General features: G+C 49.9%; 2 protein-coding genes and 1 pseudogene across 2 annotated transcripts in view; all 3 read left to right on the forward strand.

Annotated features, from left to right (window-relative positions):
• Window positions 1-35,333: 35,333 nt before the first annotated feature.
• Window positions 35,334-36,078, forward strand: LOC121165576 (annotated as a pseudogene).
• Window positions 36,079-40,633: 4,555 nt separating this feature from the next.
• Window positions 40,634-54,441, forward strand: GOLGA7 (golgin A7). Its single transcript, XM_040994162.1, has 6 exons — window positions 40,634-40,676; window positions 40,915-41,048; window positions 44,238-44,390; window positions 49,870-49,971; window positions 51,040-51,103; window positions 54,004-54,441. Exons 2-5 carry the CDS (start codon window positions 40,938-40,940, stop codon window positions 51,085-51,087), a joined length of 414 nt encoding a protein of 137 aa, XP_040850096.1. The 5' UTR covers window positions 40,634-40,676; window positions 40,915-40,937; the 3' UTR covers window positions 51,088-51,103; window positions 54,004-54,441.
• A 9,295-nt stretch (window positions 54,442-63,736) lies between these two features.
• GINS4 (GINS complex subunit 4) overlaps window positions 63,737-66,555 on the forward strand; it is a 9,357-nt gene continuing 6,538 nt past the window's right edge. The window contains exons 1-2 of the mRNA XM_040994163.1: window positions 63,737-64,081; window positions 66,438-66,524. Coding sequence (XP_040850097.1) covers window positions 63,986-64,081; window positions 66,438-66,524 — 183 coding nt within the window. The 5' untranslated portion in view covers window positions 63,737-63,985. The remainder of the gene's footprint in view (window positions 64,082-66,437; window positions 66,525-66,555) is intronic.

A 66,555-nucleotide genomic window follows, 5' to 3' on the forward strand; every position in this document is an offset into this window, starting at 1 on the left:
GTTAGATCAAACACCCATCCCCCTCACATCTAGGTTTTGGATAATATGCATGTTCCGTGAATTTCCTGCAGACCCCCTGGTAGGCATGGATTTTCCCATTTTTTGCACCAAAATAAATTTGTTGTTTAAATCTGTTTTGAAGATTGATTTATTTTTATTTGAAAGGCAGAGTTAGAGGGAAAAAGGAAGAAGCAGAGAGAGATCTATTCCACTCTGTGGTTCATTCCCAAGATGCCATAATGACAAAGACTGGGTCAGGCTGAAGCCAGAAGCCAGGTGCTTCTTCCGGATCTCCCATGTGGGTGCAGGCACCCAGGCATTCAAGCGATCCTCCACTGCTTTCCCAGGATATCTGGGGAGCTGGAAGAGAAGTGGAACAGCCAGGACTGAGGCCAGCACCAATATAGGATGTTGGTGTCGCACGCAGTGGCTTAATTCACCATGCTACAATGCTGACTCCAATTTGTCTTTGAATATCATTTTCCCCAAACACTTCAAATCGCTTCTACACTTATTTAAAAGCTCATGAAGAGATCTACAAAACAAGAATGAATAGAACTAATGAACAAGTCTAGTGATTTCAATCTAGTGCCTCTTCTTGATTTATTATCTCTCAACTGCAAACTCTTGCTTCTAGCCTGCTCAGATACAACATCTCTAAGCTGTTGGAGTACTGTCCCCGGTGACAGTTGGCCCTGATGTGCTGACCCTGGAGGGAGCTAGAGAAAGGCCAGTGCCTCCTGGTCCCACATGCCAGCTGGGCAGCCGCCTCCTGCTGCTCCTCCTCCTCCTGCTCCTCCTCCAGCTTCTCCTACTCTCCCTGTGGTGCACAGCAGGCAGCCCCTCCCTCTGACACCTACCCCACCTTCTCCTACAGTTTTGTAGCAAATGTTGCCAGCTCCAACAGTACCCACGGTTTGTCCAGCACCCTTGGCAGTTCTGGGGGCAAAATACTGCTATGGGGTGCAACCAGTGATAGCTAGCACCCATTGACAGTGGGCAAATGAAATGTGGCTGTGTCCACAACCCTCTGTCCTGAAGGTGGGTCCTAACAGCAATGGATTGTTAGTTCCATCCTCAGCCACTCCCACCACCACTTAGGTATTTGCTCCTGCCCACCTGTGGCTTTCCTATCAACTGACAGGGGAAGGGTATTGCATTGTTGTGTAACCACTCCCCTCACAAGCCCCTTTAAAAGGCCTGTGAAGCAGGGGCTCGCTCTCATTCTGGTTAGGTGCTTCCATTGCTTTGGTACCTCGACTCTTACCTGACCCAGGACAGGTAATCCCCAGCGCATGGTCCCTGTGTACTGCTTAGATGTGACAATGGATATAAGCAATATTATTTCTGGTCTGTGTACTATCAGGAGTTCCAGCAGAGGTGAGGCTTAGCAGTAGTGTAACGTGGGCAGAGAAGCCAGGGAAAGGTGAATGTCTGCAGCTTTGTAAGTGTGTCCAAACTGTTGTTCATTGCATGTCTCTTAGGGTACCTTATATTGTTGGGGAAGCTGGGACATGGGTCTTCAGCTTAATGGACAGACTTCAGGGTAATGAGCATTTATTCCTCTTAGGGTTATGATTGGTTGGATTATGTTTGGTTGGATTATGATTGGTTGGATTGCCATATGGACTTGTGATTTGCTATTTCTAGCGTGCTCTGTTATCACCAAGCTTGGTTAATAAAGACTCCTTAATAAACCTTAGACATGACTGGTGTGATCTTGCTCGCACTCTGTAACATTACCAGTGAGATCCCTCCCAGTGGGGGCTCCTGTACCATGTGTGTATATGTGTGCACACATGCACACACGCAAATCTATATGTGAATGTATGTTCATCTGTGCCTGTGTGTGTGTGTGTATATCTGGGCTCATGTGTGTGCAGGCTTGTGAGTATGTGTGTACCTGTGCCCATATACATATGTGTGTGTGGGCACCTGTGCTTATGTGTGTGTAGCTTGCCTGTGTGCTTTGCACCTGTGCCTCTGTATGTGTGCATCTGTGCCTATGTGTGTGTCCTGTGAATACGTACGCACGTGTGCCCATGTGCACCTGTGCTTTTGTGTGTGTGTGTGCTTGCATAAAAGATTCCTGTGCACAGGATCCCAACTGAGACACTGGGACAATTGTAAGGTATCCTGTTCCTGTAGGTATCCTACACCTGTAGGGACTGTGGACTGGTAATTTTTCTATCTATGTAGCATCAATCAGCATGAAAATGATACACCAGGAAACACAAAGCACTTTGGAATAAACAGAGCACATCATGATGTGTGCTTCACTGACAATTACAGAACATTGCTCAGCGTTGCTGGGAGGACTCAAAGAAGGATTTCAGACATGCATCGTGGTGGAGTTAAACTTGTCCACGCTACGATATTGTAATTCAGCCAAAGAGGTGTGAGTTATGTTAGTGTTGGTGGTGGTGCAAGTAGCTGTCCACGTGGGAAGAGGAGAGAGAGATGCAAACCATATGCACAGGTGCCAAGTGGATTTGAATTTAAAACTCAAAAACGAGTAAATGAATGCTTTCATGATGAGGCAGAGGAGAGGCCACTTGCACAGGAAGAGATGACACGAAAGGAGCAGGAGTTGGACATGGGAGCTGAATCTTGATCGAGGTTCCAGGAGCAAATCCAGGTCATACAAACTCAGTCACGTGCCATGAATGCGTATATGTCTGTCTCACCATTCAAATGTAGACTTGTTCATCTAAAAGCCAAAGTAGAATTTGTCAAGAAAAATCTAGCTCTGCAACACACTCTAACAGAAGGAAGACCTTCCTAACTGGAGAAGGAGAAGCCATAGGTAAAAACTGAAAACACTTGTGTTGCCACTGGTGCCACCAACAAAGTTGACAGAGGAATGTCAGGTCTGCAGAAAATGATCAAACTGTGCCAAAGGGTCGTTTTGGATCCTACATTATAAAAAGCTCTGGCACGCCGACTAGAGTCCAGGAACCCAGCCAGCCAAAGCCTAGGTCAAGGGCACGTGGAGAAGGACAAGTCCAACAGACCCTTACCTGGACACTAAGATGCTCAACTCTCCTCCCCCCAGGAGGCAGGCATGTGTAAATGACAATCACCCTGCAACCTACAGTCTTGTGAACATGATGACAGCTGTAGCCAGCACCAATGTGGGGAGAAATGGGCTTTCACAGAGGCTTAGTTCAAGACAGAAGTATGGGCAGACTTCTCGGGGAAAGTTTTCTATTGTAAAGTGTAAAGCATCCCTCCAGGCAACCCATCCGTTCTGCTCAAGAGGAGGGGCCCCACAGCCATGCAGTCACCAAAGGGAAATATACGGACAGAAGTAGAAGGAAAATACTGGAAGCCAAAGTACTTGGCTAGAACTAGGAGATGATTTACACTCAGAGAGCAACACATGGCCCTGAAATGAACGAGAGCGCAGGTCTCCCTCGGCCTTCCCTTGATGCCCCCCGGAAGTCTTCGTGCCCTCACAACACCTGGCATGTCTCTATGCATGCCCGTGTGCTACAGGAAGGAGACAACTTCTTCACCCACTTGGGTGCAAGACCACTTTTGTGGAAGAGATTTCACAACGCACTTTTTTAAAAATGTGTTTATCTATTGGCATCTACTTAAAAGGTAGAGCAAGAGACACAGAGAAAGAGGTCCTTCGTCCATGGGTTCCCTCCCCAACTGTGTCAAGAGCTGAAGCCAGAGTTCTAGAACTCCATGCAGGTCTCCCTAACACGGGACCATCACCTGCCTCTTCCCAGGATGCGTTAGAAGTAAGCTGGATCACTCGGGAAGCAGGCAGGACTCCAGTCAGTATTCCTGGATGGGATAGAGGCGGCCACCAGGCCTTCCCTCACAGGCATTTGTAAATGAGAGGAGCACAAGGCAAAAAATAAATAGTAAATACAGTAGGATCCGGATGGTAAAACAATAATCAAGGACAAGTTTATACGTGTGTCAAAGCTAGAAAGATTGCTTTTGGAAAGGTCGGAAGTGAGTCGGTGATCATCTGAAGCTATCTGGGAGGATACATAGCCCAGGCATAAAACAGCCTGAGCATTATTCCAAACAAGGCAGGAGGAGGGAAAGAGAAATGCGTTGCACAGGGAGGAGGGGCGACGTTTGGTGCAGAGGAAGGCTGCAAATGTCTCCCTTTATCCGGAGGTCTCCATTTCCTGCTGCAACTAGGAACCATTCAGGGGAATCTCAGCAGCGGCTGACCAGTTGCATCATTAAAACTACCTTTCTCCAGAAACCAATACTATGACTTAGTAAGCTAGGCCTACTTTTGCAGTACCAACACCCCATTGGGGCACCAGTTCATATCCCAGCTCCTCCACTTCGGTCAGCTCTCTCCTTTTGGCCTGGGAAAGTAGTAGAGGATGGCCCAAAGCCTTGGGACCCTGCACCCATGTGGGAGACCTAGAAGAAGCTCTTGGCTCCTGGCTTCGGATCGGATCAGTTCTGGTCATTGTGACCCTTTGGAGAGTAAAGCATCAGGTGAAAGATTTTTCTGTGTGTCTCTACCTCTCTCTCTCTCTAACTCTGCCTTCCAAATATAAATAAATCTTAATGCAGCAACAAAAGGCCCAGTGCAGCGGCCTAGCGGCTAAAGACCTCGCCTTGAACACACTGGGATCCCAAACAGGTGTTGGTTCTAGTCCCAGCGGCCCCACCTCCCATCCAGCTCCCTGCTTGTAGCCTGGGAAAGCAGTCAAGGACAGCCCAAGGCCTTGGGAGCCTGCACCCACATGAGAGACCTGGAAGAAGTGCTCCTGGCTTCGAATCGGCACAGCACTGGCCACTGCAGTCACTTGGGGAGTAAATCATCGGACAGACGATCTTCCTCTCTGTCTCCCCTCCTCTCTGTATATCTGACTTTGCAATAAAAATTTTTTAATTTTTTTAATTAAAAAAAAGTATTTACAACAACCAGCTACCTTTCTCAGAAGCCTTGTGTTTTCTCTGCATGATGCACATTTCTTCCCAAGCTCCACTCAGCTGGCCCCTGCGGCTGGGGAGTTTTCTACACAACTCTCATGACGGCTGCCCCATGGCCGGTCCTTCATCCATTCCTAACAGCGGCCTGGGCAGGCTTGCAGCCAGAGGTCTAGAGGAGCAGAGAGAAGTGTTCCTCCGAGCCCCCAGCTCGGTTCAGGACCCGGGGAAGGCAGGCATTAAAGTCAACCCCACAGGCGAACACTCACTGTGCCAGTCCCAGCAGGCCTGGGGCAGGTTCCCTTCACTGTCCTGGGAATGAGCGGCTCCCGGAGGAGACCTTGCCCCTGTTCTTTCCCCACTTGAGGCTGTGTAGGACACACTGCACATTCAGTTCTGCTTTTTCTCAGAGAGAAGAAGGCTGGTAAGACCTCAGGAGAAATCCAAAAATAATCCCAGGGGCAGGTAGAAAAACAACTAGATCTGGGCTCTGTCACATTAATATTTCTGCAATATGGGGAAATTATTTCTGAACATAGATACACAAATAGGCATGTATGTTTTGAATTTACTCATTGTTATAGTTATGACCAATATCTATTCATAAATATATACAAGGGTACTTCTAAAAGTTTAGGGCAAAACTAATGCAGATATTTATTTATTTTTATCTGATAGGCAGATTTACAGAGAGAAAGAGATACAAAGAGAGATCTTCCATCCACTGGTTCACTCTCCAGATGGCTGCAATGACCAGAGCTGACCTGAGCTGAAGCCAGAAACCAGGAGCCAGGATCCTCCCCCAGATCCCCCATGCAGGTGCACGGTCCCAAGGCCTTGGGCCAACCTCTGCTGCTCTCCCAGGCCACAAACAGGGAGCTGGGTGGGAAGCAGGGCCACCAGAACCCATATAGGATGTTGGCACTGGTAGGTGGAAGAGCAGCTTTTTTACACCACCATACTTGCCTTGGCAAACCTAATTGAAAAACAAGCATTGGACTTCGTGATTAAGATGGCAGCCAAGGGACAGATATTGTGGCATAGCAAGTTAGGCCCACCTGTGACACAGGCATCCCATGATGGAGCATGGGTTCGAGTCCCCACTGATCAGTTTTGGATCCAGCTCCCTGCCAATGCACCTGGGAATGCGGTAAAAAAGTAGCTCAAGTTTTGGGCCCCTGCCACCCACATAGGAAATCCAGCTGGAAAATGGCTGTAGCCATTTGGGAAGAACAGATCATCTCTCTCTTCCTCTTCTTCTCTCTCTCTCTCTCTCTTTCTGATTCTGCCTTTCAAATAAATCAATAAATGTTTTAAAAAGTGAAAGTAGAGGCTAGTCCAAACATCCTTGTCCCAGCTCAGAAGCCCTGGGTTCCATTCCTTCCCTGCCCCTGCCTCTAGCTTCTGCCCCTACAGCCCCTGGGAGGCAACTGCAACCGCTCAGGCCATTGGGTTCTTCACTTTGAAAAACTTTGTTTTATGTATTTGACAGTCAGAGGGACAGGGAGACAGAGACAAAACTTCCATCTACTGATTCACTCCCCAAATGGCCACCAAGGTCAGAGTTGAGTTGGTTGGAAGCCAGGAGCTTACTCCAAGTCTCCCACGCTGGTGCAGGGTCCTAAGGCTCTGGGCCGTCCTCGACTGCTTTCCCAGGCCACAAGCAGGGACCTGGATGGGAAGCGGGACCGCCAGGATTTGAAGTAGCACCTAAATGGGAAGCCAGCACTGCAGGCAGAGAATCAGCCAGTTGAGCTACTGTGCAGCCATCATGACTGTGCCTCTTAGACACAGATCAGACCCTCTGATTAGTTCTCATGAAGCAAGGCTGTCCTGGGTCTGCCCACATCCTCACTGTCCCCACTCAGATCCCCTCCACACACACATAGTAGCAAACCAGCATCTGCACTCAGGGTGGAGGCCCTGGAAGCCTCCCAGAGGGGCCTCTTCTCTTTGCCCCAAGGCAGAATGATCAGGCAAAACCAGAACCAGCAACAAGGGCAGAAGCCAGAACTCTGCCCAGGACTCGCCCTGGCCCAGGACAGCAGGGTGGTGGTTTGCAGAGCAGTGCTCCCCTCTTAGAGGGGCCCAGTGCCAGCCAACAACCAGCAGGAAGTCCCTGAGAAAGCAGGTGACTGTGGGCGGGCTGAAGGATGAGTCTGTTGTCATTGCATTTCCACAGTCCATGGGTACCCCAAGCCCAAGCTGCACCCCAAGGAGGGCCTGGCTCACTGCAGTGTGGAGAAAAACCAACTGCACCGCCAAAGCCAATACCCAGGATTAACTTTCTCATTCTCTCTCTCACCCAACCTCCTTCTCCCTCTCCCCTCTCCTTTCTCTCCCCTGCTTCTTTTTCTCCTTCCCTTCTTCCCTCTCAATCTCCCTCCTCCCCTCCTTTCCCCTTCTCTCTCTGTTCCTCTCCCTTCCCTTCTCCTCTGCCTCTTTCTCCAGCAGCAGCACCTCACTGCCAAGGTCCCTCATCAGAATCAAAGCGAAAAGCCCAACCAGGCCATCTTTCTGCTTGTCCCCTACAGAAAGCAAAAAGATCTCAACAGGAGATCTAAAAGGCAAGCATGTCTAACAAACCGCATAATAAAGAAAGAAATGAATGTATTGTTGGCTGGATGCTAGGACGATAACTTTAGGATAAAAGGAGAAGCCGTCCTGCCAGAACACTCTGGAAGCCCTTGGGAGCAGTTGCCCCAACCCCGGTACAGATAGCCAAAAGACAAGATCAAAGGTTTCTTCCCGCCCCCTTTTCACCCAGATGGGAAAAGTTTCCTGCGCGCTCCCAGCCACAGAGAAGTCCCGCGCCAACGGGACATCACTCAGGCGCTGACAAACCCCATTCCCTTGTCAGGGCAGTCAGCCCCACCATCAGCACCCCCGGGGGGTCAGCCAGGGAATATTTCACCCTGTACACTCCACCCCCAAGGAAGGAAATACTTCATGCGCCTCCTCACAGCCCCATTCAGATCTCAAGTCTAGACGGTTTTTAGATTAAAGGGCCCAGAGGAATGTGCTTGGGCTGGGAGGTCGGAGCAGCGTGCCTAGCAGCGCACCCTGGGTTCAGGAGCCTCCCACGCCAGCCCGCTGCCTGCCAGGATGGGCGCCTGCAGACGCACACACAGTGTGGGCCTGGCACCCACTGCACTCACAGAAGCAAGCGGGGAGTGGGCAGCCCAGTGCCCACCGCATCCTCCCTTACTCTGCCCTTTGGCAAATGTCTCCCAGGTACCTCCCACCCAAGGCACGTCCATGGCTGAGATCTGGCGGCCTCAGCATTTCTGCATGAATCCACTTTCTGACAAAGCATAGGTTGTGCCCGGCTTGGGACTGCAAGGGACCCTTGTTGCCCAGGCCGAGCCCTTCAGGCCACCCAAGCCACTGTCCTCTCACCCTGGCCACTGTGAACCAAGCCTGGGACCAAATGTGGCCTGTTAAGCAGTTTCGCTGCCTGGGCAGCCACAAGTGGAACTCGAAATCCAATTAATCTTGGAGGATTAATCCTTAAGACGATTATTTTTGTTTGGGCCACTGAATCTCCAAATGGCCCTTGGGGCGGGGGGTTGGGAGAGAGCAAAATTTCCCCAACCCATCTTCCACAATCACATAGCCACCTACCCCTGAACCCTTCTGGGAAAGTGTCTTTAATCTTTCTGGAAACTTCTTTAGCAGGGCTCTGAGCTCCAAACAAGTACCCAGTAACTCTTGTGCAGTTATGGATTGGCAAAGGGCTTTCATGAATCCCAAGGGGGGTGGGGTGCCTGGCCACTGTGGACAAGTTCAACCATCTTCCTTCCTTCAAGAAAAAGATAATTCACACTGACTTCATTCATTTTTCCAAATCATACATTTATCCTGATGCTCACCGCCCTAGTGTTGCTGGATCCCCTGAGTAAAAACAATTGGATTGGGACTGGCGCCAGGGCAAGTAGTTTGAGCCTCAACCTACAGTGCCAGTGTCCCATGTGGGTGCCAGTTCAGGTCCTGGCCACTTCACTTCCAACTTAGCTCCCTGCAGTAGAGGATGACCCAAATCCTTTGGTACCTGCACCCACTTTGAAGATCCAGAAGAAGCTCCTGGCTCCCAGCTTCAGGCCCACCAACTCCAGCCATTGCAACCATTTGGGTAGTGGACCAGCAGATAGAAGGTCTCTCTGTGTATGTGTCACTCCATCTCTGTGTGTGTAAATCTGCCTTTCAAATAAAACTAAAATAAATAAATAAATCTTTCCATTTAAACAAAACAAAAAATAATTGGATTCTCTTAGGCTCAACTCCAAGAGAGCTTGCACCAGGACAGCTGGGTATAGCCCTGGTGGTCAACATGCGAGTGTGGCCCATGTTCAGATGAGGGCTTGAGTAGTTAGGTCTGTGCCACCTGAGGGGGACACCTAGGTTGAGTGCACTGCTCAGGTCTTTTGCCTGGCAGCCAGCACTGGAGGGCAGCTAGTGCGTGGGAACCCTGTCTCCCTACCAAGCAAATGGATGCACATTTTACAAAGAGGATTATATCCACACCTCTCCTTCCACATAAGGATCTGGAGCCTCTGCCCAATTGGACAGCAAAGTCCAGTCCTGATACCTCCTCAGGTCAGCAGAAGGTCACCCACAGCCCTGTGAGTGCAAGAGGCTGCTGACACCTGCTGTGTGCAGGAGAGGCTGCTGACACCTGCTGTGTGGGAGAGAGGGGAGAGGCTGCTGACACCTGCTGTGTGGGGGAGAGGGGAGAGGCTGCTGACACCTGCTGTGTGCAGGAGAGGCCGCTGACACCTGCTGTGTGGGGGAGAGGGGAGAGGCTGCTGACACCTGCTGTGTGGGGGAGAGGGGAGAGGCTGCTGACACCTCTTGTGTGTGGAAGAGGCTGACATCTCTCCTGGGCCCCATGGCAGAGCCTGGTACTGGAGTGCAAGGACAGTGTGCTGCCTCTCCCGCAGGGATGTGGCTTTGCTCACCTGCACTGCTGATGACGACTTGGACAATGATCACAAGAAGAGACTCATCTCATGCCACTCCTGGCAAAGGTCAGGGCCAGGAGTCTCGGCTCCTGGCCAGCAGTGGTCTGATGCTCCCATGGCTGGGCATAGGGAGAGTCCACACCCGCTGAGAGCATGTGACCCTCCCACAGGGAGTCCCCAGGGCAGACAAGTGGCCCTTGTCCCATATTATGAGTCTCTCCTACAGCTACAGGAATGTAGGATACGGGCTACAGGCTTGGAATCCGACCCATTTCCAAGATCTCCGTAGGCTCTTGCATGTGAAACTTGGTTCCCAATGGGAACTGACTGGACTGATCCCAAGCGATTAACCAGAGGAGGGCTACCAACCTGTGAGGCTGGCCAACCCCAAGACACACAGGTGAAAATAAAAAGAAGGGGCCAGCTTTGTGGCATAGCCAGTTAAGCTGCCATCTGCTATGCCAGCCAGCATCCCATATCAGCTGCTCCACTTGTGTTTCAGCTCCCTGATAACTGCCTGAGAAAGCAGTGGAAAATACCCTGAGCTCTTGGATTCCTGTACCCATGTGGGAGACCCAGAGAAAGCTCCTGGCTTCAATCTGGCCCAGCCTAGGCTGTCATAATCATTTGGGGAGTGAACCGGCAGATGAAAGATCTCTCTCAAACTCTCTCTCTCTCTCTCTGCCTTTCAAGTAAACAAATGAATTTTTAAAATCAAATCAAATCAAATAGTAATGAATCATTTCAAGTCAAAGGATTTGAGTGCCAAGTTTTGTTTGTTTTAATTAATTTATTTTTGTTTGAAAGGCAGAGTTACTGAAAGAGAAAAGGAGACAGAGAAAAAGGTCTTTCATCTGCTGGTTTCCTCCCCAAACGGCCAAAAGGGCCAGCGCTGGACCAATCCGAAGCTAGGAGTCAGAAGCTTCTTCTGGGTCTCACATATGAGTGCAGGGTCCCAAGAACTCGGGCTGTCCTCCACTACTTTCCTAGACCATAACAGCTGGATTGGAAGTGGAGCAGCTGTAACTTGAACCAGTGCCCATACAAGGTGTTGGCATTGCCCTTGGGCCCTTGCACCCATGTGGGAGACCCTGAGGAAGCTCCTGGCTCCTGGCTTCATCCTGGCCTAGTCTCAGCTGTTGCAGCCATTTGGGGAGTGAAAACAGCAGAAGGATGATCTCTCTGCCTCTTTCTCTACAACCTTGTCTTTCAAATAAAATGAATCTTTTAAAAAAAGGAAGAAAGAGTTCCCACCTATGGCCTGGCCTGTCCATGCTTGCCTGCCATTTACTTCACTGTTAGTTTAGGTCTCCATGGAACTCTGACATGTTGTTCCATTGGAAACTCCCAGGCCGGCATTTCCAATGTCCCTGCCATATGTGCATCTGCTTCAGATGCCTGCTGTGTCCAATGTGCTCACTTCTTTGCTGCTCTTTAACAGGCCTTGTCCTTTTTATCTCAATAGCCAGACCTGACTCTCTGGAGAAAGTAATTGCTAATAAATGGGCCACTACTGTCTTTTTTTTATTTTCAAGATGTATTTATGAGGCAGCATTCAAGAGAAAAAAGGAGAGAGAGATCTTCCATCTACTGGTTCACTCTCTAAGTGGCCACAACCACCCAGGCCGGTCTCCGACCCAGGCTGGTCTGCCATGTGGGTGGCAGATGTATCCCCTTGGCTTCCTCCCCAGGTGCATTAGCAGGGAGCTGGATCAGAAACAGAGCAGCTGGGGAGCAGTGCTCCGATATGGAATGCAAGATTGCAAGTCTTGGCTTAACTCTCGGTACCACATCGCTGACTCCAGGTCTCAGTCTTCTGTATAATTCAGCCTTTCCCTGAGCTTCGCCTCGGCCTGGGAGCTGCACAGGTGCTGGCAGAAGAGCTCACTGTAAGAGCCTGAGACAGGACACCGCGGAGGGCTGGATTTGCAGACTTCCTCTCTCCCACCCCCCACTTGGTGAGGCTAGGGGAGGAGCCAGCAGTGGACACCAGCTGAATAGTTTCTCCTTGGGGTATCCCTGGATGAGAACAGGTGCTTTCCTGTAACACAATTCCTTTTGCCTTTCCTTGCCAGAAGTGGCATCTCTCTGGGAGACACAGGTCAGGCCACTGAGGCAAATTCCCAAAGGTGTGCACCTCCTGCTATGGCCTGCCCCATGATTCACTCGAGCCTCACCGTCCTGCCCTGGAACCTCAGGCTCTCCTAGGCATCTAAGAAGAGCTCCTGGCTTTTCCTTTGATTCAGCTGGCTTCCCTGTAGGAACTGTGTGATGGATGGCACAGGGAAAACCTGAACTCTCCAGTGGGAGCTGTGGTAGGAGAGGAAAATAGAAGGGGGCAAAGGAGGAAGAAAGGGAAGGAGGGGGGAATGGGGAGAGGGAGGAAGGGAGACAGGGAGAAGCTCTCGCTGGGAAATTGAGGCTTGCTGGGCACACCTGTGGCTCCATTGGAAGAGTGTCTTTTCAGTGCACGGACTTGGGAAAGGATGTCCAATCCCCCTCTTTGCAAGCTCCACCTGCTTCTTTCTGGGTCTCCCAGTCCTCCATGTATGTATCCCACCCAACCACCAAGAGTGTGAGATCTCTGCTGTGTGTGTTTAATGAGCCCACCACAGACTTTGTACATCAGCTGCTGGGAGGACAGCTCTGACCCAGGCTGTGTTGTAGGATCTTAGAAAACACAGTGGGGCCCCGCGCGATAGCTCAGTGGCTAAAGTCCTCGCCTTGCATGTGCCAGGATCCCATATGGGCGTCGGTTCTGATCCCGGTGGTTCCGCTTCCCATCCAGCTCCGTGCTTGTGGCCTGGAAAAGCAGTCAAGGATGACCCAAGGCCTTGGGATCCTGCACCCACATTGGATACCTGCTGGGGGTTCCTGGTTCCTGGCTTCAGATTGGCGCAGTGCCAGCCATTGCGGTCACTTGGGGAGTGAATCATCAGACGGAGGATCTTCCTGTCTCTCCTCTCTGTATATCTGACTCTCAGTGAAAATAAATAAATCTTAAAAAACAAAAAAGAAAAGAAAATACACGATGGTCATCCATGAATATTTACGAATATTTCACCCCCCTCTCTCCTTCGCCTGTCCATCAGCTCAGGCTGCCCTTCAGGGGTGAGCTCCTCCCTGGGGGCTCCCTCTGGCCCACAGCTCAGGAAGCAAGGTACCGCTGAATCTGTTGACTCAGATGTTTAGGCTAGTGACGACACCCCTCCCCCAGCCCCTGGAGATGGATGGCCCCACCACGCAATGTGGCCAGGCCCTGGATGAGGGCCAGGTGCCCCAAGAGCTAAGCCATTAGCCCCTCACCATCTAACTCCATCTCATGCCTGGCCCTGGAGTTGGGAGAGATTAATTGAGCCTCATGCCCTTGGGATGGGGGTGGCAGCGTGGGAGCTGGGAGGGAGGATAAAGCTGCAGTAAATCAGACAGATAAGGTGTCACAAGATGGGCCGCAAGCCAGGTGAGGGAGAGCCTCCAGGAGAGGGGCGCTTAGGCAAGAGGGCATGACCCCTCCAATCCCTGCTCCAAGCGGCAGGGCAGCTGCAGGCCAGCCAACCACGTCCCCACGCTCTGTGTGTGTACTCAGTGGCCCACAGCTCAGGCTGCCCTATGGTCAAGGCAGGAGTGAAGGACAGGGGTGGGAGTCCACAGAGGGAGATTTTGATCTGTCTGGTGTAGTCTAGAAACAAAAAGAAAAAGCCAAAGTCACACACACACACAAAAATGTCAAAGGGACATTTTGGGAGGGTGAGCGCATGGGGTCAGAATCAGTCAATCAGAGAGTTTACCGAGCACTTCTGGTGGGGAGCAGGCTAGTGGCTCTTTATGGAGAGAGGAAACATTTTGCTTTAACTCTGAAATGGGAAAACAGCTTCTCCTTGGAGGCGCATGTGTTATACCGCCACCTGAAATGCCAGCTTCCCAAATGGGCACCAGCCTGTGACCTGGCTGCTCCACTTTCCACCCAGCTCCCTGCTAATGCACCTGGCAGGAGCAGAAGATGGTGCTTGGGCATCTCCCACCGACATGGGGAACCATGGCTAGAGTTCCTGACGCCTGGGTTGGCCTGGCCCAGACCTGGCTGAAATACAGCACTGGAAGAAAGGGGTATGTGCGCACGCACATCTGTGTGTATGTGTCTTTTACTCTGCCTTTCAAATTAAAAAAAAAAGCGGGGGGGGGGGGGAGGAAGAAGTAAAGAACAAAGTGCTAGGAGGTGCTGTGGCAGCTAACCTTCTGCCTGCGGCACTGGCGCCCCCTATAGCCACAGGTTCAAATCTTGGCTGTTGTGCTTCTGATCCAGCTCCCTGCTTACGGTCCAGAAAATCATCAGAAGCTGGCTCAAGTCCTTAGGTCCCTGCACCCACGTGGAAGACTGGGAAGAAGCTCCTGGTTCCTGGACTCAGATCTGCTCAGCTCTGGCCATTGCAGCCATTTCGGGTGTGAACCATCAGATGGAGGATCTCTCTTTCTCCTCTCCTTCTCCCCGTAAATTTTCCTTTCAAATAAATAAATATTTAAAAAGAGAAAAAGACAAAAATGGAAGTAAAAGAAGAAGAAATAAAAACCAAACTGCAAGGGTTGGGCAATCATCTCAAGTGCCAGTCACAAATGTGGAAATTCTGAAAGATCAAAATCCTGAGAAGACCAAATTTTTTAAATTATATAAGCAGTAAGCATTGTGGCACAGCAGGTGAAGCTGCCTCTTGGGACACCTACATCCCATATCAGTGCCACAATTCAAAACTCAGCTACTCTGCTTCGGATCCAGCTTCCAGCATGTGTCTGTGCTCACCACTCACAGGGGAGACCCAGGGGGAGTTCCCAGCTCCTGGCTTCACCCTAGTCCAACTCTGCCTGTTCTCAACAGTTGGAGAGTGAACCAGTGCATGGAAAATCTCTCTCTTCCTCTCTCATTCAGCATTTCAAATAAATAAGGAATTATGTTTTTATTTTTTAAAAAAACTTATCTGCTTACATTTTTATAGGGGACTGATTTGATTAACAGGAGCAGATAATAGAACACTCCCTGGCCCATTTTATGCAATGAAATAGGCAATAATCGTCTATATATTTTTTTAAAGATTTATTTATTTTTATTGGAAAGGCAGATTTACATAGTAAAGGGGAGAGAGAGAGATCTTCCATCCACTGATTCACTCCCCAAGTGACTGCAATGGCCCAGAGCTGAGCCAATCTGAAGCCAGGAGCTAGAAGCTTCTTCCAGGTCTCCCACACGGGTACAGGGTCCCAAGACCTTGGACCATCCTCCACTGCTTTCCCAGGCCACAAACAGGGAGCTGGATGGGAAGTGCAACAGCTAGGACACAAACTGACACCCATATGGGATCCCAGCACTTGCAAGGTGAGGATTTAGCCACTGAGCTATCATGGCAGGACTCAAAATCATCTAGATTTTGCAAACATAAACATATGGACTGAGGATCATCACAGGAGTCTAATTGTTAAAGGAGATAGACCAGATTCACAGAAAAATAGGCCCAAACAAGAGAGACAGACTTGCACATCGCTAGGGTGGGTTATTGTCCCCTCTCACCACCCCATCCTGTGCCTGTGAGCATCTGAAACAGCCACACAGCTCAACAGCAGGCAGCTCTTGGCTTCTGAATTCAGTTTCATCAGCCCTGGCCATTGTGAGCATTTGGGTCCCTTCCCTGTCTCTCAGAACTCCTTCAAATAAATAATAAATCAACTCTATAGCAGAAATGGACTGCGGAAAAAGACACAGAACTGTTCTGAGGGAGCTGACAATGACAACTGTATTTTGGAGACTTCTCTCTCTCTCTTTTTTTTTTTTTTTTTTGTTAATGATTCTCCCTTGAAAACGCATCCACACTCATTTTATCCATGACACTGTTATTCTTGATCATTTTTCCTGATTCTGTGCATCCTGACATGAGCATGCCTATTCGGTGTTCCCATTTTCTATGCCCTAATTTTGTGTGGTTCAGAGTGTGCACAAATCCAGCCCACACACACTCACTCACAGACCGCAGAACTGGCAGAAGGACTGGCGGCAACACCACAAGGGGTAGAAACACAGACAGAAACATAGAGACAGATCTTCCATCTGCTGGTTCAGGCTCTAAATGCCCACAACACCAAAGCCCAGAGCCTGAAACCCCATCTAGGTGTCCCACATGGGTGGCAGGCGGCAGGGATCCAAGCGCTGAACCATCATCTCCTGCTGCCTCCTAGGGTGCACAATTAGCAGGAAGTTGATTGCAGTTGAAGGAGCCAAGACTCAAACCAAGCACTCCGTTCCGGGAAGCAAGCATCCCAAGCAGTGATTCAACATCCGAGTCCGTTGTCCACTGCTCTGCGTCTTGCTATCCTATCTACTGTGTACCCCGCTATTTTTGAACCTTCCAATGACTTCAGTCTTCGTCAGCTAAATGAGACTCCAATTCACCAAACACACCCACATTGTGGCCGGAAGGAAGGGAGGCCATTGCAGACAAGTGCTGCATTCCCAAACTGGAGTTGGTGTCATGTCATACTGTTTGGCCCGGGACTTGCCTTTCTACCTTCTCCTGTATAGCCTTGTTTTTTACGACAGTTGTGATTTGGGCTGGGCTGGGCTGGACTGGGGGGTGTGATAGTTTCTCCAGACTGGCATCTCCCAGGACCACAACGAGCACCAGAACCCTAACTCTTCATCACAATGACCGTGAGAGCAGGGATGACCAAGGCCAATGTGGCACACCAGTTAATCCCATGAAAGTGTCACTTCAAGTCCCTGCTGCTCCATTTCCAGTCCAGCTCCTGCTAACGCACCTGGGAAAATAGGAAAGGATGGCCCAAGGGCTTGGGCCCCTGTGCACATGTGGAAGACCTGATGAAGCTCTTGGCTTTGACCTGGCCAAGCCCCAGCTGTTGTAGCCATTTGGGGACTGAGCCAGTACATAGAAAATTCCCTCTCTCTCTCTCTTTGTCACTCTGCCTTTCATATAGGCAAAAATAGGTCTTGAAACAAAATTAAAGATGATAGAGACTACCTGGAATGCTTCGTAGGGCGTGTGTTTTGCACAGCCCACTGTCCCAGCTCTGTGGAGCACTGCAGGCCATTGTCCTCCCTGCGGCCTCTCTCCTCCTCCGCAGGAGAACCTCCTGGCTCTACCAACAGTGAGAAGCAGCTCAAGGACACAGTGACACTCAAATACTTCCTGGCTTCTTCACACAGCTAAGAGATGAATCTCTAATGTGGAAACCTATCACTGCCATTTTGGTTCCCTGTGGTGGGTAAGCCTTCTTGGGGATCCCTAAGATCACCCCCATTCCACCACAAGGATGGACCATTAGCTCAGAGCAATGTCCTGCGTGTTTGTAGCTGCTTCCCACACACCCTCTATTGCTCACTTTGCTTGTGGGTTAAGATTCTGCCCTGTCTAAATTGGAAACATATTCCAAGATTTAGCTCTCACTCCTTGTTCTGTTTTGTTTTTTGTTTTAATAACACCCTCATTGAGATAGAGTTCACATACCACACAATTCACCCGCTGCAAGTATACAATTCAAGGGTTTTTTTAGTATGCTTGGAGTTGTGCAACCAATGCCGCAAGCGATTTTATAACATTCTCATCACTCCCCAAAGAAATTCCATCCCCACTAACAGCTATTCCTCATTTCTCCCAACCACAGGCCGAGGCAATCGCCCATCAACTTTCTGTCTCTGTGAAGCTGTCTCTTGTGCACAGTTCACACGCTGAAGTTGTGCAGAGTGCGGTCCTTTATGTCTGACTCCTCTCAGTGTAGTGCAATCCAGTTCACCCATACTGACAGAATTGAATAGAATGAGATGATAGGTAGATGTAGGTGATTGGTGGAGAAGACAGATATGCATAGATAGTAGAGATGACAACCATGGATAACAGGTAGAATGGCATGATAGAGCTGATTGGTAAATGGATATATAGATTGGTAGGTGGATAGATAGATAGATAGATAATTATAAATAAACAGATATGGCACCATGTCGGTGCTCACTTCTTTTTAGTGTCTCATGTTGGTCCATGATATGGCCATGAGCCGTGTTATTTATCCTTTCATCAGCTGGTGGACTGCTGAGATGTTTGCACTTGTTGCCTGAATAATAAATAACACTGCCAAGGACATACCTGGGCAAGCGTTTCTATCCGCCCTGGGGACTCAGGAGTGGAACTGCTAGGTAAATTTAGATTAAACTTCCTGAGGAACTGTGTTCTAAATAGCTGCACCATTTTCCAATCCTGCCAACAGTACATAAGATCCCCATTTCTCCAGATCCTCACCAACACTTGCTCTTGTCTATCATGCCTCTAGGTGTCCTAGTGGATATAAAGTGTATTTCACTATTGTTTCTTTATTCCTTTGCTTTATTTGCCTTATTTAAAAGGAGACACAAAGAGAAGACATTTCCATATGCCTGTCAACTCCCCAGATACCCACAACAGATGGAGCTGGGCAGGTGTGCCACCGCCAAGAGACTGGGACATGGCTGCTGGTCTCCCACGAGGGTAAGGCCAGCAGCCCTGCCTCCCAGGGCCTGCATTCTTAGGGGGTTTCCCTGTCAGCAGGCCACAAAACCACCCTGGAGGTAAGGCAATGGTGTTCAGACTGCCAGGGACAGTCTGGTGGTGCGTGTCCATTTATTCCAAAGTGAACACAAACTTATGCAGACTAGGAAAGGGGAAGGCAGAAGGGTGATCCCCAATAATTCTCCCACCCAACAGTGACATGTCTATCCCTTTAGACCCTCCAGTCATGTCACAAGTCACATTCCTCATGCATGGCTGGAAGCTGTGCCTCAGGTCATGGGCAGGTAAACCATGAGTCATGCCCACCAGTAGCAGGCAGAGATCCAGGGGGAATCTCCCACACTGCATCATAACGAAACAAGCCAGGAGCAGAACTACGACTCACTGTCAGGTATTGGGGCCGGAATGCAAGCATTTGACCTGGTCAACCAACTTGTTGTGACTGCATTTCCCTAGCAGTGACTGGTGCTGGGTGTCTTTCTATACTCTGATCGGTGTCTTCTGTTCATATCCCTCGAGTTTAGACTTCCCAGACAAGACAGTACGAAATACGTTTCTAGCTTAAGCTGCACTCTAAGTGGCACCAAGAGATGGGCCATAAACCTCCTCGTTTCTGTGCTTGTTTGCAAAAAATCCTTACTGAGCCCATACTCCACAGCATGCTAGCGCCCAGGCAGATCTAAAAAGGACTAAGTTTCTTCACTGAAGAAAAATAAACTTTTTTGCTTTCTTAGTTGGAGTGACTTGAAGCAGGAGACTCTGTTCCTTCTCGTGACTACTGCTTTGTCTCATAGTTTTAATTCTTTCACTCGCCTTCTCTTTTTCTATCCTCGATCTTTTTTTCATTTCCTTCCCTAAATTCTCACGTCATCAACGGACTATATCCCATCACCGGGTACTGAAGTGATTTGACAGCAAGGAGTGGTCTCTTCCCTTCCCTCCCTGTGGACACAAGAGAAAACAAAAATTGAAACATGTGTCCTTCAAAACGCACATGGGTGTGATCCCTCTCAGCTACGTAGACAATATTAAAAAGAAAATATAAAAAATATGCCAATAGTTGTTATGACTTGTACTTCCTATATAAACATCAAATTGATTCAGTTATCAGAAAAGAGGATATATTTTACATAGGTAGTGTAATTGTGTAAAACTCAATAAGAGCAGTACAGTGCGTATAATTAAAAACATGATAAATCACAAAATAAAACTGCCCCCAAAAGCCACCGTTTGCCTACTTATCAGAGGCAATTAGTTGGAAAACATAACAAGAAACAAAACCATTCCAACACAATAAGCAATAAAATAAAATCCCAAATCCCAAAGAATAACAATTTTTTTTTAGTGTGGAAGCCAAGGGAGTAAAACAAAGACAAAACTGACTGAAGCACACAAAAAATATGCAAATAAATAAATAGGAGAAGGGGGTTTCTTCTTTGATGCATAGATTGAAAAATAGTAAAAGTAGCAATCATTCTAGATATTATTCCTGAATCAAATGCAATGCCAGTGTTTAAAACAGGCAAAAACAATCTATATTAGGTGTGGGGGAAATGACCAGTTGTGTCACTGAAAAACTAAAAGAAATCCCAATAGCCTTCTATCAGGAACTGGCCAAACCAATGATATCGTCTCAATGGGTGGTTATGAAGCAACGAAAATGAGTGACTTAGGACTTTGTGTACCAATATGGAAGACGTCCAAATACATCTTTTTTTTTTATGAAAAAGCTAGTTATAAAGAAGTCTGCAAACATGACCTCTCTTATATAAATATGTGCACACACTGTCACTTCTAATTCATGCTTTTAACAACAAGAAAAATTGTTAGTGCTAACTGGAGCCCTGAGAGAGGAGGGCAAGAGCGTGCCTACACCCCATTCCTAGTGTGTCTGCTCTCTGCAATCCAAAGGGGGGAGGAGAGGACGGGGAGAGCTGGCTGACGCCCAGGACTCAGAAGAAGAGGTGGTCCCAGTGTTCTACTGCACAGAAAGAACAGGGCAAAAACTGTAGTATACTATCTATTCTTAAAAAAAAAATATATATATATGAGGCCCAGCTCGATAGCCTAGTGGCTAAAGTCTTCATGTTACACACATCAGGACCCCATTCGGGCGCTGGTTTTTGCCCAGGATGCTCCACTTCCCATCCAGCTCCCTGCTTGTGGCCTGGGAAAGCAGTTGAGGACGGCCCAAAGCCTTGGGACCCTGTACCGGTGTGGAAGACCTGAATGAAGCTCCTGGCTCTGGATCAGCTCAGCTCTGGCTGTTTTAGCCATGTGGGGAGTGAACCAGCAGATGAAAGATCTTCCTCTCTGTCTCTCCTTCTCTATATATATCTGCCTTTCCGATAAAAATAAATAAGTCTGGAAGGAAGGAAGGAAGGAAGGAAGGAAGGAAGGAAGGAAGGAAGGAAGGAAGGAAGGAATCTAGGCCAGTGTGGTGGCTTATCATGCTAAGCTTCCACCTGCATTGCTAGCATCCCATATTAGCACTGGTTCAAGTCCTTGACCCAGCTCTCTGATAATGTACCTGGGAAAGCAATGAAAGATGGCCCAAATACTTGGTCTCCTCTACCTATGTGGGAACCTTGGAAGAAGTTCCTGCTTCCCAGCTTCAGATCAGTCCAGCTCTAGCCATTGCCACCATTTGGAAGTGAACAAGCACATGGAAGAGCTCTCTCTCTTCTTCTCTGCAACTCTATCTTTCCAATAAAAATAAATATTTTTTAATCTTTTAAATCAAATTAATCTGAACTGATTAATTTTAAAAAGAAACATTTAGATATTGGTTTTTAGAACACAAATTACTTAAAATGTAAAATAATAAGAAAAATGTAAACAATAATAGCCTATCTTCAGTTAAGATATATATTGAAGTTGACCACTCATTGACATTGGATGCTCAGGGACAGATCAATGTCCCTGAGAAAATGATAGACAACATCAGAGTAACAAAACAAAGCTTGAAGAGAAAATAAATTAAAACTCTTGCTCATAAGTTATATCCAAAATTCCCAGTTGATTAAAAAGTTAAATGTGGGAGCCAGCATTGTGGCCTATCGGATTAAGCCACCACCTGTAATATCAGCATCCCATATGGGTTCCCGTTCAAGTTCCAGCTGCTCCACTTCCAAACCATCTCCCTGCTGATGTGCCTGGGAAAGCAGTGGAAAATGGCCCAAATGCTTGGGCCTGCACCCATGTGGAAGAATCAGATGGAATTCCAAGCTCCTGCCTTCAGCCTGGAATATCCCTGGCCATTGTAGCCATGTGAACAGATAGAATATCTCTCTGTGTCTCTCTCACTTTGTCACTCTATCAAATATATAAATTTAGGGGGAGAAAAAAAGAGCAGATACAAAGAAAATTGTTTCATTTGTTGTTTTGCTTTGCTTAAAATATTCTCAGCACCCAAAATGCTACAGATCCATTGGCCTTGCTTAATCAGAAAGTTTTTTCACAGGCAATATCACTCATTTCTAATGAGAATCTAAATCAGTTCCTTCAGCCAGGAAGGCAACTAGCTATGGATAATAATAATAAACATTTACTGACCCAGTGTCTCCATCTATAAGTTTTGCTTACTAAATGATTGGAAGCACCTCCACGATGTACAAACCAGCCAGAATCCATTGATGGGCGGCTAGGTGAAGAAAGTGTGGTATATACACTATGAAATACTACCCAGACATAAAAATAAGTGTAAAATCCTGTCTTCTGCAACAAAATGGATGCAACTGGAAACAGAAACGCTTACTGAAATAAGGCAGTCTCATTAAGACAAATACATGTGTTCTCTGATACGTGGCGGTTAATATAGGCTGTTTTTAAATGTGTAGGCATGAAGCAGACATTTGTTGATTTGATTATCATTTTTAGTGCTTGTTTAGATCCTGGTGGAACTGTGGTCTTCCTGACTTTTATCTTTTAAATACCATTATTAGTGGTTTATGATGCCTCTGATTAGAGTGGATTGTAAGTGAATCCACCAATCCGCCAACATGGGATGCCAGCACATCAAGGTGAAGACTTTAGCCACTAGGCTACCATGCCAGGCCCCCAAATAAATAAATCTCTTTAAAAATAGAAAGCTTTAAACATAAATAACTGCATATAAAAGGCATGAAGTATGTTCTCTTTATATTAATAAAAAACAAATTGCTTTTAAAAGATGTATAAATCAGGGTATTAATTGCAAAGAATATGAACATTTACAAAAATCAGGGAAAACAAATATGCAACAATTGGGACCACCACTTAGATCACATGATATACCCAAATACAAGAATACCAAGTAGCCATTTGTAAAGAACATTCTTTTTTTTTTTAAGATTTATTTTATTTTGATTGGAAAAGCAGATATACAGAGAGGAGAGACAGAGAGGAAGATCTTCCATCCAGTGATTCACTCCCCAAGTGAGTGCAGTGGCTGATGCTATGCCGGTCCGAAGCCAGGAGCCTCTTCCGGGTCTCCCACGCGGGTGCAGGGTCCCAAAGCTTTGGGCCGTCCTTGACTGCTTTCCCTTTCCCAGCCCACAGTGGGAAGTGGGGCTGCTGGGATAGAACCAGTGCCCATATGGGATCCCGGGTGTGCAAGGCGAGGACCTTAACCACTGCGCCACCGCCCCGGGCCCGTAAAGGACATTATTGAAGAATCTTTAAGAATGTATGTGAAGGGACAACGTAGCAGATCAGTGGGTTAAGTTGCTGCCTAGCATGCCGGCATCCCACATCAAAGCATGGAGTCGGCTCCACTTGCCATCCAGCTCCTTGCTAATGCACCTGGGAAAGCAACGAAAGGTGGCCCAAGTCCCTATGTCCCTGCACCCGTAAGAGACTGTGATAGAGTCTTTGGCTCCTGACTTTGACCTAGCCCTGCCCTGACTATTGTAGCATTAGAGTGAACCAGTGGATGGAAGATTTTCTCTCTCTCTCTTTCTTTCTTTCTCTTTGTAACTTTGCCTTTCAAGTAGATAAATCTCTTGCAAAATATGAATGAAATCCTTGGAGATTATGCTCCATGAAGAGGGCAGGTTGCAGAATAGCTTGCATTCAGTCCTCGGGCTCCAGCTTGTGAAGGGAAGGAAAGCACCAAGGCAGAGGCAGGGCGAGGCTTTGCTCACCTGCTCCTCCTGCCAGGATGAGTTCCACCTTGTCTGGAGAGGAAGTGGGTAATTCACAGATAAAGGTCACTCTTGGTAGACTTCAGTGGTAGCAGGCATTGATGGATAGGAGCAATGGAGAGGCAAGAGAAAACACAGAGAAAGCAAGTGCTCAAACAGTTCATGTGAAATGCATTATGGATAGACCGTGGTTTCCAGAATGCTTTGCCCCAAAACACATTCCCGTGTACATTTGGTTTTCTATGACCTTTTCAAAGTTACACACATTGAAGAAAGTTAAAGCACACCCAAGTCTAACTCCCTCCCCAAGAAAGAGCAACTTCTAGAGAGTTAGAGCAAGTGTGTGTGTGTGTGTGAGAGAGAGAGAGAGAGAGAGAGAGAGAGAGAGTTTCCATCCACTGTTTCACTCCCCACCATGACCCCAACAACCAAGGACTGGGGGCCAAGCCAAAGCCAGGAGCCAGAGCTTCCTCCAGGTCTCCCACATGAACGCAGGGGCCAAGGCACTGGGCCACCCTCTGCTGCCTTCCCAGGCCGTCAGCAGGGAGTTGGATCAGAAGTGAAGTAGCCGGGACACAACCAACCAGCGTCGCAGGTGGTGTACATTACAGGAATGTGAACGCTGCAGGTGGTGGCTTTACCTACCGTGCCATAATGCCTGTCCCAAGAACGTCTTTCAGTTGGCCTGGAGACCTGAAGATTCCATGGGCGGCACCACGGAGGCTCTTCACGGAGCATCCACAGCCAGTGTCCCTGCAGGTCAACACCCTGCGACTGACCTTGCCTGCCACAACATACATGCAAGCACAGGGAAGGATGAACTTGACACTGAGCAGGCCCCTGGAGGAAGCGAAGCTGAGGGGGGTGGGGGTGGAGCTGGTTTTTACAGTACCAGCACTTGACAGTTGAAAATCTGAAGCTGGAAAGTGTTTATATCCAGCCCACTGCTTCTCCTGGCCTTTCGGTTTGTTGGGAGGGGACTGTCCCTCCTCAGAGGTCTCCCGGCGGCCACATCCACCCTGGTTATACTAAACAGAAGCTTGCCCTGGGGCCTGGCTGCTCCCTTTCATTTAGCTAAACTGTTTCTAAATAGTGTCATTAGAGGCAGAGTCCGTGTAAACTATCTCCAGCTGAGCCGCATCCCCCCCCCCCCCCAAGCGCTGCTTCCTGTTGTAGAGACTTCCAGCTCCGTCCCTGGGGACTGGGGGGGATGGTAATAGGCTCAGCAGGACAGGAAATGGCATGGCAGAAACACGAGGGAGTCCATCTCGAGGCAAGGCCACCTACTGGTCCCCATCCTGCCGGACACTGCATCCACATTACCTGCTAAGGCAGGCTCTCATTTGTCCACTGCAGACCTGCTGCCTCAGCCATCCTCGCTCACACCACCAATCCACCTGCACATGCTATTGTCAGCCTCACTGTACAAATGCAAGCTCTCACCTCCTCTCTCAAAGACTGTGTTGTTGTTGTTGTTGTTTTTTCATAACACCCCAGGAAATTCTAGTTTTGTTGCCCAGCTGTGGCCTGAACAATATATTTTTTAAAATTCTATCACAGAACTAAATGCAAAAATCACAGACCTAAGGCACTTACCTCCTTTTCACTTAGACCTTCCACCGGACTAAAGGATGTCCCTCTCCTTGGGGGGTCTTGTCCATAAATAAGTAATTAAGTTAGAAGTATCCCAATGAGGTCTTTCTGGATGTACAGGGTCCCTGTGTCCACCTACTGCTTGGTGACTCTATAAGCCCAGGGAAGAAGGCAAGAGGAAGCTGGAAGTAGTGTTCAGAGCCGTAGCTCTGCAAGAGTCCAGCAGAAGCCAGGAACCGGTCCTGGGTCATCATCGCTGCAAGTTACCTCCACGGGTGCTTGCTGGTCTTCATGCACAGGTCCCGGCTCAAAACTGCCTCCCCCAGGATTTCTCCTTCCATCCCAGGAATGTAGGGGGAGGCAAGTCATAGAAAAGCTAACCTTCCCTAGCCCTGCACCCTGTCCCTGACAACCAGTCTCTTTTGTCTCTTGCTCCACATCTTTTGTAATATCCATTATAACACACCGAGTTCTGTGGGTTACTCCAGCACACTACCCATGAAGCCAGAGAATGGGGAGCCATGGGAATCCCGATGTTTTTTAGCTGATTGGTCAGTAACACAGGTCACAAGCTGGGGCTGGCACCTGGGACCTAAGGTGGGGTTGGCTGTGGGATAGAGGGCTGTTCTGTCACGGTCAGGTGCCGTGTCCAGTTGCAAGACTGCCGGCTCACTTGATGGGGAAGGGGAAAAGGAGATCTCCCACACTCCTGGTGTCAGCATCTGGGGTAGGACCCCATGCAACCTGAAAGTTCCCCCAAAATGTCATCTGCAACTATTCCTGAGACCCCTGGGAAAGCATTTCCTAGGTGTCCCAGATGACAGAGCATGACCTTGTCCAGCAGAACTCTCTCCTCCATCTCACTCTCACTCCCCCTGGCCTCGGGGCACGTCAGTCCCTTTCTCTGAACTGCCTCCAAACAGAGAGGCAGACCCCAACTCCGCAACTCCCTGCCCTTGGAGCATCTGCTGCTGCTCTGACTCCCTGGGACCACACAGGCTCAGCCTCAACACAAGCCCAGCTAGTCAAGGTCCATTGTTCCCCATGGCCACCGGCCTACAAGGACACCGCCACACTGATCTGCCTTCCCCGGGACTGACTGAAGCTTGCCCTGAGGTTGGAGTGTGAGCATCCCCACCTGGAGCTCACACAAAGTGCAGTCTCTCCTGCATACGAGGTGAGACCCGAGGTCTCCCCATGACCAGCTCTGTGTTCCCAAATCAGTATGTCCTGTAATAGACATGTCGTGTCTGGGTTGGCATGAGGGGACACGTCACCTCAGGGAGCCAACATGAGGAAAGAAGGCCATACTACAACCCCCAGAGGACATTTGCTTTGCAGGCAACATAGTTCGTGTTGAAACAGGACTGCATTTTTTTCAAACATCTGCTTACTTATTTGAAAGATAGAGTTACAGAGAGAAGGGAGCTTCAAATGGCTTCAATGGCCAAACCCAGATGGAAAGTGGAGCAGCCAGGACACAAACCAGCACCCATACAGGATGCTGGCATCCCAGGCACTGGTTTTTGTTTTGTTTTGGTTTTTGTTTTTTTGTTCTTTTTGTGCTATACCACAGTTCCACTGCATTTTGTTAAAATACTTAGTTATTAATTTAAAGGTGAGTGATAGAGAGAAGAGCGATTCAATCTGCTGGCTTCTTCCCACTGACTGCAACCATCAGAGCTGAGCCAAACCAAAACCAGGAGCCTATAATTCCATCCGGGTCTCCCATGTGAATGGCAGAGGTCCACTCAAGCCATTCTTTGCCACTTTCCCAGGTGCATTAGCAGGGAGCTGGATTGGAATCAGAGCAGCTGGAACTTGAACCACTGCTTCCATATGAGATGCTGGCATCACACTCAGTGGCTTAAAACCTACTGTGCCAGGCTCTGTGCAGTAGCCTAATGGCTAAAGGCCTTGCCTTGCACGTGCCAGAATTCCATATGGTCACCGGTTCATGTCCCAGCTGCTCCACTGCCCATACAGCTCCTTGCTTGTAGCCTGGGAAAGCAGTCGAGGACGGCCCAAAGCCTTGGGACCCAGCACCCATGTGGGAGACCAGAAGAAGCTCCTGACACCTGAAGCTCCTGAGCTTTGGATCAGCTCAGCTCTGGAGCATTGTAGGAATGAGAAGGCATGTGAAGTATCCAAGAATTTGGGAATTAGTGATTACAAGATCTTCCTTTCTCTCTCCTCCTCCTCTCTGTATACCTGACTTTCCAATATAAATAAATCTTTTTAAAAATAAATAAATAAATAAAACACTGTGCCACAGTCACAGCTCCCAAATATGGCTGTATTTGTATTGAAAAGGAAAGGATGCCCTGGAAAGCTGGACTACATGGGACCTCTGAAGGAGATCCAGGTCTCCCTCATCTGTGGTCATCTGTGAGCGACAGTGTGGAAGTGTAGGAAATGGGATGCACACAGCTAGTTGAGCATTTGCGTATGTTGTAGTTCCACTGCATTTCCTTAATCTTCAGTTCACAGTTAATACTGATCAAGACGGCAGATACGTTTCGTCTCCCACATCGCCCCCCTTGCAGACAGCCATGTGTGATTCTTGCTGGTTGCACTCTTGTCTGTTTGGAGCAAGCCTGAAGGGTTCGGGTGGGCCTTGGTGAGTGTGCAGCCATGTCCCAGGAGCAGTCAGCATAAGCAAGCGCTATTCACTCTTACCTTCCTAGCAGGCGGGGGACACACTGTGGCTTTTTCAAGGTGACCTTGAAGAGCTTAGCATCATGGGTAAGTTACACAATGTGCAACTGTGATTGGGCATCTGTGTGTCCAGAAGTCACCAGACAGCTAGAAGGCATAAAGGCAAACCCACATAGGATCACAAAGGGGTCGGCTACTCCATGGTCCCAAGAGGAATCAAGCCTCTCTTCCCTGACCCAACAGCCCTGAAAGAGAAAAGAAGCAGATTTAAGTGTGTGTGTGTGTGTGTAATGGCAGAATTACGTGACTTAGAGATTGGATCAATAACCTAGCACGAAGCTAAATTTCATTTCAGAAAGCCAGGCTGTGTGATGAGAATTCTACGTTTTCTAGCTGTGGCCTGGTTAAGAGAATGCACATTCTTAAAATAGTAACGGGATGCTTACTGGCTCCTAGAGAGTGGAGAGGTGGTCAGGGAGTTGGCACGTGACCCAGGCAGAGAAGGTGGTGCGCAATAAGGAGGTTGTCCATATCAAGAAAATTAGTGATCCAGTTAGCAGTTACACTGGCATGAAGCATAGCCACACTAAGTACAAATTAAAAGAAAAAGAAAAAGAATTACAGTATCTAAGATATCATGGGAATCCAGAAACACAGTGTAGGGAAGCATTGGGCAACAACAGAGGCCCAAGAAACAGATGGGAAACAACATTGTAACTTCTGCCCCAGAACCCACCCTAAGTTCGGACCCCAGATGACGCTGGACAAGGAGCAGTCCGTGTGCCGAGGTCAGCCTCAAAAAGCCTCTGTGTAGGGGCAGACAACGTCTTGTGGTGGAGTGGCTGGTCTCAGCACTCAGCCGCACCTGCTCCCCAGGAAACAGCTAGCAACAACGCAAGCAGCTGAATTCTTGCTACGCACCTGGGAGGCATGGATGGAGTTCATGGCTTCCAGCTTCAGCCTCGCTCTGCCCTTGGCTGTGGCAGGCATTTAAGGCATCAACTGAAATGTTTTTAAAACTCTTTGTATGGGAGCCGGCGCTGTGGTTCAACAGACTAACCCTCTTGAGCTCACCACCTCAAGTGGGTGCCAGTTCGTGTCCTGGCTGTTCCATTTGTGAACCAAATCTCTGCTCATGCACCTGGGAAAACAGCAGAACATGATCCAGGTCCTTGGGACCCTGCACCCCTGTGGGATAACTGGGAAAAGCTTCTGACTCCAGGCTTCAGATCAACATAGCTCTGTCCGTTATGGCCATTTGGGAAGTAAACCAACAGATGGAAGACCTTCCCTCTCTATGAATCTATCTTTCAAATAAAATTTTTTTAAATACATTTTAAAAATTCTTTATACAGTCACATTCTTGGTCATGGATGGTGATCTAAATCCCCCTCTTAGCATATTGCCACATTAGTTTTGGCTTTGATTTTCATACTCCAAACACTTAAATGAGGAAACAAAGAGACATCAGCTACAGATGGCAGAACGCTCCACAAGAGAGCACCAATCATCCTGCAACTCCCTCCTGGAGACACAGCTCAGAGAACGCATCTGTGACACAGACACACTCTCATTCATCACTCAGTTATTGCAGCAACAAAAGACTGAAAATGAACCTGAAGTCCATCAGAAAGGGACTGAGAGATACTACAATGCAGCCACCCAGTGGGTGCAAACAGCCCTTGTGTGCCCTGGAAAGCAGCAGGGGAAGGCCCATGAGCTCAGATTCTCTCCATCCCCCATGGAGACCTAGGTTGAGTCCCAGGCCCCTGGCTCATCCCCAGCCATTGCAGCCATTTGCAGAGGGAACCAGCAATGGAAGAGCTCTCTTGTCTCTCTCCCTCACTCTGTCTTTAGTAAAAACCAATAAATCAATAAATCAGTCTTTACTAAAAACCACACTCCTGACTCCAGATTGCTGAAATTGCTACTTGGTTTAGGTTAAAAACTAACATGATTAGGAAAGCTTTCAACTTCACATGAATTAAGCAATAAAGAGGTGCAAAGTGTCTTTGAGTTCTTAATGCAGAGAAGTTTCTTAGAGAGAAGGAGAGACAGAAAGATCTTCCATCCATTGATTTACTCCCCAAGCGGCAATGGCCAGAGCTAAGCCAATCTGAGGCCAGAACCAACCTAGCGAAGCCAGGAGCTTCTTCTGAGTCTCCACTGTGGGTGCAGGGTCCCAAGGTTTTGGGCTGTCCTTGACTACCTTCGCAGGCTACAAGCAGCGAGCTGGATGAAAAGTGGAGCAGCTGGGACACGAACCGGCGCCCATATAGGCTGCTGGCATGTGCAGGGCGGGGAGGGGCGGGGATTAGCCAATTAAGCCATCATGCTGATCCTGGAGAAGTTTCTTTTTTCTTTCTTTAAAGATTTATTTATTTATTCTTATTGGAACATCAGATATATTAAAGGAGAAGAGGAAGAGAGGAAGATCTTTCTGCTGATTCACCCCACAAGTGGCTGCAAGGGCCAGAGCTGAACTGATCCGAAACCAAGAGCCAGGAGCTTCCTCCGGGTCTCCCACACAGGTGCAGGGCCCCAAGACTTTGGGCCGTCCTCAACTGCTTTCCCACAAGCAAGAAGCTGGATGGGAAGCAGTCACTGGAATTAGAACGGGCGCCCATATGGGATCCCGGATGTGCAAGGTGAGGACTTTAGCCGTTAAGCTACTGCACCAGGCCCCCAGACAAGTTTCTAATTAATGCTGTTTTTGAGCCTAAATGTTTAAAACCTTGTGCTCATCCAAACACCAGAACAGTGTGGGTTGAGCCAGGTTCGGTCGCAATAAAGACTAGTGCACAATACGGAATGCCAAGGAGACTGCACCGCCCAACCAGAACGTGTAAGAACAAGGAAGGGAGGGGGTGGAGCTGGCAGGGGAATAAGGGATGGTTCTCTTGCTGGACAGCTACTCCCGCTGGAGAGCATGAGCTGGGATGGGGGTAGACCAGACTAAGCAGGGCTACAACACCTGTGGGCCTCATGTGGACTAGATCAGGGAAAGCCAGGCTGGGCTGATTATTCCTACTGGTGCAAACAAAATTAGAGTGGGTGAGGGTTGTTTGAGCTTAGCCACAGCATCAGCTGGCAGAAGCTGGCACTGGGGCCTAGTTCTGTCAAGTCAAACCAAAGAACCACCTGGAGAGTGCATAATCTGGGAGTGGGAGAGGCCTGGGAGGGAAATAGTGGGCTCATCCCTCTTGGGTTATCACTTCCACTGGAGGGCATGAAAACCAGGACAGGGGCTGGGGTGGAATGGGGTGTGGGACAGACTGGACTACTGCTACACATACTGGCAAACCAGGGTAGGGGACGGGCCTGGTGGGGGTTATTGTGGGTCACTCCAACTAGGCTGCAACTCCCACTGGTTTATGCGAGCGCCGAGTATGTGCTGGGAGAACCAGGCGGGACTGCAACACCCATTGGTTCCAGTGGAAGTCGGGAGTGAAAACAGAACCAACCCACCAATCGCAACCACCAGCTGATCAGGGCGATGGACTGTGCTAGGCCCTGTACTTGCTAGCGCATACAAGAATCTGGTCTGAGAACACCTCAAAGTTTCTTTGGAGATCTCCCCAATCAAAATGATGGACTCAGAACCCTAACCAAGAAAAGACAGAAGACAGAACAGGTCAATCAACCATCTCAGCTATGTGTTGGCAGCAAAACACAGGACAAACGGAGACTCTATGATGGACTATGTCAATTGGTGGATTCTTCAAAGACCTCATGGTGCTTGGAGTGGCAAGACTGGCAGCGATTCATAACTGTTGAAATATCAAAACCACTTGAACAAGAACCTCAGAGCATACCCTACATCTGGGACCTGGGAGGGTGGGAAATTGGGTGGGCCTTCTCCCTTTAAACATGAAGGAAACAATATGGGAAAAATAATAGTCTTACCCACTTTCCTGTAGCCCTTGAATCATTTTCCCCTAATTAACTATGTAAAGATTGCCAAAAATATAATACAAATTTTTTTTAAAAAACCTTGTACTCCAACTTACTGTCACAGAATGCCATAATTCACAAAGAATAGACATTGCCTCTTTTTTACAACAGTTTCATGTGCTTTGATGTTCAAAAGGAAATCACTAAAAACAGACACAGAATGGGAATCTAAGGCGACATTTTTGGGCGGCCAAGTTGCAGTAACAATCAGTCGGATGGTTCACTGCATACAATCACCTTTGACCTTGCCTGTGTCCCACAAAAGCAGGACACTGGGGGTCGAATGTCAATTGGTCTGGAAATGAGAATATGTTTATCCACACAATAAACAGAGAAATAACGCATGAGTCAAAGCCAGTGTGTTCTCACCACCTCAGATGCTTAGGAAAACATGACAAAACACAATCCGTGCTGCTTTGCAACTGAAAAAAGGGACTTTTTTTTTTTTCCTTTGTGGGGGGAATGAAGGAACCAGTGCCGACAGAAACGTGCACTTCTTGGCCTTTGCGCAGCACGACCTCCACCTTGTTATTTCTCACCGCAGGCTCCTGTGTGACCTCTGCAAGAGCAGGCTGGGCCAGGGTCCTAAGAAAGAGAGGGGCTTTTCTTCAGAAATGTGCCAAAGTGACATGTCACTGCATGCTCACTGCCCCCTGGGTGGCCCCCATCTTCTGGGGCCTCTGCTCACCTGAAAGGCAGGTGGGGGACACAGGCATCTTCAATCCTGGCCGTGCTTGCTGACATATGTTCTTTGAAAGAATATGATATGAGATCTCAAAGAAAATATACATACATATCTATATAGAGAGAGAGACAGACAGACAGACAGAAGAAAAAAGCAAGGGAGAGCCAGCTGCCCACAAGGGGAGTCCCAGGCCACCACATCCCACGGCCCCGTGCAGGGCAGCCCCCGCTGATGGAAACAGAGCAGGAGCCGGCACTCGGGGCTCCTGAGCCACGTTGTTGCATTGTCCCAGCCTTGCAGTTGGAATCCCTGGAAAGCCACGCTCTTACCCTGGCCCTGTTTTCCCATCCGCAAAGGGAAGAAGTGAGATGAGACAGCCTGTCTTCCCTGGGATTGCCCTAACAAGGCAGCCGCCTGCTATCGGCTCACTGAGAAGAACTGGTTTAAAAGAGGACCCTTCTGTTTGTCGTCGCTGCTTTACAAAGGCTCTGGGGTCTAGGAGATAGCCTGTTAGGAGATGGTGAACACATGCATATTCAAGCCACCCAGCAACAGGACAAGGAGAGACCTGATTTAGCAGATCCAACCAGCCATTGGGGGTCACAGGAAGCCAATGGCGGGAAGAACCAAAGATGCAGTTAACAGTTCATCTGGCACCAGGATAGTCAGGGAGAGTCTCTGGGAATGGAATAAAGGCAGAAACACCATCGCACGACACTGACATTCCAAAGATCAGTCAGAGTAAAAAACAAAAGGAAAGAAGAAACAGAGGAGAAGGGCTGGGAGTGCCGCTGAGGGGGCTGTGGAGTGGGAAGAAGAGGCACAAAACCCAAAGCACTTGGCAAGTCTTACCCACAATTCTACACATAAAGTGCTGATGTCTCTTTGAAATGTACTTATTGGAAGCTCACAGCTAGAGAGAGAGATGTTCTATCTGCTGGTTCGCTCCCCTAGATGGCCACAACACCAGGGCTGGCCAAGCTAAAGCCAGGAGCCAGGGGCTTCATCCAGGTCTCCCATGTGAATGCAGGGGCCCAAGGACTCGACCCATTCTCCGCTGCTTTCCCAGGAGCATTAGCAGGAGCTGGATGGGAAGTGGAGCAGCCATATGGGATGTCGATGTCCCAGGCAACAACCTTACCCGCTATGTATGCCACAACAATCCATGTTCTTTGTTCTTGGTTTTTTTGTTTGTTTGTTTTTAATCAATAAAACTACATTTTAGAGAGGCTAGCTTACAGCAAAAGCAAAAATAAAGGACAAAATCCTTATAAGTCCCCCATCTCTCTATGGACACTGCATTGTCACCAAGGTCTGCAATTTAGGAGCTGCTCGCTTGCTCCTGGGTTTTGACACAGTAACATACAGACACGGTCACAGCCCTAAAATCCTCTTGGCCCTATTTGCCAGCCCCTCTCCCTCCTGATCTCATCCCTAGAGACCAAGGGTTCTTTAGATCCTCTATTCTTTTGCCCTTCCCAGAAGGTCACAGAGCTGCTGGGCTCATGCATCATGGAGCCTTCTCAGACCGATCTCTCCTACCCACCCACTCACATGCATTTACATGTTCCCATGTCATCCCATGGCTTGAGACTCACTGCTTGTTAGCACTCCATGGTCCCCATCCTGGCTGATGTCCCAAAGGACACCTGGTGGATGCCCAGTTCAGTCATGTCAGAGTAAAGCTGTGAGAAGTGTCTACCGGCAGGGTTCTGTGAGCACATTCATTTTCAGCAGATTGGGGTGAACACTAAGAGTGTGCTGGCTTGATCCGACAGGCAAGGTGGATTTTAGAAGCCATCAGATTACCCTCCAATGTGGCCGTACCATTTTGCATTCCCACCATCTGTGAGTGTGAGTTCTCTCAGCTCCACACCTCATCAACATCCACTGCTTCCAGAGTCTGCAGGCATGCTTTGGCCATCCAGATGAGCAGGTGGGCACCTCTGTTATTTTATCCGACATGGAGCCTTCACATCTGCTGACTCAGTCCATCCATATGTGTTCCTTGGCTAGGTGTCTGTTCACGTTTTTCTTCCTATGCTCTCATTAACCAATTTTTTAAAATTCTTTCCTCTTTTTAAACATATATATATATATATATAACAAATTTAATCAATATTACATTTAAGTAAAACAACAAAATTAACAGCCCAATTCAGGAATATGACAGAAGGTAAGAAGAATAAATTAAAACTGAAATTCGGGGACAGTACGGTAGCCTAGCGGCTTAAGTCCTACCTTGCACACTCCAGGATCCCATATATGTGCCAGTTCTAATCCCGGCAGCCCCACTTCCAGCTCCCTGTTTGTGGCCTTGGAAAGCAGTCAAGGTTGACCCAAAGCCTTGGGACCCTGCACCTGCTTGGGAGACCCAGAAGAAGCTCCTGGTTCTCTTAAGTGCTTGCATCCCATATGAGAACCGATTTGTGTTCCAGCTGCTCCACTTTCAATCCAGTTCCCTGCTAATGTGCCTGGGAAAGCAGCAGAGGATTGCCCAAAGCCTTGAGACTCCAAGCCCATATGGCAAACACTGAGCTCATGGCTTCGGATGAGGCTCAGCTCTCATTTGGGGAGTGAACCAGTGGATGAAGGATCTTTCTCTTTGTCTCTCCTCTCTAAATTTGTTTTTCCAATGAAAATGAATATATATTTTTTTCTAAAACCAGGATCCAGGAGCCTCCTCTGGGTCTCCCACATGATCAGGGTCCCCAGGGTTTGGGCCATCCTCTACTGCTTTCCCAGGACACAAGCAGGGAGCTAGATGGGAAGCAGGGTAGCCAGGACATGAACTGGCTCCCATATGGGATCCTGGCACTTGCAAGGCAAGAATTAGCTACTAAGTCATCACACCAGCTCTAAATAAATCTTTACCTAAAAAATTAGCTCTTTTGTGGCTGGAACCATGGAAGGTGCCAAAGAGAAGAAAAAGAAGCTTCCTGCTGTGCTGGAAACACTGAAGAAAAAGCAGAAGAATTTTGCAGAGCTGAAGATCAAGCACCTGTGAAAGAAGCTTGCCCAGAAGATGCTCCGGAAGGCAAGAAAGAAGCTGACCTACGAGAAGGCAAAGCACTTTCATAAAGAGTACAGGCAGATGTTCAGAACTGAAATTTGGATGGCGAGGATGGCAAGGAAAGCTGGCAACTTCTACGTCCCTACAGAACCCAAGTTGGCGTTTGTCATCGGGATCAGAGGTATCAATGGTGTGAGCCCCAAAGTCTACAAAGTGCTGCAGTTTCTTTGCCTTCGCCAGATCTTCAATGGCACCTTTGTGAAGCTCAACAAGGCTTCCACTAACATGCTGAGGATTGTGGAACTCTATTGCATGGGGCTCCCTGAATCTAAAGTCAGTGAATGAGCTGATCTACAAGCGTGGCTATGGCAAAATCAACAAGAAGCGAATCGCCCTGACAGATAACACCCTGATTGCCAGTTCTCTTGGTAGATACAATATCATCTGCATGGAAGATCTGATTCATGAGATTTACACTGTTGGGAAACACTTCAAAGAAGTAAATAACTTCCTGTGGCCCTTCAAGCTGTCTTCTCCCTGAGGTGGGATGAAGAAAAAGACCACCCATTGTGTAGCGGGTGGCAATGCTGGCAACAGGGAAGACCAGATCAACAGGCTTATTACAAGGATGAATTGAGGTGCCTGTTCTGGTATTTTTATAATCTGATCAGATAGGGCCCAGCACGGTGGCGCAAGTGGTTAAGGTCCTCTCCTTGCACGCCCGGGATCCCATATGGGCGCCGGTTCTATCCCAGCAACCCCACTTCCCATCCAGCTCCCTGCCTGTGGCCCAGGAAAACAGTTGAGGACGGCCCAAAGCTTTGGGACCCTGCACCCGCGTGGGAAACCCGGAAGAGGCTCCTGGCTTCGGATCGGCATAGCATCAGCCACTGCACTCACTTGGGGAGTGAATCATCAGATGGAAGATTTTCCTCTCTGTCTCTCCTTTCTGTATATCTGCCTTTCCAATAATAAATAAATAAATAAATAATCTGATCAGATAATAAATGTCAACTCCACTGAGATTGAAAAAAAAATAGGCAACATGTGGTTCAAATGAATGTGAAAGATGAAGACAAATCTCCAGTACAACACCTGAAGATGGAAGACAGGCTCGTTCCAGCCCCTCTTCAGGGCCACCCAGCCTTCTGCAGCCTGCCCAGTCTTTGTCCTGGCGATTGGCTCTGTAGAACCTTGGTGAATCCATATGGCACTCATGGGCTGCACTCTGCCAGCCTGGGCCCTGGCCAGAGCCCTCACCCTCAACGTCAGCTCCAGGAAGTGGGACTGGTCACCCAGGGAGCAGCATCCCCCAGGGTCCAGCACGGTACCTGGCATGGCAGCAGGGAACCTCAGCAAGCATTTTACCAAGAGGTATGGTGTGAGTCGACAGAGCCAGGGTCCCTCCCAAGGCACAAAAAGAGGGTGTGTCCATTCCAGACCTCTCCTACTGCTAGGAACTCCCTGGCAGCACAGCTCACATCTCCACATGGCTCCTGGTCTCTGATTTACAGTCCATTTCTCCTTGTTGGAAGACCTCTCTCCCTATTCCCTGCTCTGTCTCTGTCTCTCCCTCTCTCTCTGCTACTCTGCCTTCCAAATAAATAACCAAATCCTTAAATTCAATCAAAGCCTCCCGGAATGCGCATGGCTTGGGAGGAATCTCCTTCCAACACGGAAGTGACTCACCTGGCAGGACTCGCGACATTCCAGCCAACACCTGCTCTCTGCTAGCCTCCTCCTCATACCATTGAACCCTGAACATGTGGTCTGACAGTCCACTCCCACTTACTCACACCCATTCTGGAATCCCCAACCCGAGGGTCCCCCTCTCTATATCCCAGCTTCTTCATTCCCACTTCTGCAAGGGAAGAAAAAAAAAAAAACATTCACACCATGTGGGATTGCTATAGCACATTCCTGAGTAGAAAGCTGCCTTGCAGGAAAAATGAGCAGTGGATCTGTGGTTGCCAATCTAACTGTGAAAATGGTTCTTGACCTCATTCTTCTGATACGTGGTGATCTCTGCGCCTCACCAAGGGACTTGCATGCCAGTGACCTCAACAATGTCAGAAAGGCACTGGTTGTCAAGGGTTCGGTGGGAACTTCATGCATGCTTTTTATTGGCAAGGCGGATATACAGAGAGGAAAGACAGAGAGGAAGATGTTCCATCTGATGATTCACTCCCCAAGTGAGCGCAACTGCCGATGCTATGCCGATCCGAAGCCAGGAGCCTCTTCTGGGTCTCCCACGCGGGTGCAGGGTCCCAAGGCTTTGGGCCGTCCTTGACTGCTTTCCCAGGCTACAAGCAGGGAGCTGGATGGGAAGTGGAGCTGCCGGGATTAGAACCGGCACCCATACGGGATTCTGGCACATTCAAGGTGAGGAATTTAGCTGCTAGGCCACACCACCGGGCCCTCCACTTTCTTTTTTTTAAAAACGTATTTTTAGGGCCTGGCAGCGTGGCCTAGTGGCTAAAGTCTTCGCCTTGAATGTGCCGGGATTCCATATGGGCACCAGTTCTCATCCCGGCAGCTTCACTTCCCTTCCAGCTCCCTGCTTGTGGCCTGGGAAAGCAGTTGAGGACAGCCCAAAGCTTTGGGAACCTGCACCCCTGTGGTAGACCCAGAAGAGGTTCCTGGTTCCCGGCTTCGGATCGGCACAGTACCAGCCGTTGTGGTCACTTGGGGAGTGAATCATGGGACGGAAGATCTCCTCTCTGTCTCTCCTCCTCTCTGTATATCTGACTTCCCAATAAATAAATAAATCTTAAAAAAAAAGGTGGGGGGGGGAACTGGCACCCTTATGGAATGTCACTTTATCCACTCTGCCACAGAATGCTAGTCCCAGCACGTTTTTTAAAGGAGGACATATGGGTCTGGTGCAATGGCCTAGTGCTAAACTCCTCACCTTGAATGCACTGGGATCCCATATGGGTGCTGGTTCTAATTCCAGCAGCTCTACTTCCCATCCAGCTCCCTGCCTGTGGGCTGGGAAAGCAGTGGAGGACGGCCCAAAGCCTTGGGACCCTGCACCCATGTGGAGACCTGGAGGAAGTTCCTAGCTCCTGGCTTCGGATTGGCACTTTATCAACCACTGTGGTCATTTGGGGAGTGAATCATCGGATGGAAGATCTTCCTATCTCTCCTCCTCTCTGTATATCTGACTTTGTAATAAAATTAAATAAGTATTTTTTAAAAGGAGGACATAATGTGAAAAGCTAGTGCCATCCTTTCTGGGATCCTTAGCAATCTGTCACTAGAGCATCTGCCAGAGGCCACGTACTTTGTTCAGATAACCATGCAATGGCATTTCATTGTCATGGCTCCAAGTCGCTCTGATCATTAAAACTGAATCTGGATTAGAGGTACCAAATTTTAAAATGCACTTGAATGGATTGAGTAGGCTAGAGTCACTGCAAACCACTCAGGACCATGAATATTAAAAAAGAAAAAAAGATGCAAATGATGGGAGAGGAGGAAGAGGAAATGTGAGCATGAAGACTGATGGGAACCAAGATGCTTTGCCAACAACACATCTTGGACGTGAGCACATCCATGGACATGCTTATGAAAGTGATCTGACCATTAGGTGTGCCCAGGTAGGCAAACAGCTCAGGAGCCACTGCCTAAAAGTTGTCTGCAGAGTGCAATGGCCCAAATTGTGCATTTTTCCCGATGTTATGACAGTGCAAAAGTGAAGCACACCTACTAGAAACAGTAGCCTAGTAGTTAAAGTCCTCACCTTGCACACATTGGGATCCCATAAGGGTACCAATTCGTGTTCCAACTGCTCCACTTCCCTTCCAGCTCCCTACTTGTGGCCCTGGAAAGCAGTCGAGAACGGTCCAAAGCCTTGGGACCCGGCACTCCCATGGGAGACCGGGAAGAGGCTTTGGATTGGCTCAGCTCCGGCCGTTGCAGCGCTTGTGGAGTTAATCAGCTGACTGAAGATCTTCCTGCCTCTCCTCCTTTCTATATATCTGACGTTACAAAAAAATAAATCAATAAATCTTTTTTAAAAATTGTCCTGCTTTGTCTATTTTATTAGACTGAGTTTGAGGGTAGAGACTGTTTTACTTGTTTAAAGGTATTCTCAGGGCCAGCTCTGGGGCACAGTGGGTTAAGCCAGTGCCAGTATCCAGTGTAGGTGCTAGTTCAAGTCTGGGCTGCTCCACTTCTGATCCAGTTCCTTGCTGATGTGCCTGGGAAGGCGGCAGAGAGTCCTTGGGCCCCTGTACCCAGGTGGGAGAGTCAGATCAACCGTTCACCGCCTTGCTTTGGCCCAAATGAGGAGTGAATTGCAGATGGATCTCTTTTTTTTTTTTTCTTAAGATTTATTTTTATTATTTTTTATTGGAAAGGCGGATATACAGAGAGGGGAGACAGAGAGGAAGATCTTCCGATGATTCACTCCCCAAGTGAGCCGCAACGGCCGGTGCTATGCCGATCCGAAGCCAGGAGCCTCTTCTGGGTCTCCCACGCGGGCGCAGGGTCCCAAAGCTTTGGGCCGTCCTTGACTGCTTTCCCGGGCCACAGGCAGGGAGCGGGGCTGCCGGGATTAGAACCGGCACCCATATGGGATCTCGGGCATGCAAGGCGAGGACTTAACCACTTGCGCCACCGCGCCGGGCCCAGATGGATCTCTTTTAAATGAAAAAAAATACATAAGAAAAATCTACTTTCTACTTCCCAATATAAGTGTTTGGAAAGTTTTGTTATTATTATGTTAATATTTATTTTATGTATTCCCTATTTATACTACTCTATATTTATCCTGTAGTATTATTATTATTACTATTCGGAGTGGGCAGGTCTTCTTTGGCCTTTGAGTTGCAACACACGTGATGTGACGTGCAGCCAGCCAAGAACGACAACAAGCGCTCGGGGCCGTAGGGCACAGGGAAATGACACAGCGGGGACACGCCCGGCTCGGCCGGCTCCTCCCGCCCGGCTCCTCCCGGCCGGCTCCGTCCTCCCGCCCGCCTCGCCCGACCGGCTCCTCCCGGTCAGCTCCATCCGCCCTCCCGCACCTGCCTCTTCCTTCCGGAGAGTCGGGGGCGGGGCCGGCGCGGACCACGCCCCGCACGGCGGAGCGCAGCCCTGCTTTACGGTCGGGAGGACCTGGTCGGCCCGAGCCTTAAGGAAAAGAGGCCGAGCCCGAGAGCCCTTTTGCGGCAGGACGTAAGTGGCGGTGCCGGCGGCGCGACAGCAGCTGGAGGGCAGAGGAGGCGGGTTGGTGTTTCCCGGGCCGAACCGGGTGCCGGGCGAGGGGGCTGCGGGGGCTGCGTGGGGCCGAGCTGAACGGTCTCCCCCACGCCGCGCTGGCATGGGCCAAGGGGAGCGGGGCGGAGGCGGCCCGGGGCAGCTGGGGGCGGCGGGCGGGCCCGAGGCGGGCGGCGAGCCGGCGCGCCCCGATCGGTCGGGGGAGCTGACCCGCGGTCCACCCTGTCCCCTTCCCGCGAACCCGCAGCGCGGCCGGTCCCAGTCCTCGCCATGAGGCCGCAGCAGGCGCCGGTGTCCGGGAAGGTGTTCATTCAGCGAGACTACAGCAGTGGCACACGCTGCCAGTTCCAGACCAAGTTCCCCGCGGAGCTGGAGAACCGGGTACGCAGCCTGGCCTGCCCTTCCCCCTGGGCCTGGGAGGGATCCCGGGGCCGGGAAGGGAGGCCAAGGCCAGGGGTGTGCACCTCCGCGGAGGGGCACGGGAAGACTGGGGCCGAGGTTCTGTATGCCCGGGACCCCGGCTCCACCCCAGGTTACTGCAGGGACGATGCCGCGCAAATGCCTGAGGCTGCCCGACCGCCTCGCCCCGTGGGCTGTGAGCCGTGTGCTGCTGCCTCGCCATTCACAAGTCATCAGATGGTCACTGCCGAGGTGTGCCCCGACAGGAACCTGACCAGCAGGGATGGAGCCGCAGAGCGACCGCCACTGCCCTGGGTCTCCAGCTGGTCCCTCCTAGGCGTGGTCGCTGGGAGGCACCTGTTGTTGTGGCCTGTGTCACACACCGGCGTCCTAGGAGTGGATGCTTTGGCGGGTCTGGGGAACAGGTTTCTTTGCGCTTCGTTCAGGGCTTATTCAGGTGTCTTAGTTGTAAGGATATATCGTGCTATAGAGACTTGACCTGAGGGGAGGTTGTGTGCTGGGGATTCACCGTCACTGTAACTGGAGACTTGTGGGGGGGGGAGGGGACAGCGTGCGTTGAGGTTTCCTTTTCTTCAGTAGTGGATTCCTGGTTAGCTGGGAGCAAGTTTTGTGGCTCCCGGTGCTTTAGGCATGGGGAGGTGATATAGCCAGACATGGTGAGTCTGTAGAGAAACATGTGACCCTTGCTCAAAGTCTGCAGGGCAGTGCAGCTTAGATATCTGTAAGTGTGCATTAAAGGCCTTGCACGCCTGGGCAAGGTGGTATGGTGGATGGGCCCGTAAAAGGTGCATTTGTGTTGTTGTAAGTTAACTCAGCGTTGACAGATGGTGGACCCGTGCACGGGGGTTTGAGGAGGAAGGGAGGGAGCAGGTGGCAGCTTGCTGAGGCTACTGCACGCTGTTGCTGAAATGCTCAGACACCACCTTTAGTGTGGGGCTAGGGAACCTGTGAATTGCATTGGCACACCTTCAGGTCAGAGTGTCTGTTTTTGTGCAACTCCTTGGATGGACAAGATTCCTTTGTCCATAGGTTTTTGTTGTTTTTAAGATTTGCAAAGTTGGATTTACAGGTTGAAGGAGAGACAGAAGACAGAAAGGTATTCTATCCGCCGGTTCATTCCCCAGGTAGCCTCAGCAGCTGGAGCTGAGTGATCTGAGGCCAGGAGGTTCTTCCTAGTCCACTGTACAGGTGCAGAGTCCCAAGGTTCTAGGCCATCCTCCACTGTTTTCCCAGGCCACAAACAGGGAGCTGGATGGAAGTGGAGCAGCTGGGATATGAACCGGCATCCATATGGGATCCCAATATGTGCAAGGCAAGGAGTTTAGCCTCTAAACTACTTCACTGGGCCCTGTCCATAGGTTTTGAAGTCAGAATTTGTCCTCAGTTGGCCAGGTGTCGGGGCGAAGGCAGTGAGGACCTGCTTCTTGCTGAGTACAGAGTGTAGGCTCTGGGTTCCCCTGGTCCCTGGGACAAATAGATGTTTCTAGATTCTGCACTCCTTGTCACTTGGGCTTCCTTTAGCCCTGAATTGGTTGTGGTGCAATGTCACACAGTGCTTTTGACCACATACTCACCTTGTTAAATGTTTGGGTTAAAATACTAGCTTGTGTTTTTAGCCACTTGGAAAAGCTTTGATTGTTTTGTGTTTTGTTGTTTCTTTGTTGAGAATACATTTCAATTGCAGGTTCATCTTTTCCCCCTCCTGCTTGCTTTGTCTGTCTCTTCCTTAGCTGGTACTATTAGGGTTGCTCCCCCACTGGGGCTGAGTCTCCTGGTGGGAGAACATTGGGCCAGGCAGCTTGAGGGAGGAAGAACCCCATATCCCCGTGTTCTTTGTGCCTCAAAGCATTAGGAAGGGTGTAGGTGCCCATCCAGACCCTTCCGTCAGGGAGGGAGAGCTGGGGTTCCGTTGGCAAGTTCCTGGAACCCAGACCTTGCATGTTCCTAAGTGACCATGTTTTGCCTTCCCGGGGAAGCTTTGCAGTCTGGGAACAGTGAAGATTCGTGTTTGGGCCTCATCACCAGTTCTAACCTGAAGGAAGCCAGGAGTTTGTGGGTAGAAGCTTGTGGCTTTGATGCATGAAACTCTTCTCAGGTCACAGTGGAACTGGAAAGTCCAATGTGCTTAGGGCTCTGCAGCCCTTTGTGGAAACCTGCAGCCATGCCCATGTCCCTCAGTGCCTGCTTGACCCAGGTCTGTCTCCAGAAGAACTGTTCCCAGGGGATCAGTCTCGGAGGAGGGGTGTCCATGAGGGCTGTACCCCTGTTATCAGCCATCTCCCCCACCCAGCTGTGAGTGTTCTGGGAGACAGAGTAGGGCTGCAGCTTCAGAGCTCGTTGCAAACCTTTGGCAAGACCAGCCGGCCTGTGAAGTCTTGCTAGCTTTCCACACAGAGATGAAATTAATTACCACGGCTTCTAGCCCACTGTACCTTTAAAAATTCTGCTCTTGGGTATGCTTTGTTTCTTAATGTGTCTATTGTTGTTAAGTCTATCTCTATGTAAAGAAAGACTTGATCAGAAAGAAAATTCCTAAGTAAATAGTTATAAGTTTTAAAACAGTGTTTTGTGAGAGAAGGCTGCCTGCAAGAATGGCAGTATTAAGGTGACATATGCAAGGGCAGTTAGCATAGGTGCTCGCTTCAGCAGCACATACACTAAAATTGGGATGACACAGAGATTAGCATGGCTTCCTTGCCGGCATGAAAAAGTTTGAAGAAACATGGAATAAAAGGTAAATTTATTCTGGTATAAAACATTGTTGAATGACATGCATCCCACATAATGGGTTTCAAAATGTTTTTACACCAAAGTAAGTTTACTTTTAATTCCATGTTCCGTTGACTATTGAAAGGACCATGGCATTCCACAGCCCTTCCTTGAGAGTCCCAGGATGGTGTATGGAGGCTTCAGTCAGCAAAGCCTTTAGAAGACAGTGAGAGCCGAGTGACAGCAGTTGTGGCAGCAGGAGGACCGTGCATCTCCATTTGCGTTGGACTGTCAGACTGCGAGTTTGCCCCGCAGTGTGGGGTCTTTGCTTCAGAAGAGACTGTGAGCCGAAGGCAGAGCGTGCACCTTTTTGTCCTTCCCTCCGAGCCGCATACATTGCGGTGACTGGGTCCTAACTTTCAAAATCTTTCTTCCCTCCAGATTGATAGACAGCAGTTTGAAGAAACAGTCCGGACTTTGAATAACCTCTATGCCGAAGCCGAGAAGCTGGGGGGCCAGTCCTACCTTGAGGGCTGCCTGGCCTGTCTCACAGCCTACACCATCTTCTTATGCATGGAGACTCACTATGAGAAGGTAAGGCTGCCTCCATGCCCATAGAACCCCAGGATGATGGAGAAAGTAAAGGCTGCTTGTGCTGTGTGTGTGTGTGATACCAGCTGTCATGGTGAAAATCGCACACACTCGTGTGTGCCCCTACCATGGCAGCCCCTACCATCACATCTTTGATGTCATTTATAACATTAATCATCTGGGGAGAGGAGAGGGGACAGCTGCTGTCAAGGTGAAGGTCACGCATGCTTGTGTGTGCATGGCAGTCCCTGCCATCAAATCCTTGTTGTTGTTTATGATACTAACTGTCCAAGGGCTCGTGTTGCTCTTTGGTCCCGTTCCGCATCTTAGCAGCAGGTGCAGGTTGGTGTGTTCTACCTGGAACTGCCCAGCAGTGCTGGGTGGAGAATCTGCGTGCTTGCCTTTACTCAGCTTTCCTAAACGTCATGCTTCTGTCTTCAGGCTTACCCTCCAGCTCAGCCCTAGTCTTTATCCAGCAGCCTGAAAGGCTGAGAGTAGCTGGTGTCTCCCGGTCTCCTGACATAGCACCGCTGCCTTCTCAGGACCTTGTGCAGGTGTGGGAAGGGAAGCACAGGGCCACGCTAACCGGCTGTCAGACCCAAGCATCTCCACCACCTGCTGTTGTTAACTTCGCCTTTCCTCTGCCCCAGACTTAGTGTGTGCCTTACATCTGTGCCCTGGACAAGTACACCCATTTCCCATTGCTTCCCTGCTGCTGTTTTCAACTACCCTCTTCCCGCAGCCACCCTGCCCGTCTTGCCAGGGGCTGCCATGTAGTGCACGCCTGCCTGGACTGTCATCCAGCTCGCTCTCCCCCCCAGTCCAGCTTGTTGACCAGTGGGCACTGTCTGGGTGGTTCACACTCCCATGGGCCCTTGCCTCCCGCTTCTGTCTCACTTTTCCTTACACTTGTAATCAGAATTCTTCCTCTCTTCTGCCCCTACGGTATTTTTTTGTAAGTCTGTTTTCTGACCCTTGGCACTCTACTTGGGAATGTAGCAGTTACCGTTCCTGTGTCACTTGCCTTCCAGTGTATATTCTTCTTAAGATGAAGGACAGTGCACTAGCCATTTCTTATGCTTCTTGATGGTTAATACGATGTGTTGGTTATACTGTTAGACCCTGAGTATGTGCTTGTGAAGCCCTAGTGCATCACAACTTCCTGACACTGTTTGGAAAGTTAGGCTGCATTACCCTTCAGCTGTGGTCATCTGTGGAGAGCAGCGGCAACTGCTGCTAGAACATTCTGAGCCGGAGGCTGACGGTGCTGTTGTGTGCTCCGCTAGCATCCCAGCGTGTATCTGATCGTCACTGTAATTCTACCTCAGAAAGGGTGTATTCAGATAATTAGCAGTTCATATCCTTCTCCATACAAGAGGACTTCAGAAAGCACACGGGGAAATGGAGTAAAAAAAAAACGCTGGTGTCAGCGTAAGTCCTATTTGTTTGGGATACTGGGGGGCCAGTGGTGCCAGTCATTTAGGAGGGGCTGGAAATGCCAACAGGTCAGGGCAGTGTGGTTTCTGTTTTTGGTTAAGGAAAGTGGCTGCCCTTTCAAGGTTTCAGATTAGGAAGCATGGAGAAGTCCAGGGAATCCAGGCAGGACCTGAGGTGGGTGCCTCAAGATTCCCCCCAGAAACTGGCCAAGGGGCCTGTGTGTGAATGGGATGGTTCTCGCGGTAGATGTTGCCTGGCTCTGATCTCGCTGGGGCTTTGACTCACTCTCAAAGCAGTAGTGCCAGGAAGCAAAGGGTGTTCTCTGGCCTTCCGGAAAAGCCAACAAGCAGAATACCCTCTGCATCCCTTACCCTGTGACCATGACCTTTACATTTTTTTTTAAAGGTTTATTTTTATTGGAAGGTCAGATTTACAGAGAGGCGAGACAAAGAAAAAGATCTTCCATCTGCTGGTTCACTCCCAAGTGGCCGTAAGAGCAGGAGCTGAACTGATCCAAAGCCAGGAGCCGGGAGCTTCTTCTGGGTCTCCCACATGCGTACAGGATCCCAAGGACTTGGGCTGTCCTCGAATGCTTTCCCACATCACAGGCAAGCGTGGACAGTGAAGCAGCGGTGCATGCAAGGCAAGGATTTAGCCACTAGGCTATCGCGCTGGGCCCAGTCCTCCTGTTAACTTTCAGAATCAAGTTAATGAGGACCAGTATGAACTTTCAGTCTGCGATTTTGTGTTAGTAGTTTCTCTTTCATAATCCATTTGGTGAATGAAAAGGCCAGGAGAGTCCCACGTTTGGTAATCCTTAATGAAAATCTTCTCTATGCCGAGCTGTTTACCCGGCAGTTGACTAAACAAGGCAAGCATACTTGCTGGCCTTGTGGAGTTTGTAATTTAGTGCTAACTGCTGATAATGATAAGGAGACCCCCTAACAAACTTGTACACTGTGGTAGGTGCCTGAAAGGGGGGTGGGAATCTGCCTCCTGATTCAGAGTGGAGCAGTGGCACTGAAGCTGCCAAGCAGAAGACTGAGCATGGGCCAGGGCCTGGGAACTCGGCGAGGCCGGGTGACAGGAGGGCCAGAGCGACCGGAGGCCCACTGGGGGCAGGAGGGCCAGAGCAACCGGAGGTCCACTGGGGGCAGAAAGGCTGGTGTGGCCAGAGGTCCACTGGCAGCAGAAGGCAGGACTGCACCAGGAGGCTGCCCTTGTACCCTGGACAGAAGGTGAGGGTTTGTTGTCTGGGCCACGGGCATTCACTCCCAGGACTTCAGGCAGGAGGGGACTGCTGTTCTCAGGGAGTTCACCGCCAGTTGGCATGCCTGCCTCATGGTGGAGTCCCTGGGTTTGAGTCCCAGTTCCACCCCAACTGCAGCATCCCTAAGACGCCACAGGTGATGGCTGGAGTCGTCGGGTCCCTGCAGCTCCCCAGGAGAGTAGAGTGAGCTCCCAGCTCTAGGTTTAGGTTTCAGCCTGACCCAGCCTTGATCTCTGTGGGACGAACGCCCTCTGCATAGTGATGCAGTCTATGGGAGCACTCTGTCTCCACCTCTCCAGTGAGTAAGTCAAGAAGCAGTTTTTTGTTTTGTTTTGTTTTGTAGCAGGATTTTAATCAGGAGAATGAAGTGGTCAGATTTTTGCTATAAAGCACCCATTTGTTTTGTGAGAGTGGCTGTATGGAAACAAATCAGGATGTTGTCACAGAAGTCCAGGTGGTACCTGATGGCTGCAGGGGAAGAGGGATGTATGGATGGGCAAGCCAAGGCCAGCGGGGCCCTGAAGGCAGCGATCATCCAGAGATGGTGACCTGGAGGGGGCTGGGGCATTGCCTGTTCAGGAGCTGAACGTGATGAGCTGGGACCCGTGAAGTTAGCCGAGATGGTGATAACTAAGATGCAGCATGCGTAAATGCTCCAAAAAACACTTTCAAAACACGCATCCATGTTCTTGATGAAAGTGTAAGACCTGCTGCCTCTCCCCCCCAGGTTGTACCCCAGAAATCTGTTTCTTACTTGAGTCATTTAGTCACTATTGTTTTAAACACTTAAAAATTTCCAGTCTGAAAGCACTAAACCAACTATAGTAGTGCTTACACTTTGTCACGTGAGAGAGATTTTCTGAAATTGTAAATAGGCCCTTTAAGTCTCACTAGGACAATCATGCATTTTTCCGTATAATGTGCTGTCTGTTGATTCCAAAGATAAAGCCCTCAGTGTTCTTTCTCCATTGTTGCTCCCCATTACGTTTAGGGGACAGTGGGCTTGTGGATGGCTCTCCTCAGTGGCCGTCTGCCTCACCCTTCAGCCATCCACCACAGGTCGCCCTGAGGGACCGGGTCCCCCTGCTCTTACTGGGCCTCACACTCAGGGAGAGCAGGAGTCTTTCCTGAGTGACATAATGCCCCCTTTTGTAAATATTGTACAAGTGGAGGTTTTGGGTGAGAACTGAGAGTAACGGTGATGGTTTTGGTCGGTGTTATGGCTTGTTGTGACCCTGATCCATCCGAGAAGAATGATAAAACTTGCCTACCCCGTCAGCATCAGGTGCCATGGGGTGAGAACGTGTTAGTCCCTTCTGGACTACAGTGTGCGTTCCCTTGTGGAGCATTCTTCTAGAAAGAGTTTGCAAGCATTTCCTTTAGGACAGTGTTGCCTTCAACACAGGGGAAGAAGATTTGGAACTCATGCAGAAAGACAACTAATTGTTTTCTTGTGAACTGACACCCAAGTACACAAGAACAATCCGAAAGTTTAAAAAAAAAACCTTGGCCAAGGAAAGCCAGCGCAGGAGCAGGAAGGGTGTCCTGATGGAATCGTTTCTTTGAAACCAGTCATGCAGGCATCTTTCTGAGGGAGACCCCAGTATCAGTGAACCCCAGCTTCTGGGGCAGCTTGGAAGGAAATGGAAGTACAGGTGGAGAATTCCGCCTGGGGACGGGGCACCTTGCCGGGCTGCTGTTCCTTCTCTTGGGAGAGTGCCAGTCTCCAGTGCCCAGCAGCCGTGCTGGGGTTCTGCTCATGAACACCAGGCAGTGCTTGAATGCTCTGGGAGCGGAAACGGGAGTGACTTGTGCCTTGCTTTGGGTGATTAGGTAGAAAACCCTCCCCTGTAGAAATACGATTCTGGAAGCCGTGAAGCGTTCTCTTCAGTCCACCCCTCCAGTGGGAGAGGGTGTGAGCCCCAAAGGCAGAACCTGAGCACACTGTGTCACTTACTCACAGTGAGAAAACCAGTCCCGTAGATCCCTCCGTTCTCATCAGTGTGCCCTGGGCATCTAAATTGTGCCTTCCCCTTGGTCGGTGTGCCCTGGTGTCTCAGGTGCCCAGCTCTGAAGTCGGCTTCGGTCTGCTTCAGCTCCAGCCTCGCTGCCGTGAGGCGCTCCTTCCCCTTCCTCTGTGCTCACGTTGGTGACTGACTGTCTTGTGCTGCTAGTGTGAATTTAAGGAAACAGCCGTTTACAGAGCTGGATCAAAGCCTCTTTGAACATTGCAGCCAGAAAAGGGTTATGATGACTCCAGCCTGAAATGAAACATGGGGCTCTTTGATTTCGGATATAGCTACCAAGATTTATTTTCTTCCCGCTTATCTGTCCCTGAATTGCCCTTAATTAAAGCTGGAGATTTGGCAATTTCCAGAAGTTCCTCTGGATGCTATCTGGTTTTTGTCTGCGTTTGCTTTGACTTTCACAAGCTTAATGCTGAACTTCTAAATGGAGGCCAGCTGCAGGGGCTGCGCGGGAAAGCAGCTCTGGCTGTGCAGCGGCTGTGCCACCTTGTCTGCAGGCTCGGCTTGGCATTGGCATGCCTGGGCAAGAGGGGGAGAAAGTCTCCTGTGTGAAAGGCACAGCCAGCAACCGTCGCTGGTGTGGGAGAGAGGGACCACCGTGTTTAAGGGGGCTGTGAGGCGGGGGTGGAGTCCTGGACCTGAGGGGTCTTCCCTGCTGGGCGAGCTGAGAGGTTCTGACACTCACGGGGGGGATTGGGTGCAATCTGTTTCACAACAGAACTGGTGGGTTTTTTTCTAATCTCATCAGGTTCTCAAGAAAGTCTCCAAGTACATTCAGGAGCAGAATGAGAAGATCTACGCTCCGCAAGGCCTTCTGCTGACAGACCCCATCGAGAGAGGACTTCGAGTTGTATCTTTTTAGTCTGGCCTGGGGAATATCAGTGTGGCTTGTGTACTGGCCTTTCGGCAAGCTTCCTTGAGGCACACTCCTCCCCCTCCCTGTGCAGCCCGCGACCTCCAGACAGTTTAGGGTTCTGCTTACCATCTTCTGGAGCATCATATGGCCCTAGCGGGGCAGTGTGAGGACTGTGCTTCAGCTGCAGACCCTCCAAAATGTGTAAACCCACCCTGTGTGGGGAGACTTGTCATCCCGACGAAGTGCAGCCTCCCGGGGTTCAGCCATCAGGCTCCTGTCTGTCGCAGCTGCCACATGTATGGTTTCATTACCTTTGACACACGGTGCATATTTTAGAGGCAGTAAGCTTTGAAAATCACTGCTCAAATTTAATGAAGAGAATTGCCAAAAAGAAGAAAGACTAATTTAGTTTGATAACTGAAGTAATGGGTAGATAAATTTTTTTTAAAGCTGAGGTCGCAGAATCACAGGCCTTGTGGCTGATGATTATTTTAGCAGCCTTATTGCACTGTGAAGCACCTGTTCTGAAGCTCCAAAGGGTCATGAACCCTCTCCCAAGGAGGGAACAAAGCTTTCCCATCATTCCACATCCTTGTTTTAACCTCTGAATCTGTCACCTCGTAGATCCTTGGCTAAGAACCCCTTAATTCTGCATGGAAAGCAGCCATTTCAATTGCCCCTTACACTCCCCTCTCCCCCGTGCCCCGCCACACACACACACACACACACACACACACACACACACAAAGCACTAATCCTTAGAGCTCTTGTATGTGGAATCCAAAGGTGCTGTGAAAAGTCCCCAGAAGCTGTGCATTCTGAACCAACCACGTGGATTCAGAAGTTCCTTCCACCAACATAAACTTAAGCTTTCACATTTGCAGGAACTTGGTGAACTGCTACAAATAGTGACAGTTTTTAAATTCCCAGAAAGCGTGTAGAGCAGGCAGAGTTACCATGTGTAGCTCCAAATACTGAAACCTAGGTCCTGGAGACAAGCTGGGGTGGGGCTTGTTCGTGCCGTGCTCTCCTGTGTACTTTCTTAACAGCCATGCTGTGTAGATTGAAATTACCATTTATGAAGACAGAGGCCTGAGCAGTGGAAGATAAACCCTCCAATGTAAAGGTAACTGAGCGGGATGGCTTGCCTGCGGTTTCACAGTACGTGTCATTAGGTCATACAGGCAGGCAGTGGTTGCTGCCCACCGTGCCCGCCCAGCATGGGAAACAGGAGTGTGACCCATATCACCATATGTTGTAGATTGGTCTTGTTGTGTTTTGTGTAAGGTTTTTATTTTATTTTTATTTAAAAGGCAGATCCACAGGAAAAGATCACCTATCCGCTGGTTCAGTCCCCAAAATGCCACAACAACCAGAGCTGAGCCAATCCACAAGCAGGAGCCAGGATCTTCTTCTGGGTCTCCCACATGGGTGCAGGGTCCCAAGGCTTTCCCAGGGTCTCTACTGCTTTCCCAGGCTACAGCAGGGAACTGGATAGCAAGTGGAGCAGCTGGGACATGAACCAGCACCCATATGGGATGTCATTACTGGAAGATGGGAGATTAGCTAATTGAACCACAACGCCAGCCTGAGAAGTTTGTTTTGTTCTGTTTTTACTATTTAAAACTAGCCCAGAAATCGAAATTGGGTTTTGCATAAATGAATCAGTTCAGAACTGCCCATGCCTCTATGACAAATAGCTTTAATAAGAGGGATGTTTTGCAGCAAGTGGCCATTTGACATGTTGCATCTCGGCAGCCTTGTGCAAGAGGCCTCGCCTCGTAGGTGGATGGCATGTTGCATTCCTCTGTTTATGCTGACGTGGCGGGCTAGTCATTGAGAAACAGACCAGTGGGTAACAGGAATAACATAGGCATGCTGGCCTATGAATGCATTGGCATAGGCTTGTCAGTGACAGAACCCAGTGTTTTAGAGGTGGGCATTGGCACGGGGGTGAAGATACCCGAATGTGTCAGCAGAGTGCATGGGTTCCGCTTACTGCCAAAGCTCAGCCTGGAGCCCAGGTACCTGGGTTCGCACAGCATGTTGATGGGCGAGCTGGACTGGGTTCCTACCTTTGGCCAGACCCAATCCTGGCTGTTGCAGGCATTTGGAAAGTGCACCAACAAGTGGCATGTTAATCACTTAATCTCTCTCTGCCCTTCAAATAAATAAGAATGAGTCACTAGTTAAACCACCATGTGTGCATGTGTGCTGATAAGCAGCACAGTTTGCTATGACGAGGGCTCCTACTCTGAATATATGCCCGGCGCTATGCAAGCAGTACCCCCACCTCTTCAAGAACCCCACACAGTGGTCCTCCCCTCCAGAGATGAGCAGGCTATGGTGAAAACAGTAACCAATGCTCTCAGGGTCCCACAATTCATGAGTGGCCAACCACGGACCCCTGTTTTTGTGTTTTGTTTTTTAAGATTTATTTATTTTTTATTGAAAAGTCAGATATACAAAGAGGAAGATCTTCTGTCCAATGATTCACTCCCCAAGTGACCACGACGGCCAAAGCTGAGCCAATCCAAAGCCAGGAGCCAGGAACTTCACCTGTTCTCCCACGCAGGTGCAGGATGCCAAGGCTTTGGGTCATCCTCGGAGCTGCTTTCCCAGGCCACAAGCAGAGAGCTGGATGGGAAGTGGGGCTGCTGGGAATAGAACCGGCAACTGTATGGGATCCCAGCTTATTCAAGGTGTGGAGTTTAGCTGCTAGGCCACCATGCCAGGCCCCCATTCTCCATTTCTTGATGCCATACTTTACTGCAGGTTCCTAGAGTAGCAGGCACTTGGAGAGTTTGCTCAGATGATTCTAAGCATCTTCTGTCTTTCTCAGTGTCTGTCCCTGAGGACAGACAGTGGCTGAGGAATGTGAGCCTTGCCCCCCTCCCAGGCTGCACCCTAAGGCACTAGTGAGGACCAGGGTTCTAACTAGTGCCATCCCCTGCTCCAGATGCTGCCTCTTAAGGAAGCCACATTCGGAGCATGAGTGTGACTTCATCATTCAGGGTTTCCAGGCTGCCTGAGTTGTGCCTGGTTTGCTCAGCTGCAGCCGCACCCCCATGGCTGCTTGGTGGAGTGCCTTGCTGAGGTGGCACAGGGCTGGAGGCGAGGCCACGCCCCAGGCTACCCTTTCAGCAGTCAACAGCTGGGAGCTGGGAGCTGGCAGGTTTACATTAAGAACTCTGGACAATCTCATGAATACAAATATTTTGGTTCAACAAGATGTCACTTTCAGAGCTAGATGTTTCTTGAGTCCAGGAAGGTGTGGACTGAGGTCTGGGGGCAGGTGAGGGGCGTGCCTAGTAAAGAGTTACACGTTCAGCTCTCCCACAGCTTGCCCAAGCTTTCTGTGGGGATTGGATGGGCAGTTGAACAGCAACATGACTGTGCCATGGGATGGCCTTTGTGTTTCTAAAGAAAAAAATAAAACTATAAATAGCAAGATTTTGTTCTTTTTAAAAAGTTTTGATTTTTCAGTATATTGTGTATCTGTATTAGTGCCTGCTTTGTTTATTATACATTGATGATGTTTTCTCAGTCTGTAAGATTATTGTCTTTCTGTTTAAAAAAAAATGGAATATGTGCTTATTCTGTCACAGTAAGCTGGTGGTATAAAAATAGCTACCATTGGTTGGTACTTCCCCAACCAGTGCTGTTCTAATTACCGGATGTTGATAAGGTACTCAGTTGATAAGACTTCTGTTTGCCCGAGGTTCAGGAGCCAGCAGGAGCTGTTGAAGCTGCCTGGGTTTGTGTTCGGTGCCTCCCCTGCCCATACTCCCTCTCTTAGGACACTTGGTTAGAGACTCAGACAGATAGGACCTGGCCTTCCAGACTGGCAGGCCCCATGCTCATCTATACTCAGTGCAAGGCAGGATCCGAACTAGGAGCTGGAACACTGGGTCGGTATGGCCTTGCCCACGCAGCCCAACGCTTTTGCGTTGGCAGATGAGACCACTTGTAGATGTTTGTGTTCAGCATCCTTCTCCAAACTTTGGCTTTCCCCTCTGCCTGCAGATCCCCCTGCAGCCGGCCGCCCGCGGAGCGCCCCCGCCCTCCTCCAGAGCATCATTCCTCGTACCTGCTGCCGGAGCCACAGTGCCACTCACTCCCAGGACTGACCTTCTCCAACCCCACGCCTGGGGTGATTCTAGGCGCTCAGCAGCCACTCGGTGTCTCCCCGTATGTAGGACTGTGGAATCTTAGTGATTAGTCTCAGAAAAAACAATGAAGCGTGTCCGTTTTTCTAATTTGAAGCCATTTACTAAAACATGCATGTGGTCCACCCAAAGCCAGGCTTATTTCTTGCCAGACTCGAATACAGTGGGCTATGCCTAGGCCTTGGGCCAGTTCCCAGGTAGCCCAGGATGTGGGCGAGCCGTGTCTTGGCTGGCATACAGACCTAGGCCTCCAGGTGGACAGAGCAGCTGCTTTCGGGGTCCTGTGGGGAGTGGAGCGCTCCACAGCTCACCACCCAACGCCTAGTCCTGCTGTTCAGTTCCTGGAATCCAAGCTCCTTGAGAAAATAATGTGTAACAATGTTTATCTTATGAGAACAGTTGTTCCTAATTAAAGCAGTATTTAATGCAGTCCCCAGAACCTTGGAGCATCTTTACATTACTGTCGCCTCACCCTGAACACTGGGAAGACATGGCATGCATCGTTTGTTCATGACCAAAAGAAATAAGCACAAGAAAGTGGATACTGAACCGCCAGACACGTAGCAGTCCCTGCTGTGTCCCCCGAAGGTGTAATGAATCTTTAATGATAGTTTGTTATAAATATAACTTATGAGAAGACAAAAGTTTGGTAGGACTGAGACCATTGTTGATTTGTACCAACCCCTCATGGACAAATCCAAGGAGCCAGGGATGTCTGTCACAGTATTCAGTGTGCAGCGCCTTCAGGATGGGGTGGCAGCCAGGGGGCCCAGCTGGAGCCCTCCCTAGGCCACACGCTCAGCCCCGCAGCTTGCTCTGCCCTCCTTGGGGGCTCTGGAGCCTGGCCTCTTGGAAGACAGGTAAGCAGGACAAGGACGGGAGAGACGGAAGGCAGTGGAAGGTTCCCTCTCAGATGCTGTAGGTGCTAATACTGGATCTAACCTTTCAGATCTCCATTTCTCCTCTGGGTCCGTTGGTTCCTCAGTAACACCCCCCTCCCCTCCAGTCTGTAATACTTTAATTGTACAAAACTCTTGTGACACTTCACAGCCTGTATTAGAACGTCTGTCTGCCTTTTAAACCCGTTGCAATAACTTTGCCGAAATATTAACACGTGAGTAAAACTTTTCTTACAGAGACTGTCTCTGTGTCGTTAATTTGGATTGATGGGTTAAGTAGGATTTCCGGCACTGTGCTTGGCTCCGCAAAGGCAGTCAGTGCTGACTAGCCAGCTGTTGGGGGCAGGAGGAGGGGAAGATGGCCAGGTCTTGGACCCTCTGCAGCCACCCCTCAGGGTAGTGGCTGCCATGGCCTTGAGCGCAGTGAGGTCCCTCTTGCTCAGGGCCGTTCCTCGGCTGCTGTGACCACATCGCACAGGGACTACTTGCAATGCAGTGGTGCCCACGCTGTGTCACCCTATACCTTGGAAGGCATGCGGCTCATCAAGGTAGGTGCCATGAGGGCCCCTCTGGACCAGTCCTGGCTGGTGTTCTGTTCTCTTTATGATTGGCTTTCATTTTATCTTGAAAGGAAGCAAAATAGCTTCCATTTGCTGGCTTACTCCCCAGCCACCTGCAACTGCCAGGACTGGGCCAAGCTAGGCGCCACCCAGGTGGGTGACGAGGGTGCCCAATGTTTGAGACCATCATCTGCTGCCTCCCAGGGTGTGTCTTAGCAGCAAGCCTGATCGGAAGCCAGGCAGCCAAGGCTGAAACGGGGCACTGCAGTGGGAAATAGGGTGCTGTACCAAACACTTGCCCCTACACAAATATTCTGGAGGCATCACAGGACCTCCTGCCAGTCTAATGTGCATGTTAAAATATGTATGAGATATAGAATACAAAAATGTATTCACAAAGAAATGAGCTATTTAGGGGCCCAGCACAATCGCTCAGTAGCTAAATCCTTGCCTTGAATGCTCTGGAATCCCATATGGGCACCAATTCAGGTCCCAGCTGCCCCACTTCCCATCCAGCTTCCTGCTTGTGGCCTGGGAAAACAGCAGAGGATGGCCCCTGCACACATGTGGGCGACCTGGAGGAGGCTCTAGGCTCCTGGCTTTGGATCTCAGCACAGCTCTGGCCCTTACGGCTGCCTGGGGAGTGGATCAGCCGATAGATGATCTTCTCTGTATATCTGACTTTCTAATAAAAATCAAATCTTAATTTTTTTATTATTTGAAAGAGAGGAGAGGTAGAGAATCTTCCATCAGCTGGTCCATTTCCCAAGCATGCAATGGCTGGGGCTGGGCTGGTCTATAGCTAGGAGCTTCCTCCGGGTTTCCCATGTAGGTACAGAGACTCAAGTACTGTGCCATCTGCTACTGCTTGCCCCGACCACAAGCCGGGACCAAAATCGGAAGTGGAGCAGCAGCTCAAACCAGTGTCATGTGGATGCTGGTACTGCAGGCTGAGGCTTGCTACACCACAGTGCCAGTCCAGAAATGAGCTTTTTAAACAACATTTGCAGGAAATGGCTTCTAAGATAATAAATAGTCTTATTGCAACCTATATAGCATTTTCCTATATAAGATTTTAGGTTTTTGGCCCAGTGCAATGGCTCAATCACTAAATGCTCACCTTGCAAGCACCGAGATCCCAGATGGGCACTGGTTTGTGTCCGGACTGTTCTACTTGCCTTCCAGCTGCTTGCTTATGTTCTGGGAAAACAGTGGAGGGTGGCCCAAAGCTTTGGAATCTTGTACCCACATGGGAGATTTGGAGGAAGTTCCTGGCTTTGCGTCACCACGGCTCCAGCTGTTGTGGCCATTTGGGGAGCAAAACAGTGGATGGAAGATCTTTCTCTGTCTCTCCTTCTCTCCTTGAATCTGATCTGCCTTTCCAATAAAAATAAATTATTTTAAAATTTTCAACTTCAATTTTCTTTCCTGAGCCTTGAAACGAAGTGAAATATATAGCTAGTAGTCAAAAAAAAAAAAAAAAAAAAGATTGCATCACCTCAGTCAAGCTCCTCTTATCCCTAGCTCCTGGCATATGCCGACAGTTTCTCAAGAATAGCAGCTTGGTTTTTTGCTGTCATTTCATACAATCAAGACTATTAGTTCTGACTTTGCGTCTCAACCTCCCTCTCCACTTCTCCCACCACACCGCAGCAGAAGTCCTCAATCTCCCCAGGACAGGATTTGCATCTTGCCTTCATGTGGGCCCCAAGCCCTCAGTTCAGCGTCATCACACCGGGTGCTGCCTATACTTTTGGGACTGTAAAATGAGTGAATGCATCAATGAGGTAAAGGAGACAATTGGGTCGTTAGCAGAGAGTGACCTGTGTGCATCTGTGGCTCAAACCCCAGTCATGAGGACTTTGGCCAGGGACCTTACTCTGAGACCTGGAATTTGCAGGAGAGGGAAGAATCACATTCAAAACATTTGAATAGGTAAATAATGAATCAGCCTGTGATTGCAACCTCACTCTATATCCTTAGCGTGGCTGATACGTGACAGTAAGCCGAGCTGTGATCAAACCAGAGGGTCAAGAGCTTTGCTCCCAAACTTTCAGCTCCTCTTGAGGGCCAGCTTCATTTATAGTGTCTTCAGAGTTCTCAGAGGAGCTCATGAACTATGCAATGGTACTTTGTACTCGAGGGGGTCCTTGCTACAGGTAATAGCAAAGCTTACCACTCCTGAGTAGGTAAAGCAAATTGGGCCACTTCTCAGCCAGCATCACCAGAGAGAAGTACAGATGCCAGCCAACATGGGGCAAGGGAATGCCGAGCTCGTTTGTTCTTTGTGGAAGGACGATATACATGCAAACACTGCCACTGTGCAATACCCGGCTTTCTTCTATCCAGGCTTTTATTCTTCCCCCTGCAGGAGCTGGGGAAAGTGCCCATGTAACAGGGAGTGTTTTGCAGTGTTCATCTGCAGAACGTCTTCTGGTGAGGGCCCACTATAAGCACACCTAGCTTCCAGAATACTCAGGAGCCAGCAGTTCATGGATTTTCTTCGAAAAGGAGTCAACCGGGCCCGGCGCGGTGGCGCAAGTGGCTAAGTCCTCGCCTAGCACGCCCGGGATCCCATATGGGCGCCGGTTCTAATCCCGGCAGCCCCGCTTCCCTTCCAGCTCCCTGCCTGTGGCCTGGGAAAGCAGTCGAGGACGGCCCAAAGCTTTGGGACCCTGCACCCGCGCGGGAGACCCGGAAGAGGCTCCTGGCTTCGGATCGGCATGGTATCGGCCCGTTGCGCTCACTTGGGGAGTGAATCATCGGACGGAAGATCTTCCTCTCTGTCTCTCCTCTCTGTATATCCGCCTTTCCAATGAAAAAATAATAAAAATAAATCTTTAAAAAAAAAAAAAAAAAAAAAAAAGAAAAGGAGTCAACACAACATCCCACTAGCAAAGGAAGGGTATGACTCCCCTGCTTATATCCTGTGACCCGCCCGCACTCCACAAAGGTGCAGAAGGGAAGTTCCATGGAATTCCACCTTCCTCCAGGAAACCCTATGGGAGCTTAAAATTCACTTTGTAAATTTTTAGGCCAGTATTTATATATATATATGTGTGTGTGTGTGTGTGTATATATATATATATATATATATATATATATAATAGACACTAGCAACGATTTTCCATAAGGGGTCGCTATTTCTACAGTGTGATTACAGAATTGTCTAAGTTTCACTTTCATTTGGCTAAAACATCCAAGCAATAGGAAAGCACAAATTGAGCTGGTAATAACTTAACATTGTGCCTCGGCTTCTTACAGAACTTTGTCATTGAGGAGATCTTTTTTGTTTGTCTCCCTTCAAAGAATTCTTTGGGAGGAGAGTGGTGAGGAGAGGAGGACGTGGGTGTTAGCTACCAGACCTGCGGTGGTGCCTCTTTCTGTTCCTGTTCTTGAGAATCTGCTCTTGCCTCCAATTCTCACAGCCCACTGCCTACCAGGAAATGAGCACTCAGTGGTGGTTGAGGACTTCTGGGGGCCGTCCAAGGCCAGACGGCTTGGTAGATAGCTACCAGAGCTCTGATCCTACAATTTGCTGCATGTGGCAGCACGGATGTGACCAGACCTCATCACCCCAATTAAAGGCCTGGTGGGCACAGTGAGACACAGCTACTCATGAAACACATCTCCGTCACAGGCCAGGAAGAAGGTGTGCCTTGGATTGGACGGGGGTGTCTGAACTGTCCCCAAACAGCCCAGATGCTAGGAAGCACAAAGCCTGGATGGTCATGTGTGTGTTTAACTTGACATGCTCAGTCCAAGGCTGATGGGGCAGCAAGCCATGCAGAAAGCTGGACATGCCATGGGGCATCACCTTAGGCAGGGAGGCATCGAGAGAGGCACAGACACAACTAGCCAGACAGATGAGACCCGAGCTGGGATAGTGGTGGGGGCTGTCGGTCTCCTGCCGTCCTGTGGTCCTCACCGCTCTGTGTTCTAGAAGACAGATCACCCCTCCGTCAGCACCCCTGTGGTGAGGATGAACTGAGGTAGGTCCCCCGTCCATCGTGCCCTGTCACACTCACCAACCCCCACTCCCAGCAGACAGGCTGTAATATGGCCTCGTTCTCTGCCGCTGTCTGCAGGACTCACTTATGACAGCAAGGGTGCAGGTCATTGTGGCCCTAGCCACGCAGATACCTTCTCATGGCTGATGCTGAGTGTCCAGTCTGCCAGCGCAAGGACTATACCAGGACCCCAGCAGGGGGCTGATGATAACGTAAAATTGGATGTACATGCCTATAGACTTACAGAATTTTTTGTTACTGGGGTCAGCATTGTGGCCTAGCACATTAAGCTGTAACCTGCAATGCTAACATCTCATGGGAGTACCAGTTCAAGTGCCAGCTGCTGCACTTCTGATCCAGCTCCCTGCTAATCCACCTAGGAAAGGCAAAGGAAGCTGGCCCAAGTGCTTGGGCCTCATCATCGACTGGTAGGCCCTGATGGAGTTCCAGGTTCCTGGTTTCAGCTTGGTCCAGTCTTGACTGCTACATCCATTTAGGGAGTGAACCAGTGGATGGAAGATCTCTCTCTCGCTCTCTCTCTCTCTCTCCTTCTCTCTGTAATTCTCCCTTTCAAATAACAATAGTAATAATAGATCTTTAAAACATAGGTCCTAGGGCCCGGCATGATGGCGCAGTGGTTAAGGTCCTCACCTTGCACGCCCAGGATCCCATATGGGCACCAGTTCTAATCCCAGCAGCCCCGCTTCCCATCCAGCTCCCTGCCTGTGGCCCGGGAAAGCAGTCGAGGATGGCCCAAAGCTTTGGGACCCCACACCCGCGTGGGAGACCTGGAAGAGGTTCCTGGCTTTGGATCGGCATAGCATCGGCCGTTGTGCTCACTTGGGGAGTGAATCATCAGACGGAAGATCTTCCTCTCTGTCTCTCCTCTCTGTATATCTGCCTTTCCAATAAAAATAAACCTTTAAAAAAAATAAAATAAAATAAAACATAGGTCCTAAAGAAACTGTTCTCTGGGGCCAGTGTGATGCCTCAATTGGCTAATCCTCCGCCTGCAAGTGCCAGCATCCCATATGGGCACCAGTTCGTGTGCTAGTTACTCCATTTCCCATCCAGCTCCCTGCTTATGGCCTGGAAAAGCAGTGGAGAATGGCCCAAAGCCTTGAACCCTGCATCTGTGTGGGAGACCCCAAGGGGACTCCTGGCTTCCAATCAGCTCAGCTCTGGCCATTGCAGTCACTTGGGGAGTGAACCAGTGGATGGAAGATTCTCTCTCTCTCTCCTTGCTATAAATCTGCCTTGCCAATAAAAAACGTAAATCTTACCAAAAAAAAAGTTCTCCTAGAAGTAGAGGATGGATCAGTTCAGAGAACTGGGGGCGGGAGGGTGAGGACATGAATCAATGGGTGTAAAGCTACACTGAGGCAGGAGGCAGAAGCTCTGGGTCCGTGGCATGACAGGCTGCCCAGGGTTTGCAGGAATGTAGGGAATCCTACACAGCTGCAGAAGAGGGGACCTCAGCATCCTCACCATACACAAAGGATGAAGGTTTAAGGAGAATATACTAATTACCATGATTCAATCATTGCTAATGCATGCCTGTACTGAAGTACCATATAGTTCAGAGGTATGCATGCTCATATAGGCATTAGATTCATGTTGAGAAGGTTAGGCATTAGATTAGGGAAGAAGGGCCTGGCACGATAGAGCAGTGGTTAAAGTCCTCACCTTGCTCGTGCTGGGATTCCATATGGGCGCTGGTTCTAATCCCAGCAGCCCTGCTTCCCATCCAGCTCCCTGCTTGTGGCCTGGGAAAGCAGTTGAGGATGGCCCAAAGCCTTGGGACCCTGCACCGCGTAGGAGATCCGGAAGAGCTCCTGGCTCTTGGCTCAGCTCCAGCTGTTGCAGTCACTTGGGGAGGGAACCATCGGACGGAGGATCTTCCTGTCTGTCTCTCCTCCTCTCTGTATATCCACCTTTCCAATAAAAATAAATATATGTTAAAAAATATTTTTTTAAAAAAAGGGAAGAAAAGGAAAATTGGAAGCATTTGTCCCATCCACTTTCCCTTATGCCTTGACCCTCCCCACCCTATTTGGTGGTCCTCATGGGCCTGCATTCTTGTCAGCTATTTAAACAACAAATAAAATAAGGTAAATAAAATAAAATGGGGAAGTAGGGGAATGCTGGGTTAGGACATGTCCTGACACCCAGATATGGGGTCTACAGATTGCCTGGGGAGGGGTTTGAGGGCGTATTGGAGTGGAAGTGGCTGAGGAGATGTGAACACGGGAGAAATGACTTCCGGGGTCTTCCAGAGACTGGGCCATTACACTTGAAGTAGGCATTGGAGCTGAGACAGAGTAGTTTAGAGGGGTTGAAGGTGCAAGGCATGTCTCGGTCAGGCCAAGGCACCCGCCCATGTGGGAGACCTGGGTTGGGTTAAATAGCAGTGCCTGGCACATGTAAAAGCTGAGGCTGGGGGTTGGGAGCACACCTGACTGGGCTAGGTCACAGTATCTGTCTATGAGTGTCAAAACAAGGGGTGGGCCATGTCAGGCTAGGACACAAGAGAACTGGGTCTGGGAGCAGATTCTGTAGGAGGCTTGTGGGCTTGCCTCCATGAGACTGCAGTACCCGTTGCTTTATGTGGAAAGCTGGAGGTAGTAATGGACCAAGCCAGAATTCACCTGACAGAAACCCAGATATTTGCTGCCAAGGCTTTTTCAGAGTTGTCCAACTTGTTCTACTCTCCACTTTCTTACATGACATTCGGCCTCCTCTGCAGGCCCAAATGAGCTGCCTGTCATGTCCCCCTTATGCACCTAGGCATGCCATCCACAGCATAGGCATCAGCGATTGAGGAGGTCCAGTTGGAGATTTCCCCAAGAAACCTCACCTGGGGTGACCCCAGACCTGACTCTTGTGCCAGACAGTACAAGGTCCAGTTCAGTCTGTCACCCATAAAGCTATCCTCACACTGGTGATTGTAGTTGGTAGTTGCCTCGTCAATTCTGTCCTCAGCCACACGTCCCAGGTAAGCGAATGAATCTTGCAGCCTAGCCCAGCATGCCACAGACTTCGCCCTTGCACACACCAGTGGGAACTGCAGCCTAGCTGGGGTGACCACTAACAACTCCCCACCCTCAGCCCCAGCTCCTATGTGTGCCAGTGTGTGCAGCAGACTAGTCTGGTTCATTCCACATTCCAATCAAATTCCCATATACACCTGTCCGTGCTGCAGTGTAGCTGAGACACCCTAACCCATGACCCAATCCACACATATGTGGAAGGGTTCTGCAGCCTTGTCCAGGGTCTTGTCCTTGGCCTGTCCCTAGCCCTGGCTCTCATGCACACCAGCAGGTCTCCCATGTGGGCTCAGGGGCCTCCACTGCTTTCCCAGGAGCATTAATAGGGAGCTGGGTGGAAAGTGAAGCAGCCAGAACACAACCTCATACCCTATGGGATACCAGTGCCCAGCCCCCATTTTTTAACAAAAAAAATCATTTGAGAGGCAGAGTTACAGAGGGGGAGAGAGGAGGCTGGGCCAGGCTGAAGCCAGGAGCCAGGGACTTCTTCTATGTCTCCTGTGTGGGAATAGGAGTCCAATACTTGCGTCATCCTCAGCAGTTTTCCAGGTCACAGTGGAGTAGCCTGAACCTCAGCATTGGATTGTATTTTAATCCTATTTTATCAGACTTTTTGAAGTCAGAACACGGAGAAGTCCCTGAATCGGGGCAGACACCCTAACAGCCCTCCCCAAATCCCAACCCATAAACCGCCATCGCCGCGGGTTTTGTTGCACTACCTGTCCACGTGGGGCCTCGGAATCTGCATTTCTAACAGTTAAGACCCTCCGGCCCGGAGGCGTCTGCAGCCGGAAGTGGCTGCCTGCAGCCCACGCGGCTTCAGGAAGCGCCACGAGGGCAGAGAGGAACAGAATCCACTCCCGCACAGGCCGAGGAGGGAGCGCGCACTCGGCCCGCCCGGCAGTTGCAGCGCCCAGGCGCCCCCTTACGTCCACGCGCGCCGCCGAGGCCCCGCCCCCCGGCCCTCGGGGCGAGGACGCTTCCCCTCAGGCCGTGATTGGTCGGCGTCGTGCGTGCGCGGTGACGTTGGCCCGGGCGGGAGATTTCTGAGACGAACGCGGGCGCCGGAGAACTTGGGTCTTCCCGCAAGTCGGCGGCGTCGTTCTCGCAGCTTCGGTGTCGCGGCGAAGCCGAGTGCTGCCGCCGGCCGCCTGCCGCTCCGGGTGTCCGGCGCTGTCCGACAGGTGCCCGGGCCGGGCCGGGGGAAGCGGGTGGGTGCCCTCCGCACCGGCCGCGTCGGGGGAGGGGCGGGCTTCTGGCCAACGCCTCTTCGCGGGGCGTTCGGGCTGTTTGATCCTCAGAGAGTAGTGGCCTGCCGAGGAGATGGCGGAGCAGCTGGACTTCTCGATCCAGGACTCGGATGAGGAGAGTGACGAGGTGATCCTGACCCCCGCGGAGCTCATTGAACGGCTGGAACAGGTGAGCGGGACGCAGAAGCAGCCCGGACCCTTCCTCAGCCTCTTGGGTTTCCTGCTGTTCTTAGTCCCGCTGTGTGCAGATGTTGGAAATTAGAAAGTGGGATTCAAGGGAACTGAGGCCGAACCTCAGTTTTTTAAAGAGGAGTAAGTAGTCTGAGAAACCTCTTAGGTTCGCACTCAGAGCCCTTGATGAAGGCTGGTCAGGGGGCAGCGGGGGGGACCTCGAGCAGACCTGGCAACCCGGACTGAAGGTGTGGTGAGGACGTGCAACCTCTTTAGGATTTGGTGACTTGAGAGAGGGAGATGGAAAGATCGAGAATAGTTCGCTTCCCGAATGCCAGAGCTGTGCCAGGAGCCCAGAGCTCCGTGTGGGGCTCTCGCGTGGGCGGCGGGGTTCTGTGCACTTGGGCCATCTGCTGCTGCTTTCCCGGGTGCATCAAGTGGGGCGCAGCACTGGTCCCCACATAGAAGTGCTGCACCTTAGTTCGCCGAAATAAGGGGAGGCTTCAGAAAATTAATACAAACTGTGTACATGGCATTTCAAAAAATGAAATAATAAAAAACAGGAAATAAATAATAGGAAATAGAATTGAAGGATAACGCTTTATTGGTGCTCCCAAAAGAAATCTATGTGTGTGAACTTGCCAAAAGTTTATGAAAAATGGGGACAATGAAAGACAGTGCATGGGTTTCATAACCTTTTTGCAATATAACCAGCCCTGCTTGTTGCTGTTTCCTTCCCAGGGACAGCTGCATGTTGCTTAGCAACGAGCCTGTCATTAGGCAATTTCGTCATTGTACAAACATGGTACAGTGTTAAGCCAGCCTGGAAGGTGGAGGCCTTGGTGGCAGACTCTTGATGTGGTCAGCAGGTGGGTGGGCATGAAATGCCTGCCACTGGCATTGCAGGTGGCACTGTTTGTTGATATGTAGAAGTACACTGAAATGACCAGAGAAGGAGCCTGTAGCAAACACAGCGCAAGCCTGTGTGCTGTGGCCCTGCTGCAGTGCAGTGAGTTTGTTTACTCCAGCCTGCCACCGAGTGAGGGACACCGAGTGAGGGACACCTGGTTTAGGACCCTGCGGCCGCCGTGACGGGAAGCTAGCAGCTCCACTCTAATCTGATGGTTCCCTGTTCTCTGAGACGGCATTCCGTGGCTCAGGACTGCGTTGTCTTGGGCTGCCTGGTCACTGTATTTTCAGTATTCTAACTTACTTTATTTGAAAGGCAGAGTGACAGATCTTTCATGTGCTGTTGACACCCCAAATAGGCACAACCATTATGGCTGGACCAGGTTGAAACCAGCAGCTGAAGCTTTGTCCAGGTCTCCCACATTGGTTCTGAGGCCCAGGCACTTGGCCATCTTCCGCTGCCTTCCCATTAGGTACCTTAGCAGGCGTTGGATGGGAAGCGGAGCAGCTAGGACTCAAACCAGTGCTACGGATGCCAGTGTCTCAGGCAACTACTTAACCTGTTGCACAACACACTTCTGAGCTAGTTCTTTCAGCCACGATGGCAATGGTTTCTGTGGCACTGCCTTAGAGCCAGAGGGGTACATTCTCTGCAGGTGCCTTCTCCCGCGGCTCTGAGGGCCGGCAGTTCAGGCTGTCTGCACTGAAATGCCTTGGCGCTGTGACTTAGGCTTTGCCTTCGCTGTAGGTACAGAGACCAGTGACTGCTTCACCAGGGTGTCGGGAGGATTAAGTGAGGTGATGTGTACAGTGCCTGCTGCTTTCTGATACACGAGCAGCAGCCACTAATGTTAGCTGTTGAGTAGCAGTAATCCTTAGGCAAGGAGGCGGTGTGATCAGACCACCTGTCTTACATCGTTCGTGGGAACTTGGAGCTGAAGAGACCTTTGTCCAAGGTCCCATGGTGGCAGCAGAGCAGGAGGGGAAGTGGAGCAGCCAGAGCATGAACCTGTGCCCTATGGGTGTGGGACCACAGGCAGAGGCTTAGCATACTATGCCACAGTGCCTGCCCCTCAATCTGAGTTTTTTTATCAGAAGATAAGGATAGCCATGTGCCTTTCCTCTCACGGGTTGTGATCAGGAATGGGGCAGTGTTTGCAGAATGCTCTGAGCTGCAGAAGGAAGACACATGGATTCCTGCAGTATTACTCTCAGAGTAGGGTGGTCACTGCTGAAGGGAGTGCCAAGTGGCCAGGTGGCCACAGCGATTGGTTGGCACAGCCTGCCCTGAGGGAGACCGGGGCAACTGCATGCAGCTTTGTTTATCTTTAGCGCATCTACAGTGTTCTCCGCGGGCAGGTGGGTTTCTGGCCCGAGCTGTCTGTGGCTGTCCTGAGGTGGGAGCCTTGTGAGTGATGTGCTGTCTCCCTGCTCTTCTTCCCCAGGCCTGGTTGAATGAGAAGTTTGCCCCCGAGCTGCTGGATAGCAAGTGTGAGATCGTGGATTGCATGATGGAGCAGCTGGATCACATGGTAAAAGTGGCCTGGGCAGCAGTAACAGGGA

Source organism: Ochotona curzoniae, unplaced genomic scaffold (assembly GCF_017591425.1).
Source record: "Ochotona curzoniae isolate NIBS_2020 unplaced genomic scaffold, NIBS_Ocur_1.0 contig_899, whole genome shotgun sequence".
NCBI classification, from domain to species: domain Eukaryota; kingdom Metazoa; phylum Chordata; class Mammalia; order Lagomorpha; family Ochotonidae; genus Ochotona; species Ochotona curzoniae.

What these genes read in the sequence shown, in the direction of transcription:
- GOLGA7 (XM_040994162.1), top strand. Translation starts at nt 40,938, where the DNA reads ATGAGGCCGCAGCAGGCGCCGGTGTCCGGGAAGGTGTTCATTCAGCGA. An exon ending in CCGCGGAGCTGGAGAACCGG is followed by an intron (nt 41,049 to 44,237) that starts GTACGCAGCCTG and finishes TCTTCCCTCCAG; the next exon opens with ATTGATAGACAGCAGTTTGA. An exon ending in TCGAGAGAGGACTTCGAGTT is followed by an intron (nt 49,972 to 51,039) that starts GTATCTTTTTAG and finishes CATGCTGTGTAG; the next exon opens with ATTGAAATTACCATTTATGA.